General features: G+C 49.7%; 1 protein-coding gene across 1 annotated transcript; it reads right to left on the reverse strand.

Annotated features, from left to right (window-relative positions):
- Positions 1 to 8,235: 8,235 nt before the first annotated feature.
- Positions 8,236 to 57,487, reverse strand: TLE3 (transducin like enhancer of split 3). The gene is made up of 20 exons (XM_012801953.1): positions 56,376 to 57,487; positions 55,732 to 55,832; positions 55,121 to 55,184; positions 54,078 to 54,122; positions 35,544 to 35,606; positions 34,049 to 34,123; positions 25,533 to 25,737; positions 24,153 to 24,169; positions 20,233 to 20,352; positions 19,238 to 19,288; positions 18,455 to 18,607; positions 17,959 to 18,091; positions 17,229 to 17,428; positions 16,467 to 16,543; positions 15,346 to 15,595; positions 14,802 to 15,049; positions 13,693 to 13,840; positions 12,792 to 12,942; positions 11,788 to 11,864; positions 8,236 to 10,676 (listed from the first exon to the last, which is right to left on the reverse strand). Exons 1-20 carry the CDS (start codon positions 56,397 to 56,399, stop codon positions 10,569 to 10,571), a joined length of 2,310 nt encoding a protein of 769 aa, XP_012657407.1. The 5' UTR covers positions 56,400 to 57,487; the 3' UTR covers positions 8,236 to 10,568.
- Between the last annotated feature and the right edge of the window lie 13,602 nt (positions 57,488 to 71,089).

Raw genomic sequence — 71,089 nt, forward strand, 5'->3', positions numbered from 1 at the left:
AAACATTATTTTAGCCCTGTGTTGATAATGGTTGAAGCATCAGCGCATGGAGATTCATTCTTCTTTTCTCTCTGCTTTTATATTTTTTTGGTCATTTTTCATAATGAAAAGCTACACAAATCCAATCCATGTTGTCTCTGCATAAGACAGCTGCCCCTGCACACGCATAAAATCATTAGGACTACAAAACATCCAGGCTGGAGAACCCAGGGATTACTCATCCAGACTTCAAGCATCACTCAAAGGATGAAAAGATTGGGGACTGACAGGTCCAGTGACTGGCTGGGGTGACTCAATCAGCTCAGTGCTCCGCTCTCTGCTGCTGGGCGTGTGCACCCCCACCCCCCCTCCCATTACAGGAGGGACCAGTCAGTCCTTTAGTCCTGCTCTTGATGGCTTTTTTTTTTCTTAATCTTTAATCATGAAATATTTCAAACATGTAGCAAAGAACAGGAAACATGACACTACTAAAGTCACCATACAGATTGTTACTATGTGAACATTTTAACATTCTCTTCAGATATTTTTTAAAAGGGTTAATATGTGAGAGGGATGCCTAAACACCTCATTTCCTTTCCTCCCCTCCCCACGGATCACCCCTATCCTGGTGTTGGGAAGTGTTCTTTCTACTCATGTTTTTACATTTCTATATATAGATATATGTGCTTAAATATAGAATTGTTTTGAGGATTTATATTTTACATAAATAGTATCATATCATGTGTTGCCTTTCGCATCTTGCTCTTTTCACATAACATTGTGTTTTTGAGATTTATCCAAGTCGATACATAAAGATCTAGCTTATGCATTTTAATGCCTATATATAATTTGATTACAGAAAAATGCACGGATTTTTTAAAAAATCCATTCCGCCGTTAACAGACAGGTTGTTTTCAATTATTTTTGCTGGAACAAGGGGGCAATGAAGACGCCGCACAGACCTCTTTGTGTACTCGTGGTAGAGTTCGTCTGGGGTACGTGCCTGGAGGTAGACCTACCGGGTTGTTCTCCTTCTCCTTCACGACTGCCACATTGCTCGGCAATAGTAACCTGGTGGTAATAGTAATAGTTGCTTGGCAATCACAAATGGTTGAACCAATTTATGCTCACGCACAGTGTCTGACAACGTTAGTCCTTCATGTTACCCAACTCAAAAACTTGCCAATCCACTGAGAATGGACTGTCCCGTTTCTCTCGTTCTTTTTTTTTTTGTTTAAATATACATTTGCATTTCCTTGATAGGCAGTGAGGCATTTCCACATGTTTATCGGCCTTTCATGCTTCCTCCCCAGTGAATCACCTGTGTCTGTCCCCTGCCCATTTTCCTCTTGGGTCGCTTGCTTTCACATACTGATCTAGAAGAATTCATTATATATTCCAGACACTACTAGTTTTTTTTGCAGTTACAGGCATTGCGTTTATATTTTTTTCATGACATGTAACGTTATGGCACCTCTTGTTTTACAAGTGTTTTACATTTTAATAGAGTTTAATCGGTCTTTTTTTCTTTTTTCCCTTTTAGCTTTCGAGTTGTATGCTTTCTTCAAAAATCCTTTCCTCCTCTGGGTCCTGAAGTTATTTCCCAATATCCTATCCTAAAAGCTTAAAGACATGAATTCCTTGAGAATTTATCTTTTGTGTACTGCAGGAGGTAGAGATCCCTTTTCCCATAAAGATGGCCTATCGTCCCGGAACTATTTGCTGAGTGGTGCTTTCCTCCCTGATGCGTAGGGCAGCCATGTGATGGCCGCATGCTCATCTCAGAGGGGCCTATTCCTGGCCTCGCCTCTGTACCGTTGATCTATGCGTCAACACAAGTTCTGAGAGCACACTTTCCTGCCCGCTACACAGTAACCCCGACATCTGGCAGGCCAGCTTCTCCTTCACTCTTCTTCAAAATTATACAAGTATTCACTATTCTTCATCTCTTCCTCTTCCTGTAAATTTCAGTATCCGATTATCCAATTACACACGAAATCTATTTGGATTTTGTTTGCCCTTGCATTTATAAATTGTGAAAAACAGCTTTTTTAATGAAATTGAATCTTCTCATAAATGACTGTGGTATTTGCGATCTATAAAGGTCTTTTAAAAAATAAATGTATATCTTCTTCAATAAAATTTTATACATTTCTCCATAAAGATCTTTATAAAGCTGTACTTTGGTTTAATCACGGGTAGTTTTTATTGCTACTATAAATACATTTTTCCCCTTTATATTTTCTAGTTACTCACTGCTTATGAATAGAAATGCTACTGATGAATGAATTTTGGTCTTGGATCCGGTAACTTGCCCAAACTCCTTATTTGTTTACTTTCATTAACTTGTTTGTGCGTTCTCTATATACACAGTTGTATCGTCTACAAATAATTACAAGTTTGTTCCTTTCAATTCAATCATTATAGCGTTCTTTATTCTTCTTTTTGTCCTTGCTTTGGCTAGAACCTCCTGCACTATATTGAATAGAGGCAAAAATAATGAATATTCTTGGTTTTTTTTTTTTTTTTTGCTAACTTTAAAATGATGTTTCTAAAACTTTACTTTATCTATTATTTGGCTACAAGTCTGGTATAGCCATCCATTGTCAGATTAAAGAAGTTTCCCTTGATTCCTAAGGAAATTTGATGCTTTAAGAAAAGTCATGAATGAGGGTTGAATTTTGTAACATGCTTTAGTTTACCGCTTTATTTTTATTGATAAACTTGGTAAGATTTCTAGATGTTCTAGAAAGTAATGTGTGCTAATAGTTGTAAGTTTCCACGTCTCAAGCTTGTTAATTATGTTGTTCATATCTTTTACAGACTTGTAAATTTCTCTCAGCTTGATCTACCAGTTCCCCTTAGTGGTATGTTGAAACCTCCATTATCTCCTTGTAATTCTGCCCATTTCTGCTTTGTGTAGTTTTTGGATATTGTTCTGAGTTAGAGAACTCCCAGTTATGCCTTTAAAGTCTATCATTTATCACATTAAATAATTCTTCTTTCTTTCATGTAGGCCAGTAGAATTGCTTAATTTTATCCAACATGTCTGTGTTCACAGGGTCAAAGAGAATCTTCACTAGTTTGCTGTTTCATTTTCCAGACTTGGAAATTCCAGACCTGTTCATTTCAAGCCTTAGAACCTGCTGCCACTACACCCTTGAACAAGGCAGCTTCCACCTGTGATATCCAGGAAAGACAAGGCCACAGCAGCACCCTCCCTCTTCCATCTGGCCTCTGCAGTCCAGGAGCTCCCAAGGACTCACTCCTGGGTCATGGGCCCCGCCCCATGTGACTGGTCTGAGAGGAGGTGCTCACGCAGGGTCAGGTTGAGCACACTGTGGGGTTTTCCGGCCATCGACACAGGGGCGGTGGACATGGGGAAGGCCTGAGCTGGACAGGGGGTGGCTTCTGTCTCCTGCCTTTTCCTCCCATGCTCTTCACTCCAAGGTTGCTGATCTCTTCCTCCACCTGAAGGATGAGTTCCTTTCCAAGCCAGTCCTCATGAGACAGCCAATCTGTTCTCCATCCATCCATCCATCCATCCACCACCCATCCTTTCATCCACCCATACATCTACCTATCCCTTCTTCTTTCTCTCCCTCCATCTGTCCACTTACCCATCCATCTAGCAGCAATGCCAGACAAGCTGTGTGCCCTTGGGCACGTTGAACTTCAATTCTCTCATCAATAAATGAATATAATAATAGCAGTGACCTTATAGGACAGTTATGAATATGAATTGAGAATTTCCAAAGCACCGACATAAACTAGCACTCCAGAAATATTAACTGTTATTTTCATCACATGCTCACTGATTCATTTAACTAACATTTTCTGAGCACCTACTATGTGCTAAGCACTGGAGATACAAAACAAAGCTCACCTCCTGGTAAGAGGGCCAGGCAGCGTCAAGAGAGACGATGATATCATTAAATGAATACAGTTGCTGCTCCGCTAACAACAGAGTTGTTTCAATAAACCCATCACTAAGTTGAAAATAGCATAAGTCCAAAAGGCATTTAATACCCTGCTACATCTACTGTAAAGCTGAAAAATTGTTAAGTTGAACCATTGTAAGTTGGGGACCATCTGTAATAATGACAGCACACTGTGCTCCACAGTTAGAAGAGGATGCTCCAAGAACTCAAAGCACTAGGGGAGTAGGAATTCAGGGAAGGCTTCCTGGAAGAAATGACACTGAAGCTGAATCCCAAAGAATGAGCAGTTCAAAGCAGGATGTGGGGCATTCCTGGCTAAAAGGGAAGCACATTCAAAACCTAAAGTGGCACAGTGGCTCACGCCTATAATCCTAGCGCTCTGGGAGGCCGAGGTGGGTGGATTGCTTGAACTCAGGAGTTTGAGTCCAACCTGAACAAGAGAAAGAGAGACCCCATCTCTACTAAAATAGAAAAAAATGATAATAATTATTATTCCAACTTTGTGGCAGACACCTGCAGTCTCAGCTACTTGGGAGGCTGAGGCAAGAGGATCACTTGAGCCCAACAGTTTGAAGTTGCTATGAGCTATGATGCCATAGCACTCTACCCAGGGCAACAGAGTAAGACTCTGTCTCCAAAAAATTAAAACAAATAATAATTTTCAAAAACCCCTAAAGTAGGAGAGGATTGCTTTTCAAGGCATTGGAAGGGTAGTAGTACTGGTGTGTGAACTGGAAAGGAGAAGTGGTCTAGAGGGGTTTCTAGAGATGAAGGGCCTGGACCTGGAGGGGTGAAGGAGTTGAGGCACTGTGCTGGGGAAAGGGCCAGCAGGGAGGGCTCCAAGCCAGGCACTATGAGGCCACATGTGGGGTTTATAAAGTTTACTGTGTGAGTGTGGCAGAGAGCTCAGAATGGGTCTATTATCAGATAAGGACTGACCATGTCCCATGACCCAGTGCACAGATCCCGAGGTCTCCCAATGCCAATCACATTAGGGACTAAGGGGTTATCATGGGCATGCTTGACCCCTGAATTCCAGCCCCCTTAGTCTCCTCCCCATTCCTCTGACTCTCCTGGATCAGACTGGAACCCTGTTGTCTGCTCAGCTCCCCCTCCATAAGTTTCCCCAGCCTTCTCAGGTGGAATCACTGCCTGGTTCCTATCCTGGAGGAGACCACCAGGGAGAGACAGCAAGCCAGGACCCTAAGAAGGCTGAGCTGCAGTGGGGAGCTGGCGCAGAGCTGGATAGCTGGGAAAGGGTGCAGTGTTGGGACTGTGCACTCCATCCCCACATCACTGGGGCAGAGCTGGACAGCTGGGGAGGGGCACAGTGTTGGGACTGTGCACTCCCCCCTCCCACTGGGGCAGAGCTGGATAGCTGGGGAAGGACTCAGTGTTGGGACTGCGCACTCCCCCCCCCCCAGCCCTCTTTATGTGTTAAGTGTGTTCTTTAGGTCTCAGGTTGGCTGGCACCTCTCCCGGGAGCCCCCACTCTGCCTCTCAGTGCCCAAGTTAATGCCTCAGCTATGTGCTATGCCATCTCCTGGTCTGGAGCCTCACATAGCTCACAGGGTGGCGACTGTCAATCTCTTTGACTGTCTTCTCCCAGCTGGCTGAGCGCTCTATGAGAGCAGGCATTGTCTTACTGAGCTTTACATCTCAGCATCTGGAACCACGGCTGGCACTACGGATTCTCACTGTGTACCACTGGTGGGACAGACGGGTGGATAGAAAGATGGCTTAGATAGAATTTCCTTACCAGACCTGTTGGAAGGGGAGGTCTCACCACCCTGGATACTAATCCTCCAAACAGCATCACTGAGTCCTGCCCACCGGACAGCTCTGTCCTACCTTTCTGTCCTTCCTTGCTGACAGTGTGCTAAGGTTTTAAGGGAAAGGTCCATCTTGGGCTGTGTGATTCATGGTAAATCCCTTGCCCTCTCTGGGTTTTTATTGCCCCATCTATAAAATTGGGCTCAGTATATAAATGTATGTGTGTGTGTGTCCCTTCAAATGCAGATCCAAGTTTGTTGTGATGTTCAAAAATGCTTGTCAAAAAATCAAACGGTGTCTAATAATTCTAACCATATACATTTTTTTAAAAAGTTTACTTATGTTTGTTTGCAATACTTTAAGCTTAAAATGATGTTCATTTTGAAACTCAATGGGTTCTTGAAAAAAAAAATTGCACTCCATCATCAGGGGATATTTGGTAGTGTCAATATCTGACACTTGGCAGTCTTGCTAAGGAGCCTTCTCTCTATAGCTTCTATATCTATATCCATGCCTTCTCAGAGGCCTGCAAGTTAAAATAATCACTGTCCATGCTGGGGGTCAGGGCCACCTGGGGGTAAGAAACTGGAGGGGCTGTGACTCAGAGAGAGGCTAGACAATCAGTCAGCTGTTTCCAGGGATGACCTAGACACCCATCCATAACCTGATGGGATTGAAATCATTAAAACTGGCTTCTGACAACCATGTCTCTCCATTAAAAAAAAAAAAAACAATGGATACCGCTTTGAGCAAAGGTGGCACGGTGGAGTTTCTCCGGATGTCATTACACTTCTCAGACCTGGATGACTGAGCAGCCCATGCCCCAGGTACCATGCCAGGCCCTGTAAATGAGGATAATCTCCAGGCAGCAAAAGCTCAGCCTTCGTAAGTTCTGCCCCGGGCTGATGACATCCTGTGCACTGCCCTCCAGGGAATCTAGTCTAGTCGGGAACAGACAAGCAAATAGGTGTAGGAACATGTTGCAAATGCTATGACTGGTACAAGCCTAGATTTTTGCCAAAGAGGAAAATAGGAAGTGTCCTTTTAGGGCCTCATGTCAGTCACCCTGTTAAGTAGGAAGGGGGAGCGAGCTATGGAGGAGAGGATTAAGGATGGGAGTCGGATTGTTAGCATGGGGTGAGGGGGCAGGCTCTTCACAAATACTGACCTGCATGGGGATCATGGTGTGGGGGGGGAGCGTTTAAAGGCAGATTCTGCTTCAGGGAGACTGGGGGGGGTGCTGAAACCCCACATTTCTAACAATTTCCCAGATGCGGCCTGTGCTGCCAGCCAGGCTGGGTAGAAAGTGGTACAGGAGGTGGTGGGTGGGGAGGAGAGGTAGACGTGAAGTGGGCGCAGGGTGCAGGTGGGCATGGGCAGGGATGGTGCGAGAACGTGGGCAGCGAGACCGGGCCACTCACACAGACAGACGAAGGGTCTGTACCATCTCTCCCCACCCTGCACTTTGAGTTTCTGTGGCACAGACAAAATCTTCATCATCTCTCCTTCCTTCACGGTGTCTAGGAAATCCTGGAAGTCTGTCAGAGATTCAATCTCTCCGCAGAAATGGGAGTTAATACTAGCCTTCTCCCCCGGTAGGATAAGGCTGGAGTGAGAGCAAGGGGAGTGGCAATGGCCTTCTCTGTAGGTCAGGCTGGGGTGCACAAGGGGAGTGACACTGGCCTTCTCCCTCACTGTAGGACAGTGAGCTGGGGTGAGCGATGGGAGTAACTGGCCTTCTCCCTGTAGCACAGGCTGTGCTTAGCATTCACTGATAAAGACATTTTCCTCTTCCACCCCACAAAGCCTACAAGCCCCTATCTCAGCCCTGTCTTGGCACTCATGGGCAATACCAAGTCCTGGACACACACAGAACTTTCGTGTGGCCCACACCTGAGCCTGCCTCTGGCCTTCTAGCCCTCTGCTGCGATATGTAGATGTGCACAAAGGAGAAAGCTGTGGTCTGAAGGGGTGATATTCCACTCAGAAGGGCAGCCAGTCAAGGGGAGCTGAAACGTCCTGCGCCTTTAGGCCAGCTCCCTCCTACCTGCCCGCCTCCTCTCCAAGCCTGAGGACTAGCCCTCTCCTGTGTGGCTTCGAGGGGAGCTCTCCTTTCTAGGGGTAAAGACCGTGCTTTAAGATTGTTGCTCCTCCTTTTTGTAAATGTTAGATTTTCTTTCTTGTAATGAAATGACAGGAAGCACTTGTCTGTGCTGATTTATAATGACTTTGGCAAAATGAATTATAGCAGACCACGTTAGTGTCCAGTTCTGAGAGATTCCACTAATGGGTGTTGGGAACGACCTGTCTGGGCTTCTGCAGGGTCCAGCACTTCCCTCTTCCCTCCCTGCCCTGCCTCCCCAGGGACAATGACCTGCCTGCATTTCTTGGTCTGTTCTGCAAGTCCTTCCTTCTGAATCATTCAACACATCTTTGTCACAGAGATGGAGGGTCTCTCAGCTACATGTCACTTTGTTAACACTCAAAAGAAAACGGTGCAGGTTCTCAGGGTCCAGAGGTTCATAAACACTTCAAAGTTTCACTTGAAGTTCATTACATTTAATTTTTTTTCCAAAAAGTTTTGCATTGACAGATGTACAATACTTTGGTGTCAACCTGTGGCCCTCTTTCCCCTCAGTGGGCTCTGCCCTGCCCATCTGCCCAGAGGAAATCCCAGCTCTCACCCCACCACTCCCAGGCGCTTAGCTGGAAGGTGACACAGGTATGAAACTGAGAGACAGCCCTATCCCTCAGTCCTGCACCTGCAGACGGCATTAAGGGTGGAGGCCGCAGCCTGGGGGTGCTTTGAAACCATTAGAGCTTGTGTAGACAGAGTGGGCCTCTGTGACAAGGGAACAGGCCCAGTCTCCAGAATGTGAGGGGGATAGTGGCCTGGCTCTCTTCACAGGGAGGACTGACAGACTGAGGAGGGGCAATTAAAACACAACAATCAAACCAACCTTTAAATAGTAACTTTTAAAAATATAAAAACAGCTCATTACAATGACTTTTCATTTTCTTTTTTTCTTCAGGAATAACTTTCTTCTACCCCTCACCCTCCCTTCTGGCTAGAGCTTTAACAAGAGGTGGCGGGTGAACATCTGAGGCCCCGACAGACTCCAGACGCCCCATGCCCCCAGCCTCGGGAAGGCACAGGGTGTGGTGCCGGCCTCCACGTCAGGCCTCCGCACCGCATCAGGGACGCTGCTCAGGCCGGGGAGCAACATCATCCAAGACGGGCCATTTCCGCTGCAGCCCCTCCCTCCTCATCAGACAGAATCACACATTATAAAATAATCCATAAAAATGCGGTATAAAAATTAGCTTCCATATGCTACATCCATGGAGAGCCCACCACCAGGACTCACAGCGGCCTTTAGCTTTTCTTTAAAAGAAAAAAAAAAAGAAAGAATAAAAGAAAAAACAAAATCCTAATACCTCTCAGAATATTTTGGTACCAAAAAGTGGTACCTGCCAGATAGTATTCTACTGATAACCTGTTTGGGCCCCTAAGAGAATGAAAGTTGCAAGGAAATCTCCACAGTGTGCCAAGATCTGTGTCCCTCCCACCCCCACCCCAGGTGCCCCACTGCCCTGCACAGCATGGGGCGAGGGGAGCTAACCTTGTCACTCACCACCCTGTAGGGGTTAGTACATTTCCCCCCTTGAGGGGAAGAGGGAGGGGCTAGAGGCAGAAAATGGGGAAAAGGCATTTTATAAAAGGACGTCGCTTCTAATTCTTTTTATTCAAATTAAAAAAAAAAAAAAGCACCCACATCAGTTGCTATTTTTCTCTGGTAGCTCCCTGAGCTCAGTTGCTATGCTTTCCTCTAACTTTTTGTCCTTTTTAGGCTGTGTCCAAAGATTAAGGGCTGGAGAGGGAGTTTCGTTGAACTTCCATTTCTTGTCACAATAACCAAGTGTGCACCAAAGAGAAAGACTGAGGCTGAGGAGGAAAAAGACAGAACGAGCGACAGACAGACGCCTGAGAGAGGGGGAGACAGGGCAAGGGGCCAGCCGGAGCCCAGGAAACCACAGCAAGCTCCCGCAGTCTCTGTGCGCGGCGGCAGCCCAGGTTGGGCCAGCCTCAGCGCCGTCCATCGGTCTATCTGCCTGGCTGGCACTCGAGCCAGACCCACGCAGAGGCGCACTCAGCCTGGAGGGCACCCTGCATTCAGTCTGGTGGCCAGCTGAAGCTCCTTTTTTGCACCCTAAGGATTTTCTCCCCACTCTTCCTTTCTTCCCCTTTCTCTTCCTCCCCTTCCCAGATGGGACCATCTGTTTAAAAAAAAAAAAAAAAGCCACCACCACGAGTGGATTACAAATACAGCAGGCGAAATACACGGCGAGAGTTTCTGGTGGGAAGGGGCCTCCTCCCCCACTGATCAGTCCGAGATAGGAAGTCTGTTATTTACATTTTTCACAAATCTTGTGCACTGCACAATCAGGAAAAAGAGGTCTCCCCTCCCCTAGTACAACAATGTGGTCCACTCCAGCGTCCCTGACCCGAGGCAGAGGGGACGGGTCAGGAGAAAGGGGAGGAAAAGACAGAGATTCATGAGATGGGTGTCTGTGGGGACCCGGTGCCATAAGCCTCCAAATAAATCTATTTGTAGCACGTGCCAGCATTGTTAAGGGGGAGGAGGCGGAGAAAGATCCATCTGAGTCTGCAGACACACATCAATCCGCGCGCAGAGTCCAGACTGCGCAGGGGCACGCACCCTCTCAGCCTGCGGGAGCCAGAGCGCAGCCCGGGGAATGCTCGGCTGCTCGCCACCCCTCCTCTGCCGTCCTTGGGGGCCCTCGCCCAGGGGTCTCCCTGTCAGAGCCGTGTTGGTTTCTCCCAGAGTTTGACAGCCCTGTTGGAGTCCTTGTTTAGTAGATGACCTCATAAACTGTGGCCTTCTTGTCACCAGAGCCTGTTACAATATATTTGTCATCTGCTGAAATGTCACAACTCAAGACGGACGAGGATTCTTTAGACTGGAGGAGGCAGAAGCAGCAACAAGGTGGACGGGGTGCAGGGAGAAAGAAAGATAAAAGAATTCATTTTCTCAGCTCAACACCAGCTCCGTGCTCTCAGAATCCAATCCCCCTCCTCTGTCCCCTCTGCCGCCCAGCGTGAAGCACTGCAGGGCAGGGACATGGCCTAGGAGACTTTAAGCCTCGGTCTAGGGAAGCCGTTTCTGTATTCTCTTTCCACCTGCTTCTTGATAAGGAAAAGCTCATTAAGGGGCTCCAATGTGACCTTTAAACTAAGTAATAATGACCCAAACAGGACACTGTAGCAGGAGCTTTCTCTTTTGAGCTGGGAACAGGCCAGAAGCTCAGCCCACTGTGTGAGGAAAAGCATGGAACCTAATTTTTGAAGGAGTTAGGGTAACTAGAGAGACTCTGAAAGTGACATGTTGTACTGAAGTGACACACTGGACACCAGATGCTTCACTACGGTTCCAGCCCCTGGCCTATGGACTGAAGCAGTGCGCGGGAGTGTGAGTGGACATGAGGGAACAAGTGTGTATGTGAAGGAGCACCTGTGTGGAGAGACTGTGTGAGTGTGACAGGGAGTGTGTGTGTGCATGTGTGTGTCGTGTGTGCATACGAGAGTGCACATATGCTGGGCCCAGGATCCTGAAAAATTACCAACTGCCTCTTCCTTCTCTCTTCTCTTTCTGCACCCAGCCTACTTCCCACCAGGGAGAAACAATAACTTCTATGAACAGGTAACATGCTCTGAAAAGGCTGCTCGCCCAGCACCTTTCCGTGAAGGCACAGCATCCGAATCAGAGCAAAGAGCATATTTTTACTCCTCCTTACTCTCTAAATCCCAGAAGAGCCCCTGCTTCAAAGCCCTTGCCCTCTGGGGTTGGAAGCCATTAGCCGCAGAGTGGTGTGTCCCCACTGAGGTCCCCAAGTCCTGACCCCTGAAGAACGCATCCTGACCCTCATCAGGTAGGGGCAGAAAAGTGGCCAGGGCAGATTTGACCCTGGCTGCAGGTGCCTCCTGTTCTCCCTCTCACTGTCTTCACCCCAGTCACCACTACCAAGTCTTAACTCCAAGTGGAATGGGTCAGAGGACTCAGATAAGAGCTACCTGGAATATGCTGGCTCCATAAGGCGTCCTCCAGGCGTTGAGAAGGTTATCTTTCCCAGTGCTCACGAACCACTTGCCTGCAGTGGGGGAGGCAAACACATCCTCAGGTTGTAGCCTGCTGCCCTCTGAAGCAAGACCTGCCCCAGATGTGACCGGCTGCCATAGAAACACACTGAGAACTGCTAACTAGTGCTCAGTGCGGCTCTCCATGTCTGAGAGGCATTTTTGCAAACAAGACACATGGCCACCCCCCCATCTCCAGAATGCCTTTCTCTGCGATCTAAGGGGAGGGTTAGGAGGGGCAGGGTAAAGACAGATTTAAAGTTAACTGCAGTGATTATACTGCCCTCAAAAGATTCTTATAAAGCTATGAACACTGTCTGACCCTCCTAAATTCTACTACTGGAAGATGGCAGGAAGTATTGAAAATAGCAAAGTCTTGGGAGTCTAGAGACCCAGCCAAGATAGCAGTCAGTCGGCAGGCACCCATCCTCTGAGCAGGCACCCTGCCAAGTGCTGTATCTATCAACACGTTAATGCTACCCCAAAGCACGTGGCAGGCGCCATGCTAGTCTCAACCACAGAGAAAAATCTACTAGGGTTCAGAGAGGGTGAGATATGCTCAAGGGCACACAGCTTGTCAGCAGAGGGGCAGATATTCTAGCCCAGGGGCAAACAAATGTCAAAGCCTATGGTTGTCACCACTAGGAAGAATTGCTTAAACTGCTTATGTCCTGCTCCTTTGCCCCAGGACAAGAAGGACTAGCTCTGGCCCAGTGTCCTGAGAGCTCAGTACTCAATGATGACATCTGTATCCAAGAGATAAGATGCCCAAAAGGTATTGAAAGAGCCTGGGTCCGGGGGTAGGAGGCCTGATGGTTGTGCTTTGTCCATGGGATTTGGGCTCCTCATCTGTACACCAAAGGTAGGGGGCTGACCCTGTTGGGCCTGGCTGCCCTGGCTCCCCACCTCCCTCTATCAGGCCTGGGCCCACCCAGGCTCACCACAGTAGGCAAACTTGAGGGACAGCACGCAGCTCTCGTGCAGATGCAGCTGGTATTTATCAGGCTTGGTGTGGTGCAGCACCTCCACGTTGCTGCTCTCCATGCCCACGGCCAGCCACTCTCCAGTGGGGCAGTAACCCAGGGAGAAGATCTGTGGGGTGGGGGGTCAGACACTTAGCATTTCCTGCCCTCAAGGGTAGGGGAGCTCCGCAAGGGGCAGCTCAGAAGCTCTCCCCAGCCCACCCCTACCATCTGTAACACATGACCCCACCACGACCTGCCCACTACCCCAGGGGTAAGGGGTGCCCTTCTCCACGCCCATCTTATAGGTGAGCACACTGAGGCTGAGGCTCTAAGAGGCTTCTGACTCCAGAAAGTAAACAGCACAGCCAGGACTCAAACCCAGAGGGAGCAGATTCTACTTCCAAAGTTGCCCTTTTTGTCTAGGTGATTTCTACCTTTCCTTAAAAGTCAGTAAATAACACACTACAATATTAAATATTTAAGATTAAAATATTAAAGTAATAAAAATAACAAGGAACAGTGAGACTTAGCATTTACTGAACGCTTTCTACGAGTCAGGTTTATGGCTAAGGCTTTGACAGCAATCACTTCAGGTGCTCACATCAGACCCTAGGGGTGAGCTACCATCACTTCCATCCCGCAAATGAGGACACCAAGAACCAAGAGCTCAACAGTAGTAGAGAAAAGCCTCGAATCCCCACAGTTGGGTCAAGTATGTCTAACTCAAGGCCTAGTCCACTCTATCTCACTGCTGTTCCCTCCAGGCAGCCTTCCCAGATGGCTAAGGTTGGTCCCTTGGCAACGAGCACCCTTTGAGGGCCCTTTTGTCCCCCAACTGAGTCCCAGAGGGCAGGGAGGAGAGTCTCAGGCCACACACCTGGGAAGTGAAGTCGTGCTGCTGCAGCTGCCGGCCCTCACGCAGGTCCCAGGAGCGCACGGTGTTGTCCAGGCCCCCAGTCCACAGCTTGGTGCCATCATGGGAGATGTCTATACAGCTGGCCCCATCCGTGTGGCCCTGGAACTGCCTACGGAGTGCAAGCAGAGAGGAGGGTAAGCCCCAGGGAACCCCTGACGGCCAGGCTGGCAGCTGTCCCAACTAGACTGAACAGAAGAAGAAACTGAGGCCCAGAAAGGGGTTGTGCTATGTCCCTTGGTAAGTCTAAAGCATAGCTAGGCCTGGCCCCTCTCCTGTTCCACCCCAGGGCTGTGCCCAGGGACAGGCCCTCAGGGAAATGAGGGTAAAAAGGGGACCTCACACTAGTCTCCTAAGACGGAGTTCCCCAGGACAGGCCTTCAGCAAGCCCACGTTGCTGTGGAGGGGGGTGGAATTGGAGGCTCACAAAGGTGAGGCAGGTAGGAGGCCCTGGGGAAGTTTCTAGGAAGGTGACTGATAACGAGAAAGCAGCCCACTGCCTTCAGGACACAGCTCTTTAGCCTGCACCCATAAGTCCTCAATTTGCCCTCTTAATCTACCCTTCTCACCCTGGGTGAACCACAGGGCTGAAGCCACAGACTTGCCCACAGACAATGCAAATAACAGATGGCAAACAAGGCCAGCTGCTCCTGCCTGCCTTCACACTGAGGGGTAGCTCAGAGAAGATGGGACACTGTTCCTGGGTGACATAGGGAGAGGCAGAGACACAAGGGGTTAAGTGACTTGCACACAAAGTGGAGACAAGATTCAAACCCAGCAGCTTGAGTTCCGAGACCCCATAGTTCATCACCAGGTGATACTGCTCCCCTATACCTCTCCAGGCTTTGAATCCCATCCTCTCTCCCTTGTTCTGCTAATTTCAACTCCACCTCCTCTCCATGGCCCTCTCCAAGGCTCCTCTGTCCCACATAGGCAGGGTGTGCTGTCTCTTCACCTGGGGAGCCCTACAGTGCCTCACACAGGGCCAAACTCACAGCAAACAAGGCTGGGCTGGAGGGGAACAAACTTCCCTAGGACGAGGCACTGATAACATTCCCTCCTGCCGCCCTTACCTGACCAGGGTCTGGTTGTGCAGGTCCCAGACGGCGATGTTCCCATCACTGCAGCAGGAGAAGCAGACTTTGGCATCAGGACTGATGGCCAGGGCGTAACAGGCGGGAGCTGAGGACGTCAGCTCAGCCTTGATGCGGGGTGTGGGTGAGGCCAGGTCCCAGATGGTGAGTGTGCTGGCCTCGCCACCCACGATGAGCGTGCGCCCATCAGGGAGCAGCTTGCAGGAGCGGATGTAGTTGTCCCTGTTCTGGAGAGAGAAGGGGCAGGCTGAGTGCTGCCCACTCTCACCACCCCAGCACACAGCCGCCCCTCACATCTGGCAGCTGCCAGACTGCCCCTACTCCTCAAGTTCATAATCCTTCAATAATTCATGCATTTCTTCACAATCCCCTGCAGGTCAGTGCCATCCCTACTTAGAGATGGCATAACTGGGGCCCAGAGAGGTTAGACAGCTTGTCCAAAGTTGCTCAGCCAATGTGGGGCTGAACTCTAGGCCTCTCCCCTCTGCCCGCTGGAGAATAGGCCGCAGCCTGGGGTTCTCACCAGGCAGTCCAGCTGGGAGATGGGGCTCTTGCTACCCGGCTGGCTAATGTCCCAGATCTTCACACAGCCCTTGCCCCCTGTATAGACATGCCGCGTGGGGTTGCTGATGGTCACGGCACACACCACCTCCCCGTGGCTGAGCGTGTTGATCTGCCGGGCGTGTCTTGGGATGCCGGGGCCTGCCAGGGCATCGTGGGGGAAGGGCACGGGCTGCATCTGCCCATCAGCACTCACGTGGAAAGAGTACGCTCTGAAAAGGTGAGAACTGTCACTTCTGCCATCCACCCTCAGAGTTCCCACAGCTCCTGCACAGGTCACCCATACTGCCCTGGCCTGGCTACTGTGTGTCCAGGCTCCTGCCTCATGAAGCCTAGTATTCTCACTTACTGTGATGGCTCCCCTATGCTGGGGACTGCTTCCCATTCCAAACTTGATTTTTTTCTCCCATTCATACATCCTGGCATGCCCTCTCTTCCCCTCTACCCTGGAAAGGACCCTGCTGAAATGTTACTTCCTGCTTTAGGAGCCAGGGGTATTAAGGAGGGAAATCTGTGTGTCCCTCCCAAGAGAAGCCTGGCCCCAGTGGAGAGCACGCTTGGCCCGGCTCCTGCCTCAGGCTGCTCTGGGTGGTCTCTCAATTAACAGCGAGACCTTCCCTGATGATGTGAGCACTGTGTTAGGCAGCGTCCCAGCACTGCACGTATGCTCAACCTTCCAATTTCCCAACAACCCTGCCTTTGCCCTCCAGCGACAGAGCACTGGATGCAGGGAAGGGCCTGTGCCCAGCAGCCAAGGGGCCTTGCCTGTAGCCAGAAGCAAAGACATCCCAAACACCCCTGGAAGCTCCGTGTGATGTGGCTTGGAGTGCCCCTTCTCTCCCAGGGCCCAATGACTATGTACTCAGCAACTCCCACCTCTTTTAAGAGGGTACCTCTAAGGCAGGTCAGGAGTGAGACATGACAGCAGTTTCCTGCGGTGCAGCCTGGCCTAAGTCCCTCTAGAGGGACAGATACTTTATCCAGCAGACATATGCACCAGGGCAAACTCAGGGTTAGAAGACAAGGGTGGTGCCCTCCCCTACCCGTTTCCCAAAGAATACAACAAGTATAGCCAAAGCTTACGGTTTCCCTCCAGGAATGGAGGCCAGGCTTGAGGGAAGGCCCGTGGCCCGCATTGGGGGGTGAGGGTCAAAACCAACCTGTAAGGCAAACAAGGGAGCCCTTAGTCAGTGTCACCACCACTCCACCTCCTCCACCCCACCCACTGGGCACTGACCACTGACCACACGGCTCACCCTCTGGGGAAGCCAGGAGACAAGCACAGTAGAAAGGGGTCATAGCTCAGACCCCGTGCTCTGACCCAGCACCCTGGCCCTCTTCTCTCCTCTCCTATCCTTAGCAGGCCTCACATGGACAGGAGACCACCCAGGAACGAGAGGCAAAGACAGAAACTATCTCCTGAAGAGGAAACTTTCTGCCAACCCCCAAACTAAGTGTTCATTCATAGTAACAAGATACGTCTTGCTATAGCCAGTCCCATTTACCAAATCCCTGCTCTGTGGACATTTGTTACTTGACTCACTTTGGGATTCCCGCAACCCCAGGCCCAGAAAACTATCTGTCAGCTTCTTTTCCCAGATAGGAAAGGGGTAGTCCAGGGAGGCCACCTTGTATGAGGTCCCAAGATGACTAATAAGCTGTTGGGGTAGGACCAGGACTGGTGACCCCAAAGTCCATGCCCTCTGGTCTAAGTCTCAATGTTTCAGATAATTTTTCTCTGTGTGCAGATAGCTGCCTGGCTTTGAGACCAGAGAGCCCCTCAACCCCCACCTGTTCCCTACACTGTGCCCAGTCCCCAAGAAAGGAGCCAAAAGGTCTACGTACAGCTCCAAAGCTCACCATTGGTGATCGGCCATAGGCAGCAGCGGCGGCAGCAGCAGCAGCACTCATCTGGGGTGGGATGTTGTGGAGACCTGCATAAGCGCTAGGGCTGGTGAGGGAGCCGTTCATCTCGTGGTGGCCCATCATTGCAAAGGGTGTCGCGTAGGAGCTGGTGATGGAGATGGGCGTGCGCAGGGCAGAGGCTGTGGGAAGGCAGGTGTCAGCAATGGATGAGCCTCAAGAGACCGGACCCTCCCCACACTGACAGGACAAGGCCATGGCCCCTCTACCCAGCAGCAATCCTTCCTGCGTTCTATAGCTGCCCACTCCAGGCAGTCCTCTCAGATTGAAAGGATCCCTGCCTTCAGGCCCCTCTCAGAGCTGAGAGATGTACCCACCTCTTTTTGCAGAGCAAGCACAGAGGCCCAGGGAAGGGGCTCGTGCAGGCCTGGAAGAACTAAGAACAGAGCGGGAACAGATCTGGGGTATCCTGCCTGACCTATCTGGTGCTCCTTCCATATGCCTGGCCTAGTAGTGGCCCCAGTAAACCCTGAAGTCTGTGTTGAAGTCTCAGCATCCATCTTCTCCTCAAACTTGACTGTGAAGCCCGCAAAGGCCCTAGGAAAGCCCCAGCATGGACACGCTCCCTGTACTCTGGCCCCAGCTATGGCCTGGGGCAGACTCCCTCCCCACCCCCCACAACACCCCAGCCCCTGGTGCCTACCCATTATACCTATCGGGTCCATGCCTGGAGGCTTGCCTGGCATGGACCGGAGCCCTGGGGTCGTGCTGGTGCCTGGAGTTGGGGCATCGTTCCTCGGAGTTGGTGTATTGGACTTGAGCCCCGGGGTGGAAGATTTGTCATTCTAAAGAGGGAAGATGCAGAGACCAAGGGAAGCCATGAGGACTCCTCTCTCCTAGCTGGGCACAATACCTCATATACTAAAGCAGCAAAGAGCCCAGTGCCAATACCAGTTATGAACCTTCTGCGGAACAGCCTCTCCGTCCTTGCTCAACCACACTGGGCAGGGACTGTGGTGTCACTACTATTTTACAGAGGCAGAAACGAAGCTCAGAAATGTTGACTAACTTGTACAAGGCCCAGCTGGCAGGCAGTAAAGTCAGAGTCTTTTAGGTCTTCACCTCTGTCCTCTAATCAGCACCTCTCCAGCTCTGGCCCCTGATCACCTGCCTCCCCATTCCCAGCCCAGCCTCACAGACACACTTACGTGACCAAGGTCTTTGGTCTTGGAGGAGGGTGTGCTGCTGGAAGAGGCTACCGAGGCGGGACTGGTAGGCGCATCCTTTTTCAGGCCGCGGCCCTTATCTAGCCCGTTCTCAGGAGGGGAGTGTGCGGGGCTGACTCGGGGTGTTGCTGGGTCCTAAGAATACAAGTGACCGAGATGTGCTGCCAGCTGCAGCCAGACTGGCATCTTCCCTGCTCTGGGCGTAGGAAGGGAGGGGGCATGGTGATGGGGAGAAGAGCATGGCTGAAAGACTGGGGGTTCCCAACAGGGGCACCAGCTCTTAACCATCTAGTCTGACCCTTCATCCCACAGATGGGGAAGGAAGAATAGTGACCTGCCCCAGAACGAACTCAAGTTCACGACTCCATCAGTGCTGCTGGGCTTGCCCTGGTGTGGACTCCTTCCAGCTCCTCCTACCCTGCTGGGGCTGACCCTGGGGCTGCAACTCTCACCTCAACAAGGTGAGGGAGGTGGAGGGAGGGGTGGGCATAGCTGACCTGGAGGAGCGCAGGAAACAGAACTGGCCTCTATCTGGGATCTTTGGGGATCTTTCTCTGGGACCCACTGCAGGAAGCCCTCAGTGCCCATAAAGGCCAAGCCCCCAGGCAGCAAGGCCCTTCCTGACCTAACACCCCAAGACCTTGTTACCCTGCTCAGGCTGCCAATAGTACCAGAACAGAGGACAGATCTCCCCTCCACCCCAGAATGACCTGTCTCAAACCATCCCAAACAGAGAGCCTCCCTGCAACCCAGGCCTGCTCGTACCTCATTGGAGACATCCACCACCAGATCGTCACTCTTGTCCCCATCACTATCCTGCAACCAACAGAGAGAAGCCAACTGGCCAGTAAGAGGTCATGCTCTTTCCATCCCTCCTCCTGCCAGCCTGGCCCTGAGCCAAACCCAAAAGTCCAGCCTTTCCTCCTCTGCTTTTCCCTTCGACGAACTCAGCTCCTCAGAGGTCCGGTTTCCCAGCCCAGCCTCCCCAGCTCTGCGGTAACTCCACTGCCTGCCACCGGGCAGCCTCACTGACACCTGTCCCCTCTCCCTAAGGGCTGCCTCATAACATGTCTCTCTGAAGCTAGAACCATCTTTCCCACTGGGTTTATATTCTCTGTGACTCGTAAGTCAGTGCAGAGTGCTACTCTCACCTCATCATCCACCCCACTGCAGGACAGGTGAGTCTCACAGACATGCAGGGAACATCAAGTATGCCGTGTGCGCATGGCCACGGAGCAGCCTGGTAACTGAAGAGGGCTGGGGGCTGAGTCCCAGCACCTGTTTCCCCTTCCCTTTGCCCTAGTTCTTGGCCCTGTGCAGCCTGGTACAGGGCAGATATGACAGCCATGCTTTCCCTGGGGTCTCCTGTATCAGAGGCATCACATGGTAAGGCTATTAAAACTCAAGGTAGCATGACTGAGTAGATGCACACCTCGGCCTGGCTGTGAAGACTGCAGGGTCAAAGCATGAGACACCAGGCAGAAGGGGATTCTGGGGAGCACTGCAACAGCAGCACGGTCATCCCATCGGTGGGAGAGGTACAGAGCTCTCCCCACTCCCACCCACTCCTGCCTCATAGTGGCTCACATGCTCAGAGTGCATCTAAACCACCCAGCCATACTTGCATCCCTCCTCGGCAGGCAGCCTCTCTGATTCACTCCTGGACCCCAAGAGGGCTGGGGCCACAGAGCTTGGGCCTTATAGACACTCCCATCCTACCCAGCACAAGCCCTAGCTGACCCGCCGCGCCTCAAACGTACATATCGGCTCAGACTGTCCTTCTCCTCTGCTTTCCGCTTCTTGGCTTCCATGCTGTAGTCTGCGGAGCCCCGGTGCTTCTCACTGGCCCGGAGGCTTTCCGAGGGTGACACAGAGTTATTCTAGAAACCAGAAGAGGATAAGGGGTAAAAACCTTTTGCTTGCTAAGTGCAACATCTCAAACATCCATGGCACAGCTAAGCACAGTTGACCACCCAGGAGTCCAGAGGAAGAGCAGCTCAACTCTGAGGTGTCTTGTAGACCTCAGCTCAAGCATTGCCTCACCAAGGAAAACTCCCCAACTCCCCACACTGGGGACCCAGGGAGACAGGCTGGGAGCATCCCCACTACTCTTTTATAACAATACCATTGCTATTAAGTAATTAATTTTGCAGTGAGTCATCTGCCTGCTGGCCTGTGAGACTATGCTCCATGAGGGCGAGGGTCAGCAATGTTCTACTTCACCACCCACCTCATGACCTCGGCACTTAATCTGCTCAAAGGAGGGATAAGTGGAATTTCCACTGAGCCTTGTAAGATGGATCTGAGCAGACAGACTGGGGCCATGATCAACATTTCGTCTGCCGAGCCAACAGGAATGGGGAGACTGAGAGGGGAGAGAGCGTCGGGCTGCCTGCAGGTTGCCGGGCAGATGAGCAACCCAGCACCACCCCGCTCTTCCTCCATGGGAGACCTTCAGAGACTTTGGAGAAACACCAGGGTTTTTAAAGAAAACAACAGTCAGGAAGCCCTTCCCTCTGAATGACAAGAGAAGGTATAAGGGCAGAAGGGATCACCTCCTCCTTTGAAGCAGGCAGAAAGGAGGCCTCCGAGAAGTTGGGGGACGTGCCCCAGTACCCCCAGCGGGACATAGCATGAAGGAAACCCAAGTTTTTCAGGTCAGGGAGAATTGAATTTCTCTCTGAACTATAAAGCAAGTGAGGACAAGACTCCTTTGGGCTTGGAGACCTGGGAAGGGGGAAAGTGAGAGGCACTTGCAGGCGGGCCTGGGGGTGCAGCAGGCCTGGGAATTGAGATAGTGGTCAGGAGCCACCTGCATCGTGCAGCTGTTAAAGGAACAGGACAGAGGAGCTGCTGGCAAGGGCATCTGCAACAAACCTTTGTCTCAAAGGACCAACACCCCTCTATGATGTGGGGAGAGTTGCTTCTCCCTGTGAGCCCCTCTTTACCTTCCCTTCCTCACCCACCATTTTCTGAGCAGCTGTCCTGGGTCAGGCTAGAGGTGGCAGAACGAACAGGTCACAGTCTTGAACGAAAAGGTCTGCCAGTCCCTATCCTGGTCCCTAGGCAGCACAGGGGTGCCCAAGGAAGTCACATGGAGACACGGAGGGACGCCCCTTCAGAAAAGAACAGTCTTGCAAGGCAAGTGGGCTGAGCCTTCACTATTTGTCTCCCCATGTCACTGGAGGCCAAGGCCAGCTCAGGGGAAAGGGTCACTTGGAGGGAACAGGGAAGGGCGGTGTTTGTGGGGAACAGCACGGGAACCAGCCACAGAACTTAATTTCCTTTCCTAAGCCGGTTTCTGGGCAGACCTTCCCTGCCAAGTTTCTGCCTGAAGCAAATTAAAATGGCAGAGTTATCAAGCCTTGAAGAAAAAATGGAGGTTATAACGGGGACTGCAGCTCAACCTTCCCCACAGCCACGCAGGGGCGGCGGCGATGCGCGCACAGCCGCAATTCAATTAGCTGCTACAATCGCCGGCAGAAAAATCACCGTCATTTCATTTCATTTCCTCCGATGGTGGCGGCCACCCTGTGCTAAGCAGAAACGCTCCCAGCCCCTCGCTGGCTGCCCCGGCGGGCGGGCGGGGAGAGGAGGGGGCGTGCGGCTGCTCATGTTTCTCCTGGCGACCCAGTGGTGCGCGCCCCAGAGAACAGCGAGCTCTTTCTTCTCATGCAGTCAGGCTGAAAACCCTCGCCGCTACCGGAGAGTCATGTCAGGCATTTAGCGGCATCGATCCAGCCCGCCTCTGGCTGGCAGGCGGCCAAAAAACTAAGTATTTTTTATTGCTTCGGCTAGGCAAGGAAATATGAATGAAGCTACCTCTAATTGGACTCCAGACTAACCCCTCTGGGACAGCTTCCAGCCCGTCCCTCATACCCCTCCCACTCCGACACAGCCCTGTCCTTCCTGCCGTAGGCCTCATCTGTTGACAACCTGGTTTCCAAAGCCTGATTACTTCAGTCTACACCCCACCCCACGCCCCGTCACCACATGTGCACAGCCTAAAGTGTCCGGGCCTGAGCAGCCCAGCCCACCGTCCCTCCCACTGCTGCCTCTCCATTACTTCCCACTGGATTCTCCAGTGGCCCCTGTGTGTCCTCTGCTCTGTAAGTCTGCCATGCACAGATGTCAGCAAGCATGGTGAGTAAAAAGTTCAGCTCTTAGGGGTCCCCCACGGGGTTCTTTGAGCAGAAAGTTTTCCTGCATGGGGCACAGAGGAAAGAGGAAGAGGATGATATGAAGGATCCACTTCATTGCAGTGGGTCCCTGTGAACTGGGTCATCTAGATCCCGAGTCTTGTCCTAAGAGGGTCTTCCCAACAAAGTGGAGAGCTCGGCCTGGGAGGAATCATCCCCATGGTACAGATAAAAAAGAAAAAGAAAAAAACTCTGAAGCTCAGAGGGGCCAAGAGAGCTATCCAGTCTCATAAAGCCGAGACCAGAGCTAAGCCTTGAGGTGTCCGATCCAGCCATCCTTCTATCTAGGCAAACTGCCTCTCCAAACACACCACTGTTAGAGGATCAACACTAAAGCATTCAAAATGGATTTTCAGCTTCAATTATTCCCCTTCAGTACCTAGCCACTCTCCTCAGCCTAAATGTGGCCTGGCTTTCTGAGCACGCAGGCAGGGTGAGTGGAGAAGCCAGCATTACTGCTAACGGGAGGTTTAAAAAGTCAGCCAGGGAGGGGGAGTTTGGGGAGGGGAGGCGGGTAGGATTGGAGGGACCTGCCCAAGGAAGCTTCTGTCTAGATGGTTAGTTAACTGCCTGACCTTCCAAGTCCTACTTAACACGAGGTAATAACCAAAGCCATCCTAACAGATTAGATGGCCCCAGATACAAGGACGGCGATGAGGAATAAAATAGCTTTGCTAATCGCTAAAGGATTTTTTTTATCCAGACTCCACTGCGCTTATTCAGAAGGCTTATTCACTTGAAACAGAACCTCGGAGCCTCAGTGTGATCAGAAAGATTTACAACAAATCTCAGAGCTGGCAGACACGCAGGCGGCCTGGCCTTAATGCTTGCCTGCTAGCACTTTCTTAAACCAAGTGAAAGCCCAGAGCAGGGAGAAACCTCAGGCATTTGAAGGAAGTAAGGACACAGCGTCATGTAGGAGGCATCCAACCTGGGAGGTGGATAAGACCTCTGGCCCAGGATGTGGGACACCAGGGTCCTATGCCTTGGGTCCAGCCCAACGACTCCACAAAGCCTCTGGCAGGGAAGACCCAGTGCTAGTCAGCTGACCTCTCCAGTTAATCATCTTTCATATGAAAGGGAGTGAGAGCCCAAGCCCTTCATTTGACAAATGATGGACCTAATGCCTGGAGAGATGAAAGGCTTCCACAATGGAAGGTCACTATCAACAGGTGCCAGCAGTCCTATTTTATAACAGTAACTACCTTCCCCCCACACCTCACCACCAGTATCTCTGGACTAAGACATAGTCATCAACACATCAGCAATGAAGCCAGGTCTCCCAGCTCTGGCACAAGTAAACAAACAACCCTCAACTCCAACCCAGAGCAAAACAGACAACCCAGATGATGGCTTTGGATACCACGGACGGGTCTTAGGTCTGCAATTGTAGGGGCGAGCCTCCAAACCAGAAGCCCTGAGTCCCCTCCTCCTCCCAGCACCCCAAAACCCCTGTGGCTTCCATAGTGCTCAACACTTACCGCACTGGATTCTCTCTCTTTGAGGAGGGAAGGCCAGGGCAGGAGGAAGGTCAGGATCCATAAGAGAAAAGACAAAAAGAAAAGGGAAAAAGGTCAGTTCCAGCTAGCTTTTGTGATTTGCTAGTTCACTGGTTTAAAAATTAGCAGAAGGCCTGGCTCTCTGTCTTTGTGGGTCAGACAAGGAAGGGTCATTAGGGGGCCTTTCTCAGTTTGGAAATTAGCCACCCCAACTCCAATCCTTCCCCCATACCACCAGTCCCCAGGGTGGGCTAGGGGAGGCCTCTGGCCTACTTCTCCCTGACACTCCAGAAGGGTACCAGCTTCACTCTCTAGTGGTTAGAGTTTTTAAGGCTACAGGCTTGAAAAAGATTATGCCATGTAAAATATCCATAGGATCTGAGAGTTGAGCACATTATTGTTTAAAAAAAAAAAAGAAAGAAGGGAATTTGGGAGTGGTTTTTAAAATAAGCCCTTGGAAGCTGGAGCCTCTGTCCTACTACAGGGACAAAAATCTTAGCCTCTGGTTCCCAGGACCTGCACCAAGGAAGGATGGTGACACTTCAGGTCCCCAATGCTCAGAGACTTGGAAGGCATTGGCCATGTGCTCCAATAAATATCCAAGGTCAGAGCACATGAGGTGGCAACTTTTCAAAAGGATCTGCCAGGCCCTTCCTCTCCTGATCCCACCAGTCCCTCCTAACCCCTCCTTAGTACAGCTTCCTAAGTCCACCTGGTAAGGGCCAGGGTGAAGAGTTAGAGAAAAAGTTCTGACCCCAAGTCTTTCCAATCATCTCCCTACTTACAGGCAGTGTGAGTGTGCTCACTAGCCCCACTTACAGGCAGTCAACTAATACATCTTGACTAGAGCACCAACTGTATACCTTATCCAAGGCACTGATGAGACCTGACACTAAGGAGAAACCCAGGAATTTGGCCTCTGTCCTCAGAGGACCAATGCATCTGGCAAAGACTAGACATTTTCCAGGAGTGGGACATAAAGAGATAGCAACAAGGGCTCAGTCTTACACTCCAGCTCTTAAACTCTTAGAGGAATTTGAAAAAGGTCCCCGGTCCAACCAGAAAGGCATCCTGAAGATGTAGACTGGGGCTAGCCCTTAAAGGACAGGCAGGGTGCTTCAGATGAAGGGACAGGTGTCTTCAGGGCAGAGAGTACCAGGTGCAAACCAGGGATTGGGAAAAGGAGCCTGGGGACAGTGCCAATCAACATCAGCCAGGGATCCAACAGCTGGCTCCAAGTCTTTTGTTAACTCCCTGTCTTTGAGCAACAGTATTTGCTGTGTCCACTCACTGTGGGGCCTGCGGTCACCCACCCCTTGCTCAGCCCAGCCCCATCTGCCCCAACCCCTGTTCAAGTCGCACCTCTGTGGTCAAGTTCATGGTGGTTCTTCTCGTCCTTTACTGTCAGGTGGGCCTGGCTACCCAGCGCACCCAGCGCCAGTAGCCCAGAGCTGCTCCCTGTCACTGGGGGGATTCCTGGAGGCTGGAGGCCTGACGGGTGGGGTGGCAGCTGGACCGGGGGGCCATGTGTGGCATGGGAGAGATGCTGCGCCTGGAGCTGCTGCTGCTGCAATGAAGTTGGTGGTGAGCGTGCAGAGCACGGGGCAGGGGAGGCGCGGCCACCCAGAGGGAGCAGCGATTCCCAGCCCCCTCGCTCCTGCATTTGGCTCCATGGGCAGCAAGGGGGAGACAGCCACAAAACCTTTGCCCCAGCTCAGTCCACATGCTCATCTTGCTGAAAGAAGTCTGGTAATGAACTACAGTTTAGATATAGGATTTATGAGAGCAAGTGCCCACCCACCCACCCTCCAGGCCCCAGTTTCGGGACAGAATTTCTCAGTGTTTGTTTCCAAGCCCAATATAAATAATGCATGCATTGAAACACCACAGTCATTGGGTTCCCTCTCAGTGGAGGGATCCGTGTTTAAGCTTGCAGCAGCTGCGTGTCTGCTCATGCGTACATGCCTTCCACATTAGCTGCCAGCATCTCCCTCCCCGAGGCCATACCCTGGGGAAGACTCCCTAATTTGAGGGATTCTAAGCCTGCCTCACAGAGCTAGGGCAGGGCAGGCCAGTGCAGAAAAGTCTCCAGAGCAAGATGAGCTGGGGCCCAGAGAGCTAACATCACCGGAAGACATCAGAATAGAAAACAAGGCAACAGGAAGAGTGAAAGGAAGCTTTGGGGCCAAGCAGACCCGACAACGCCACCCCCAGCCCCTCTGGCACTTCCTAACATGCATGGGGCAGATGACCTCAACTCCCTGAGCCTCAGATTTCCTTATCTGTAAAGGGGAAAGTAGCGCCAGCCCCCAGGAATTACTGTAGATGATGCATGTGGCAGCTTGGGGCACAGAGCTACTACTCATGCAGCATCAGAACAGCAGCTGACAGGTGCTGGAAGTTTACAGTGGACTCCTGAGCTGTTCTAAAAACTCGACAGGCATCCACTCAGTACTATCCTCAATGGCAACAGTACCAACCCTCCATCTCCTCCCTATCCCCAATCAAGGACTCTGCTCCCCTGGCTCCAGAGCCCTCAGACACCCCAATCCGACACTAGCCTCAGGGGTTCTCCTTCCCCTTCTTCCACGTGGCTAGCTTGCACCACCTTAGTGCCCTCCCAGCAGCCGTGACACAGTGTACCTTATCACTCCTAAGACTGTGCCAAGAACCATGGGCGCTATGGGCCAGCTACTCAGTGCCAAGTATTTCTTAGAGATCAAAATACTTCTTATGAGTGGTTGGGCCTTGAGTATGCTGGTATCTACCTGTGCACACATTTCTTCTCAACTAGTTCAAGAGAAGGCAATCAACACTTACAGAGTACTGGGGCACTTAGCAAATATTATTTCTAAACCTCCCAACCACCTGGCAAGGGAGGTTATGTCCATTTCATAGATGACAAACTGATGCACAAGGAGCTGGAGTGGGCGGCCAGTAACCGGCCAAGTGCCACCACTAGTAAGTGGGATTTGGACTCAAATCTGTCAACCACCAATCTCATCCAAAGAATGTTCTGAAGAAGATCCTCCCCAAAGCAAAAGGAGTCAACACCTAAATAAGGGAGCTCGCCTGTCGATGTGAAACACTCTTTGGGAATTGCTAACAGATACCAGTACACAAAAGAGGTGTACAGTCCTGGCTGGAGGAGGCAGTAAGTGTTTGAAGTCATAGGTAAAAGGCACTCCCCCACCACTAAGTTGCAAACTGCCAACCTGGCCCCATTTTTCAAAGTCAAAGGCAGCCACAGTAGCCACTATACTCCTGGCCCCAAAGGGCTCCTTTCTTAGCTCTGGGTGAAAGGCTGGTACCACAACCATTGCTCAGACCAACTGAGTGCCTCTGGGATGGCTGCTGCTGGCCATTATGGACGCTGGACCCCATTTCTGCCTGAGGACTCCCAGTAGACTCCCAGCTAAGGAGTGGCATCAGCCAAGTTCAATGCAAAGATTCAGCCCCTCCCCATTCAGAAGAAACTCAGGCTCCTTTAGGACAGGAACTTATCCACCTTTCTTTTTAAAGAAAAAGTAATTTTTTATATCTTATTACAAAACTAATACATGCTCATTGTAAGAAAATAAAAATAATACTAAAAATAAACATAGGTGAAAGTGTTTTTTAATCTTCAATGAAAAATTGAATTCAATCCCACCCTCAAAAGGGTCTACTCCTCATCTGCCTAGATTTTCTCCTATGGAAATCTATACATTTAAATGTATTTCTATACAAATGGGCTCTTGTGAACTATACTGTTAGACAACTTAATTTTAATTGAAGAGTGTTCTGAAGAAATCCATTTGTCCTCCTCAATGGCAACCCCTGGTGTGGGTGGACCACACAACTTTATCTGGACGCTCAGTTTTAAAAGGGAATCTCTAGTGGGGCCTCTTTGGTTTTACACCCATTGCTGGTAGGCCCTTTAATCTTGCTGGTGAAAACAGTTCAGTAAAATCCCAGAAAGCAAAGACTGCGGTATTTAATCCACTTTTTATAGAACACAGCCAGTAAGATCCTGTGAGGAAGAGATAAGAAAGAGGAGGGGGAGGAGGGCTTCGAAGAAGTTACTGCTGTCTGCGGACAAGGCTAGCTCCCTCCAGTCTTTTTCTAGAGATAATGTCTCGAAAGGCATGGCTGAATAGTTCCAAACAGACTGCCTCTCACCTTGCCAGGTATGATCACCTCTCCTAGCCAACCTGCCAGGCTCGGCTCTGCCTGGTCCGAACACCACCTACCCTGGATGCCTCCTCCCTCCTGAGAGCACTCACAGCTCCAGAGCCCAGAAGTCTGAAGTGGACTTCCAGCTCTATCCTTTATCAGTGTTTGTCCTCAGACAAGTCAGCTGCCCTCTGGGTCTCAGTGTCCTCATCTGCAAAGACGAGGATCAGAGTGGAGCCCATGTCCTCGGGTGGGCAGCGAGCATGGGCATCACTACATGTGGACACAAAGCAGGTGCGTGATCAACACTGGCAAATGCGAAGAACACGCCACAGATGTAACCGCCATCACCTTCCTCTTTACACGATGCTTGGCAACTTGTGAGTTCTAGGAATTCAGGGACTTTATCTAACCCATCCTGGCTCCTCTAACAGTGCCTAGCATGTTTCCTCGGTAGTCATTCCTGGGTGAATTCAATGAAAATGCTGGAAAAGGTATACATGCAGAGGTTAGCAAGTAAGTCAGCAAAGTGCTGTCTGAAAGCAATCGACTGCCTCCCAGACCTGCGCCTCCTCGCCAAGGCCCAACTAGATGCAGCTATGAGTTAGTCAGGACAAGAAGCATCAGTGTGGTAGTAGGTGTTCTGCTTCCCCCACATGAGAGCCAGTGAGCCGGCATCCGGACCTTGGAATAAAGGCAGCTACAGCTGTTTGGAGACAGTGGCTTTCAAAAAGACGTTGAGCTTCCCTGAAAGAGTGGATAGTTTTCTGCCTTAGTGTGTCATGTAGAAGCATCCTCTCAGCAAAAGAGGAAAGGAATCTCCCGTACAAAACTGAAGATTTTCTCATGTTCAAGTATAAGAATAACCCACTCTGCATGGCCAGAAGTCACTTTGAGGTCTTATTGGGGGAGGCTTGAAGCCACCGTCAAGCCTGGCCCAACAGATGCCTGAAAGCAGCGACACTTTTAGCAGGGCAGGGCTAAAAACTTCCCAGGCTTCTTCCTGGGGGAAGCAGGGAGAAGCAGTGCTAGGACTTACTGGGTGGAGGGCTTACTATCATCAGTCCTGGCTGCAATGGAGTAAAACAAAGTTTTCTCCCTGATGGGGCAGGGGGACCAGCTGACAATGACTCACCAGATCCACCATCCCCGTCACAGCCCAGCCCTCCATAGCCACCCTCAGGCTGTATTCCTATCCCCTGCAGCACAACGTACAGAAACACAGTGACATCTGAGTGGGAGGGTGACACTGTACTCAACTGGGGAGCTTTCCCCATGGTAGAGAAATAGAACTACTCCTACAGTCTGAACCCGCCTGTCTCCAGTTTCTGCCGTTCCTTCCAGTACCAGAACTTCTCCATCCATGATATACGAAAGGAAGTTGACAATTCCCCAGAAGGGGGGCCGGGGGCCTGCAACTAAGCCCGCCCATGCTTGCTTTTCTCTCCTTTAACATCACACCAGAACACAAGCAGGTCAAAGAACATGTCCCCTGGGACATACGTTGAGTCCTCCCTCCGTATGTGTGCCACAGGCCCACGGCCTGGGCTGGGAAGGTGCGGTCACTCTTAGGAGAGGCTGAAGGAAGATCTCGCTGTGTGTAATTGGATTATGCGCATCACACTTCGTGCCTTTACTCGCTGATTTAACGCTTCACTTCTCAGGTTCATGATTTGGGTAAAACTTAGTGAAGCTGTCTAAGCCTTTTCAGAGCCAATACCTGCCAAGGGCTCCCACCAGAGGATGCAAAGACAGGGCCGCAGCTGCATAAAATGCATGCTTCCTGTGGTCCTAGGGAAGCAAGAGCGGCCTCCCACCTCCGACTGTTCTTTCTCCATCACACAGCAAGGTGGGCACCGCAGCTCAGCATGGACTGAGCATGTAGTGCTCACAACGCGTGTCACCCCCACTTTACAGATGGGGGAACAGACCCAGCAGCAACCAGAGCCAGGACTCAAACCCAGCAACACCCCTCTCCCCACCACGGCTGCCTGGAAGAAAGAAAGAAACGGACCCTAAGGATACTCTCTTCGCCATCCTTTTCCCACACATAAAATTCCATCACCTGAATCCAGCTCAGCCACACCTCGAAGGGAAGGTAAAAACCTTAGGTGTGGCTTTAGAACACCCTGGGTACTTTGTGACAATGAACTATACAATGTTCCTCTTTCTCCCTGCCCCTACTTAAAAAAAAAAAATTAAGTCAACACTTTCCATCATCCCTTGCTCTAATAATTCCCAAGGAAACGAAGATCAAAGTGTCTGCCAGTGGGTAAGCAGGTGAGCACCCTCTACTTCCCAGTCCTAAGGCTTCGAGCCAACACACTGCAATGTAAACAGAGGGTCTTCCTGCTCAGCTGCGCATGCCTGATACATCAGCTCACGGGATCTTTCATCTGCTTGGGAAAGACAGACAAGGCCTTATGCAAGTTGCTGACCAAAGGTCCAATTTCCCTCCCTGTGCTTAGCAATACTGTCCTAGAGGAAAGGACACAGACACAGAAACAGATCTACAGGAACCAACACAGACAAGCTTCTAGCCCGTCTTCCTCGGGTGGGCATCTGAGTCCCCTGTGGACTAGCAGGGGAGTGCATGGGCCTGCCTCCCTCCAGCTTTGCTTCCCTCCCCTCTCCACCCTCCTGACCTTGAATGCTGGCCTTCCTTACCGGGAAGGAAACCCCCCAAAATACTTTAATCCTCATGATAAATTTGCCACTGCTGACCACTATGCCCAGGCCAGATGGACCTAACTGATTTCTCTTCTGAGTTGAGCTGAGTCACAACGTCATGACCCTTCCAACTCTATGCCCAAGAGAGCTATTAAAAAACCAACTATAATGGGTGTGCCATATGAACCCTGTCTAGTCCTCCTCCTCTTTTCACGAACAGGGAAACTGAGACCTGGAGGAACACAGTGACTTGCCCAAAACCCTCCTGACTCCCAGACCAGGGTGCCAGGCTGCTTCTCCTTCGGAGTGGCAAATCCACTAGCTGCTGCCCAGGGCCTCCAACTCTTCCTTGCTGGGGCCAGGATACCTGCCCCTCTGCCATTGGGCCCTTGCCTTCCTCTTCCCCACCCCAGTTCCGGAGGCTGCTCAGCCACAGGGTTGCTCTCAGCCCTCCTCCAAGAAGAGATAAAGAAGGCCCCGACTAGATTAGCAGCTCCTTCAGGCAGGCAGGGCTCCCAGCGTGAGCATGCCTCAGCTGTCCGTAATTCCTGCCTTGTGAGGCTCTGTCAGGCGCAGCGATTAGACGGCTGCCTGCTTAATGACAGGGCGACGGCTGCATTCACTCAGAGAGGAGAAGCAATTACCTTGAAAATGGGGGTCACAGGCCCCACTCGTTGGCTTTAATTGAATTCCAATGTCTGCCTCAAGCTGCCTTGACCTGGCTTGTAGCTTCCTAAATACTCCTTAAAGGAAGTGGAGCTAATCCAAGCGGTGCTTCTTCCCCAATTTTAGTCCTTTCTTAAAACTTTAAAAAAAACACAAACCTTATTTTCATAAGAGGATTTTGATTCCAAAGAGGGAAGCAGATGGGGAGCAGGGACCCCACTGTGGCCACTGCAGGGGTGGTAGGGCTTAGCCTGGAAACCCCCAAGAAGATGCCTGGGAAGGAGGAGTGGGAAAAAAAGGAATTTCAGGTACTGGAACTCACTGAGTATATACCCTGCCCCGACATCCCCTCTACTACGAGCAGAACCACCTCACTGGTCACGGGGACAACAGACATGGGCCACAGGGCTGCAACCAAGCTGAGGAGAAGAGCCCTGGCCTGGCTTGCTGCTAGTGATCCTACATCAGTGCCCCTCTCTGAAAATCAAGGGCATAGCTAGATCAGTGGTTCTCAACCAGGGGCCACTTTGCCCCCCACAGACATTTGGCATTATCTGAAGACATTTCAGGGTGTCACCAGTTTGTGTAGGGTATGTTGTTGACACACACAGTGGCAACAAATCAAGAACGCTGGTGAACATCTCACAATGCACAAGACAACAAGGATTTCATCTGACCCCAAATCTTCAATGGTGTCAAGGCTGAAGAAGCCTGGGCTCCAGGACCACTGAAGATACCTCCAACTTTAAGATAGGACTTTCACTTCTGGGGATGCTGCCTTCCAGCACTGAACACATCCTCATGTTCTAGTTTCCATACCATTCTCTGCCCCTGCCACAGGCTAGTTGAAGGTCTGCTCTTCCCCCAGCAAGGCCAGAATTCACACTAAGCTCATGTTTCCACCCCTCCCCTAGCAGTACTGAGCAGCCCCCTATGGGATTAGGAAGGACAAACCCATCAGGCTGCCTGCACCAAACAACTCTGTAATCATTTCGGGTCCTGACAGTGTGTGGAGAGGTCAGCGTCCACAAGCAACACTCTCTGTCACTGTCACTGACTTCCCAGTGTCCCTGGTAGGAGTGAGGAGAGCCCAGACAGATGAGCCGGCTCACTCTTGCCTTTCACAGATATAGCAACTGAGGCCCAAGGAAGAGAAGGAGCATGCCCAAGGTCACTTGGGAAAACTCTGACTGAAACCCAGGCCTCCAGGTTTCTCCCCCAGATGAAGAAGTCAAGGGTCATCATTTATCCTGTCAAGCAGAAGAAACTTCGGAGGCCTTCAGTTACCATGAAATAATGACCTAAGAACAAAAAGAGGAATGAAGACCAACCAGGATCCCAGAATGTCCAGGCTGATGGGACCTCAGACAAGCAGTCCACTGCCTCCCAAGCCTGACTACTCTTCAGAATGATCTGGAAAACTTCAGAAACACAGATTCCCAGTCCGACCTGGAGACCTGTGGAAAAGAGCTCTGGGGCGAGTGACTTGAAATCTGTACTGCCCAGAAGCTCCCTGCACCAGACCAACCCTACAGATGGGGACCAGGAAGCAGCCATCTCATCAAACCCCTTCACTTGAGGAATGAAAGGTCCCACTGAAAAAAACTGTGAGATTCTCTTAAATATCTTTAGCCTCACACAGAATAGCAAGCAGGGGAAAGATGCTATTGGGTCCAAGAAATGCACTGAAGATGCAAGGCAAGCGGGAGCCCCGAAGGGGAGAGATCTGACTGCCCTTTTCCACCAAGGGGGCAGACCAGTGGTAGGCCTCAGAGCTCTCTTGAGTAATTTTCGTTCCCTGCAAGACAGGACCTCTGGAAGGTCAGCAAGACCTCTCTAGGTGCCCCAGCTGTAAGTCCCAAGGGCACATAATGGAAGCTCAGCCAGGCAGCTTAGCGCAGGGGCAGCAAGACCTAAACCCAAATTCCACAGCACGGTGCACACCCACAGTACAGCAGAGACAGTTCTGATCCCAGGTGGCCAAAGAAGGGCAGACCTCTGCCAGGGGGAGGCAAAGAGGCCCCAGGGGAGATGTGAGGGGGCAGCCAGGTACTGGTGGGTTGGCCTGGCCTCAAGGTGATCTCAGGCCTCTGCCCTCCTCAATGGCAGGGATACCAGAAGCCAGGGGAGGACAAGGTTGATGAGTGTAGAGGTGGATTTCAGGTGTATCTGCACCCCTTTAGCTTGGGGTCTGGGAGTCATTCGGGGAGCCAATGGGGAGAGAGCCTCAAATGGGTCCAAGCCCATGGGATGCTTGCAGAAGCCGGAGCCCTGGGGCCGCCATTCTTTGAGGCCAGCTAAGGTCAGGGTCAATCTCTGGTTATGGTAAATGAGAGGAATAAAAGGGCTATACACACGGTGAGAGGCAGACTGGGGAGTCCACGTACCCCGATGATGGCGTTCAGCTCCGTCATGGTGACCTGCTTGGCGCGTTCCACCGCCTGTGCCACCTGCTGCTGGTGCTGGAGGGAACAGGGTGTGGTTAGAGGTGGCCATCCTCCCCGTCAGAGAGAAGGCAGGGGCTGCATGGCACAGGCAGGGCCTCTAGGGACAGAGTCCCCAGAGAAGTCAGAGGAGCCCCATTGAGCAGGCATAAAACCCAGGTCAGGAGGTGACAGGCTATTTGACTTTTTCCTTTAAACCGTTTTCAATGAGCATGTATTACTTTTGTAATCCAAACTTGAAGTTCTAAACTAGAGATGCAAGCCAGAAGATGGCTATTAGTCAACCACACATATAAAACATTTTTTTCCAGGAAATCTGAATATGAACTGGATATCAGATGATATTACAGAATGATTATTAGTTTTCTAAACACGGCAACAATATCATAATCACGGAGGAGGTATTCCCCTTTTTAGGAGATGCTGTTATACTAGTTATCTTGCAACTTCCATCCAAAGGGTTTGGAAGAAAAGTACCTGTGTTTAGACATGTGTATGTATACCTAATATGTCTAAATAGTGAGGAAACAAAGCATATTTCTAGATAGGTAAAGAAAAGAGCAGTAAAATGAACCCTAACTATAGACTTCTGAGAGCCTATGATATATCCAGGAAGATTAATTAATTATAACAAATGTCCCACTCTGGTATGGGAGGAAGGCTACGGGAAATCTCTGTATATCCCACTCAATTTTGCTGAGAACCTCAAACTACTCTTAAAAAAATAAAGATTTTTTTTCATGTGTTGCATTCTTTCCCACCAGTCTTGAGGTAGCACCAGCCACACACACAGCTGTCTCCCCTACTGGGCTGCAAACTCTGAGGGCATCACTATAACCAATTCTAAAGCTGACTCAGTCATTTATTGGCCACAACTCTGCACAGAAATGCAGGACTCTGCAAAGGAGCTAACATGGTCCCAGCCACGGAGCAGGAGTGGAGATGAGGCCTGCCCCGGCTGAAATGAGATCAACTCATCTGTCTGCCCTGTACAACAGAGGCTCCTTGGAGATAGTTCCCTCAAACCACCCACTAAGCCCAGCCCTTGCCTCAAGCGGGAGTCCCTTGGAAGGTATGCTCAGGTGGTGATGTGACCCCTGGTCACTCCTAGCAAGGGCACTCTGCGCCTGGGGGCTGAGAGTCTGGCCCTGAGCACAGGAAAGCAGGACTGGGAACACTAGTTTAGAGGGGACAGAGGTATCCACTGATCACTCTTCTCTGTGGACTCAGGTGGTGGCAGAGAACCACTTCTATCAGAAGGAGCAAATGGTCCCTCTGATGTGGCCTCCTGATTTCAAACTGGCTGGAGAAGGCTTTGTAAATCCCCAAACTGTCAGATTTGTCAATAGGAATGGCCAGGTGCTGGGCTCCAGAAGACCCCAGCAGCCACTGGGCTGATTTGGAAAGAAAAAGAGAAAACGGTAACATAAGATCTTACCTCTTGTGACAGGAAAGGCATGATCTGGGCTAAAATTGTGTTCAGTCTCTTCGCAATCTCTGTCTGCAAGGGCAAAGAGACCACATGACGCTCAGGCAAATAAATCAAGTCACCAAAATGTCACAGACAAGTGCAAGTGCAAACTCCCCCAAACCACAGCCCCTCACCAAGGGGGGGCTCTGTCCTCTTCACCCTCAGTCCACCCCCTGCCAGAAGGCTCTTGCTCAACCTACAGCATGAAGAAATCTCCCCCAACTCCCCCTGCACTGAAGCCAGGCTGCCTATACTTTGGGGAGCTCCAATTTCCTACCAGAGGTGGTCTGTTTGGTCAGGATAGTTTGCAACCTCTGCATGAATCCTTAATTAAAAACAAAGCCAAACAAACAAAAATCCACCCTCCCACATCTCAGCAAAACCCACAAGAGTGAAATGCAATTTGGTGAGGGAGGAACTGCTTTGCCCAATTGTGTCCAATGGCAACAGGACACAGGCTCTCAGACAAACTGGTGGGGGGCAACGGGGAAGGGGCACTAAGAGAAGCCCCAGGAATGCATGAGGTAAAGGGTTCCCTGGGGTCAGCCTTACATGTACCCTGCCTTTCACTGCTGCCTTTCCCCAACCAAGACCAATCCCTCCCCCACACGTGTCACCAGCCTGGTACCCCACCATTAATGCTTCAGTTTTTAGGGTACAGCAATTGCCTTGTCTAAGAAACTGCTTAAAGAGGTAAAATCACTAGATCCCTAACCCCTTGTAGAGGTTGGGACGTCCTAGTAAGGTAGATCAGTTCTTAGCCTCCAACTCATACACCCCTCCAAAAGTTTGCATTTAGGAAAACATTAGCTGTCTCCACCAGTGTCCTGTGAAGCCCTGATCTCAGACCAAGAATGGTGCTAAATGGTTAACCGAATCCAGACAGAAAGGCCTAGAACCACTCACTGACAGACAACTTTCAAAACTGCTTTTCTTATCTCATTCTGAATCCTGAGCCTGCCAGGACTGAGGTCCCAAAGCTGGCTTCAAAGCTTTCATCAGCGCATAGCAATCTTTCAGAGACAAAACCATGACAACAGCCTTTAAAAATCTGTGATCATCTGCATGTCAAATGATTCTGGATGAGAAATGCTCGTGCACTTAAAATAAAAACAATGCTGTCTGAAGGCTTACAAACAGACCCTGGGCCTCAGGAGAATTCCTGGAGTCAACACCCTCCACCCCTCTACCCCTCCACCCCCCAGCCACTAAAGCCAACAGCTTGGTCTGTGAAGGGACAGGTCATCCTCTAAAAACCTGATGGGCTTTTGAGGGCCTGTGTCCTGGGCTGCTGGCCACAGTGCCAGGGCTCGCCAACCTACAGAGCCCATCCACTACAGCAAGGGATCCTGGCAGGGGGACAAGGGATTGCTGCTGTCAGCTTTTTGCCTGGAACACCCGGATCCTCAAGAACAGAGCCAATGTTTCCCAGCAGGCGCCATTGTTGGCATTTGAGGTGGAACAATTCTTGTTGTGAAGGACTGTCCCTCATAGCCCAGACCAACTGTATCAATAAAATGGTTCTCACTTCCAAACTTCCAGGGGAGGAAGCATCACCTCCAGCTCAGACCCACTGGGACCTGACATTTGCACATTTGTGGTGCACTTTAGCAAGGAACACCACACATCAGGGTTTCTCAACCGCCATGCTATTGACATTTCAAGCCAGAGAATTCTTTGTTGTGTGGAGCTGTTCTGTGTACTGTAGGATTTTTAATAGTGTCTCTAGCTTCCACCCGCCAGGAGCCCGTCACTCATACTGTAAGGAATGTGGAAGGATTACTAAATAATTATTACGTAAATCAGTAATTTAGGTAAGTGGCAAGAATTCTCCAAAATAGGGTCCTTTCTCATTCTGCTTACTTTTTCCTCCCCCAAATCACCTGATAGTAGGGAAGGGGAATGAAATAAAAGTCAGGGTCGTATGGAGAAACAATCAGCTAGCTTGCATCTCAAGTGCAAATCTACGCAGAGCAACAAGTCCACTCTCCCGTCTTATGCTCACATGCCAAATAAGAATAGAAAGGTACATTAACAACAAAAAACAGACAAAAATAAAATAACCCAGTCTTATGGTTTTTTTATTTTTTTTTTTTTGAGAGTCTTACTTTTGTCACCCTCGGTAGAGTACTGTGGCATCATAGCTCACAGCAACCTCAAACTCTTGGGCTCAAGCAATTCCCTTGCCTCAGCCTCCTGAGTAGCTGGGACTACAGGTACCTGCCACAAAGCCCGGTTATTTTTAGAGGCGGGGTCTTGCTCTGGCTCAGGCTGATCTTGAACCTGTGAGCTCAGGCAATCCACCCACCTCGGCTTCCCAGAGTGCTAGGCTTACAGGCGTGAGAAATTGCACCCGGCCCAGGCTTATGGTTTGTATGCTCATGGGTTTAAGTCCTGTTAAATTCTGGAAGAAAGGGGTGTGGAGAAAGCGTGCAAACCCCATCCTCCCAGCTATAACTATACCATCAGCTGCTATCCCCCGCTTTGTCTCCTCAAAAAGTAGGAGTAAAGATTGAGCCTCACTTCTCTTAACAGAGGCTGCCCAACCCTGAAAATGGGCTCAGTACACTCTGGTGAGTCAAAGAATGAACAGGAAAACTGTTCACTAAACAATGTTTTTAAGGTTTGTTTTTGAGGGTGGCGATTGGGGGAAGGGAAGTTCCTGGAAATAGAAAGTTAGCCAGCCGCACAGAGCCACTTTGAACAATAGTCATAATGGCTAACATCCGCTGACCCAACTGTTGCAAGCTAGCATTTTACACGTGTGAGCTCACAATAGCCCCACAAGGAAAGTACTTAAACATTTCCATTTTTCAGATGGAGAAACCAAAGCTCAGCAATGAAGCAACTTCACTAAATGACTTCCTATGAAGAAGCCAAATTTTGACATTTTGAGAGTTTCGAGAAATATTTTTGAAAGAAAAAACCACCATTAGGGTTAATAATTGACAGCAGGTCCAATTAGAACAGCTGTTAAAACAGCATTTGATCCAACTCAAACAAGCTCTAAACATCAGTTCCAAAAAAGGGGAGGGGATCAAGACGGGTGACTTCAACAACTGGGACAGGTCACAAATTACCAATTAGAACTGGACCATACGTTGGAAAACTGCTTTTGGCGACTCAGTGAAATCTGTTACCAATAAGGTGGCTGTGTGTTCTCGAGGTCACCTCTGCGCTTCCCTCCATCTTGGGTGCTACAAAGCCACTGTTTTTGAGCCTGGGCTTCAGAAGCAAACCTGAGAAGAGCGGGTGGGAACACGGCTTCCTTTGGAAAGCACTTTGGAAAAAGGTGTTTGGGGAGGCTGGTGCTGCCTTTGAAATTTCCTTTTCAAGTATGGCTCAAAGAAGGAGGCTTTGCTGGTAGGAAAACATTGTTCCTCAGAAGGAACTAATCTACTAGCCACAGACAGAGACATTCAGAGAAACAGGCACAGAGGTCCCGCTACATCCAGTCTGCGCTACCAACTGGGTGCTGGGAATAACATCTGCCCTGAATCTCTGTCGAGGTTGTTAGGCAAATAAATGACAGAAAACAAGATAGTGAGGGGCAAGTGTAATTTCCCAAAGAGCAATCTGTTCAGTGTGCCTTAGCAGCTCCCATTTGCATGCTCATCTCCTCGTTAAAGCAGGACCTCGAACATCCCGCGGCAGACCCAGGGCACTTGAGCGTTCTCCAACTGTATTTTGCTAACAACACTCGGGTATTCACTTTTGCTGCTACTCTGGACCATCCTTACTTAGCCCTTGACTCAAGGTACTGAATTAAGGGGCACAGAGCCTGCCCTCAATCCTCGCCCGGAAACCACTTGCTCCAGGGCACCCCAGCCAGTCCTCAGCCTTTATTTTTAATTTAGCCGACTGTGCCCAATACACAGTCAAGAGCCACTTCCACCAACAGATGGTCTCTGTGCTAGTTAGTTCTAAACTGCCCAGTTGCCTGTACCTATGGACTCTTGAATGCACACTTCCTTTTAACCTTAGCCAAATAAAAACAAGGAGAGGAGAAAATTGCCACTTTAAAGAGCACGTTACTATCCAAAACCACGCAGGGATGACCTGGCTTTTCCTTCCCACTCTGCCTCCATCTCACTGTGTGGCTTTGGGCAAACCACTTCCCGCCTCTGGGCATTCATTTTGCTACATGCAAAATGGAGGGGTAAACTAGGCAACTTCTAAGATCTAGGGGCTCCAAGTTAGAGCTTCAAATATCCCCTAAATATTCCCCAATTGCTCTGGGACATATTTCTTCCATAAAGTTGCATGAATGTTAAGTCCCGGCAGAGAGGAGCCAGCCTTGAGATGTGTGTGGATGGATGCTGGACGGCTTTGGGATGTGGATGGATGCTGGGCAATGGCTGGGGACACTAGCTAGGGCCAGGTCCTGAGGACGGGTCTTCATCACATAAGCCATTCCAATTTGCCCAGGGGCAAAACTTCACATAACTGTCACAGAGCCTCCAGGCAAGAACAATAACATACTTCTAAGTGTCAGGTACCTACTGTCCAGATTCTACAATTCACAAGAAAAGACTGGTTGGTGAGCCTAAGACAGCCAGACAAGAATTCTTCAAGATGGTTCATTTAGCAGGAAATAATCTAAGGTCTGTCAGACAGGCAAACTACCCCTCAACGCTACCAGGCTCCTGGTTACATTTCTAAAATGAAGATTTCTTCCTCAGAGAGTCAGGGCAACATCTTGGAAAGAGCACTTTACTGTGAGTCTGGAGACCCATTTGTGGCTGTGTGTGAGGAAGATGAGACCCAAGGAGAGAGACATGCCCATCTGAAATGTGAATTACACCTCAAAGCCATGGGGAAGTGATGGTTTCCATCCTAGCTCTGTGTCTGGCATGTGGTCTTTGGGCATCAAGTTACTTCTATAAAGACCTGTGTGTTTGGTGTGGGGCCTCAGTTATCTCTGGAGGTGTTGAATTTTAATTAGGTTTTACCTGGTTCTCTGAGTCCTGGGGTATGTGAAGTGTGTCTGCCTCGACTTGAATTAAGATCCCAGGGCTGCAGGTGGGGTGGGGAGGGATGTGCAGAAGGAGGTGGCTCCTGCCCCCATGATCCCAGCAGTCCTCTGGGAGCCAGGCGCCACAATCACCCAGTGATCAAATACTGGAAGATTCCGGAATGATGTGTCTGGGCCATTTTAACTTAAAATATCCCATTGCATTTCCTAGGCTATTCTAAATTGATAGCCCAATTATTTGACTACAAGATGATATTCCTTGCCAGGCAGTTTCTCCTCAGGCTGAGCTCGGAGAGCATAGAAAGAAAGCAAGTGGGTTTTTTATCAACGGAGGAAGGGAAATCCATGGGTGGGGTGGTGCCAACAAAAACTGGGGTGAAGTTTCCAGGCCCCATTCCATCCATTCTATGGGCTCTGGAGGAGGCAGTGCTACAGTGTAAGAAGGGGGATGTATGTCAATTAACGATCTGTGTAGCAGCCTTGGGAGATAATGCCCCCTGCTCATGTAGGGGCTGGGGAAGCTTTGCATCACATATCACTCAATGATAGGTGAGCCTCCTTGAAGGCCCTTTTAGCACTGACATATTGATCAAATTATATATAACTACAACGCCATTAAATATTTATGCCTTCCGAGGAAGCCTGCTGAATTCTTTATGCTGGGAGGACTTGGTACAAGAAAGGCCCAGCCCCCGGCGTGACCCTGAGGATCTGTCTCCTCCGGGAGGGAAAGAGACTCTGCATAGGCCTGTCCATGACCGACGCTGTGCACCCACCACTGTGCCCTTCACACGCAGGTAAGGATGACAGTGCAAATGCCTGGCAGAAGAAAGAAACACACCCTTCCCCAGCTAGGACCAACGCCTGCAAAGGAACCTAGGGACCGTGGGGTTGGGATGTGACCCTTCTGCACCCTCCCTGAAAGGAATTCTGCCTTCCTTTTTCTTCCAAGAGTCTATGGTGTAAGGGAACTGGGAAAGGCCAGGCCAAATGAGCATGATCCTAAGCCAATGACCCTGGAAAGAGCTGGCAACATACAGCAAGTCCTACATTCCTGTCCCAGATCGGACCTAGGCTAAGCCTCAGTTTCCATTGCACAAAGGAGGCAGATTTGAGTCCAGGGTAGTAATGAGAGCCCTCAGGAATAAACTGGGTGCTGTATAAGTGCGCTGCCCTTGGGAGACCAACAGAGACATGGAGGCAGCCACTGCTGGGAGGAAGGAACAGTGCCTAGATGACAGCCCAACTGCCTCCCCAACATGAAGACTCTCAGAGTTTCAGTTCTCAGATTCTCAGTTTCCATCCACCAGGCTTCCTGTTAACAAGATCCAATAATCTTTAAATATTTGTTCACTTTAATTTCTTGGTTCCCAAACACATTAAACCCTGCTTGCCTCCCACCACCACTTGGGGGGATGGCTCTCAAAGAGCTTGCTTGTACAGACAGAACAGGCAGAGCTTTTTCAGATCACACCTTCCCCCAACACTGCCCATTCATCCAGGCGCCACCGCCCCCCCCTTTCTCCCTCCCCTCAGATAACCCCCTGCTCCCCTCCCCCACCTTCCCAGACTCCATTGGCCAACTCCTGCCAGGAGGAAAAATTCTCAATTCATCCCTGTGGGGTTGCCATGGCAACCCCCAGCCACCTAATCCCCCTTGGAACATTATGCAAATCTCCCCTTGTCTCTCAACAGGCTGTAAAAGTCACATTACCCTTGCAGAGGCAGCTCATTAAATTTTGGGGGTCTCTCCCAACAGGTCAGCACTACAAATGAAATGCTGGCTATGACTTTTTAAGGACGGGGACTCTTTGGGAAGATGGTGGGAGAGAGGACAAACTGATTGGACAGAAACAACAGAGCCCCATTCTATCCACCAGCCACTGTGGTCACGACCAAAGAGCACACATATCCCCTCCTGCAATTACAAGGGCCAGAGGAGTCTTCTTTTCCCAAATAAGAATGGTACGAGTAGTAGTATTTCATAAGCACACACAAAACATCAAGATCTGTTACTTAGAAATGTGTATGATCTGCTCCTTCTCAAACCGACTTCCCAAGCACCACATTTAACCTCTCAGATGAGGCAAATGAAGCCCAGAGAGGGAAGGAGCTACCCTAGGTCACACAGCAAGGCCATGTGATGGCCAAGTCTCCCAGTGTACAGCCAGAAGGTCTCCCCTTACCTCAAGGGTTCTCAACCAATGATGATCTGCTCCCCATAAGATTTTGACAGTCCAGAAATATTTTTGGTTGACACAACTCAGGTGGTGCTTACTTACTGACAAGAAGTGGGTAGAGGCCAGGGATGCTGTTAAACATCCTATAATGCACAGGACAGCGTCATCAAAGAATGACAAGTCAGTGGCACCCAGGATTAAGAATCCCGGATCTATACATTGCTGATGCCCATGGTTGTACTGAATTCTGAAAAAGGTTTCTTCTGAGTCCTTGCTGACATTGGAATCAAAGCCCTGAAGTGCGGTAGGCCTGTGGGTAGGCTTGTGAGAAGACTACATAAGCCCACACCTCAACTTGGCCTATGGTTAAAGATCACACTGGTTCCTGAATGAAGCAGACATGGTTTTCAGTTCTGAACCTGCCACTGGCCCCCATGAGACAACAAGCCAACTACTGAACCTCTCTGACCACCAGTCCTCCCTGTCACCTGGTACACATGGTGCCTAGCTTACTTACACTGTAGGTAGGACTGTGGAGCCAACAAGTAATGCGAGAGTAAGGACTCTACACAGTATTATATATAACACCAACAATCTCATCCTCTCTCTGAGGCCTTGACAACAGGGAGATTCCGTCCCATTGTGAGAATACCTTGCTGTGGTCTTCATGAGCAAGGCCCTGCGCTAAGTAGTTCATATACATCACCTCATATCATGTCATATTATCCTTGTAACACTCCCTATAACTGAAATGTGTAACTTATGAAGACACGTATGATTAGCTAAATTTAATTAGAATTAAATTAAAAATTCAGCCCCTCAGTCACAGTAGCCACATTTCAAGTGCTCAATGGTTACACGTGACCAGTGGCTACCATTACGGAACAGTGAAGACTTACAACATTTCCATCCCTGCAGAAAGTTCTATTGGATAGCACTGCTCTAGCAAGTAAGCTCACAGAGGTCAAATAGTCTGCCCAAAGTCATGCACCAGTAAATACAAATTTAGGGCTCAAAGCCACATATGCCTGGCTCCAAAGCCAGCCATCAGGACATCCCACCTCCTGGCTCCTGCTTTTTGGCACTTAACTTCCCAGGATCCCCCTGCTATAACCAGGTGACTTCTAAGGAATAAACTCTTGATTCCAGGGCACAAAAACAACAAAAAGCTGGCTCACTGAGGACCCACCCACTGCCCAGTGGGCCTGAAAAATGCCCAATGAACATTCAGCACCTTGGAAGTTTAAGAAAGTGGTCTGGGCAAATGGACACTGAGGAAGAGCTGGGAGAGGGAGCTTGGGGAAGGGAGTAAGAATCAGGTAAGAGAATAGAAGGAAATCACAAAAAAAACTAAAAGAAAATTTCTTCCTCTTTAGAAGTTCCTACAGGCTGAGCTGTGAGGTGCCTTGGAAGTGATGCCAAACCAAAAGCTGGAGGACCCTGGTAGGGGGAGTGCAGCTCATTAGGGCTCTAACTCAAGTTGTTTCTCCTTATTTCAAGTCTGGCTTTATGGAGATTCCCCTGTTTCTCTGGGATAAAGCATGGGGTCCCAAGGATCGAAGGGTGGGAGAAAAAAGGTTGTGCCATCAATCTCAATGCCTCCAGTCTTCCCCTAGGATTTCTGCCCTGAGGCAAAGCTGAACAAGAACCAGACTGTAGCTTTCTCCACTGGACAGCGAGATTAGAGGAAGGAACGCTCTTCTAGGGAAAGAAGTAGGTAAGGGTTTAAGGACAAGCTAAAGCCCCACTGGCTTATTTCCTGTCTCCCCAATCTCATCCTTACTTTACCCAACCTGGCCACCTACCCCCTCACTTTAGACCATTTGGTACCACCCCCTGTTTCACCTGAGCCCAGTAAGTAGCCTACCTCTTCCTAGACATAGTCCAGGAAGGCGGATAGCTTTTGTACCCGGCCCCTATCCAAAAGCTAGGATGGACTCCCATCCTTTGTCCACCACTGGTCCACACTGGACTGCCTTCTTCTTTCCTCTGTCCACAGCAGAGATCACCACTGGGTCACACAAAGCACTGCCTGCCAGTGTTATCAGAATTACTGGTTTCAGACCCAAAGTCAGGAAAGACCTGTTGTGGGCTTGCCCTAGGGAAGTATTTCGGGGAGTGGGTAGAAGGCCTTCTCCTCTAACCTGTTGGACATTGAGTGAAGGTTTGTTTGCACTGGAAGGCAAAACCTTCCAGTGCAAACAAAAAAGGAATTTCTCTTATGGCCTGCTGTGGTTTTCATTCAGAATTAAAGGCCAAAAGAAAAAAAAAATCAGTAGAAGAGCTACAAACAATAGTCATCAAAGATTTAACAGGCTGATGAGATAATGCCATAGTTCTTGGAACTCTATGCCCAAACAAACAGCCAAGGCAGGACAAGGGTAATTTGCAAATTTACCTACTCAGTTCCTTCTTATAATCCAAATTCAGCAGGTTTTACCTGTCTCTTCTGCCGTCCTTATTCCCCCATACCTCTGCTCTGTCACCTCTCCCTCCCAGTTATCTCTTTCCCCTTTCTCTCCTTTCTTCCCCTATTACGCTTAAGTTGTTCAAAGTGTGCAACTGAAAAATAAAGGTTTATGATACTTCTGTAACTCTTCCTATAATCCCAACTTTTGCAGCCTATAGGCTTCTCTCAGAAACCTGAGAAGGCCTATGTCCTTCCCAGAAAGTCTGTAATGCTTTAAGGTCAGGAAGAACCCCAAATTCCTTGAGTTCCCCACATGATGCTCCAGTATGGACCAAGCACCATGCAGGACTCAGGGGCCCCATGGCCTCGTCATATGCTTCTCCTCCACCCACCCCAACTCTAGAACACAACCCCCAGTGTCCTAAATATACAGGTCATCTTCAACCCCAGGCCTTCAATCCATGCTGTGATGCTTTTATCCTGGTGTCTGTTTGTCATGTACCCCAATGCCCATTATTTTAGCTATTTAAGATAAAAATCTCTAATTGGCTTTGTAATCAAAAGCTAGAGAAATGCAAAGGTGCTATATTAGCATCATCTATGATATTTGGAAAATCAAGTTTTTCAAATGTGGTATCTTCAAGAATAGCTTTCCCCTGGGGTTATTTGCTGCCCAGAATTCTGGCTCCTGTCTGTGTCACTCACACAGTGGGAGAGTGGAAGAGGACACCTAGGACGTGCTGACTGAGCCCCCCATGCTGCTACCCTTTGCCAAGAGGAATTGCCTTGGAAAGAACAGGGTGACATGGATTCCAGACCCTGACTCGATTTCCCTGGCCTCTCAGGTCCCACCCCTCATCTCCCCTGTGGCTGGGAACTTGGTACTCGCTTCACCCTTCACAGGACACAATGGGCAAAGGAAACTTCTTCCCAAAGGGGTGCATCTTCAAGCCATGGTGATGTCTGGCTGGGGTACTTGTTCTCCAGTAAAATCCTCAAGGCTGACTAGATGGGACCCCTGGTTAAGTCCCTAAGCCTGGCATGAACCTCCATTTAAGAATACATGCCCCATAAAAAAAAAAAAAAAAAGACTACATGCCCCCATAAAAGGACATTTGCATATTTTGAATCAGACAAAAGCTTGATAACTAGGATCTATAGAGAACTCAAATTAATCCACATGAAAAAAGCCAACAATCCCATATATCAATGGGAAAGAGAGATGAATAGACCCTTCTCTAAAGAAGACAGACGAATGACTAGCAAACATAGGAAAAAATGCTCATTGTCCCTAATTATTAGAGAAATGCAAATCAAAACCACCCTGAGATATTATCTAACCCCAGCAAGAATGGCCCATATCACACAATCTCAAAACTGCAGATGCTGGCATGGATGTGGAGAGAAGGGAACACTTTTACACTGCAGGTGGGACTGCAAACTAAAACAACCTTTTTGGAAGGAAGTATGGAGAACCCTCAAAAAACTCAAGCTAGACCTCCAATTTGATCCTGCAATCCCATTACTGGGCACGTATCCAGAAGGAAAAACATCCTTTTATCATAAGAACACTTGCACTAGATTGTTTATCGCAGCTCAATTTACAATCACCAAAATGTGGAAATAGTCTAAATGCCCACCAACTCAGGAATGGATTAACAAGCTGTGGTATATGTACACCATGGAATACTATTCAGCCATAAAAAAAGACTTTACATCCTTTGTATTAGCCTAGATGGAAGTGGAACACATTATTCTTAGTAAAGGATCAAGAATGGAGAAGCATGAATCCTATGTACTCAATTTTGATATGAGGACAATTAATGACCTAGTACACGGTGGGGGAAGGGGAGAATAGAGAGAGAGAAGGAGGGAAGAGGATGGGGGAAAGGAAGAGCAGAGAGAGGGAAGGAGGGAGGAGGGTGGGAGAAGGGAACAGAAGAGAGAGGGAAGGAGGGAGGGGGTGGGGTCTCAGTGTGTGACACACCTTTTGGGGGTAAGACACAATTTTAAGAGGGACTTTACTTAACAAATGCAATCAGTGTAACCTGGTTTCTTGTACCCTCAATGAATCCCCAATGATAAAAATAAAAAAAGAATACATGCGCCCACCCTACCCCTCTACTGGTTTCCCGGTGGGCCTCTTGGTCCTGTGAACTCTATAGACAGAACTGGAATCTGATAGGGAAGAGGCTTAGTGGTCTGAGGTCTGACTTTCCCAACAGGCTAACACTTCCCCCATATCCCCAACCCTGAAAGGTGGCCTCTGCCTAAACATTCCCAGTGACAGTTCAGTAGCCCACTGACTGTGCAGCATCCTTGGCAAACAAAAGAATTCAAAATCAGTGCTGATGAGAACGGAGACTCTCCCATCACCTCCTTGAGAAACAAGCCTTGTAGTCTGGAAGGGTCAACAATGCAAAGCAACACCCCCCCACACACACACAAAATATTCCTCACTCAGGTTCAGCAGGACATCCCTCCTTCCTGAAGTTCCTCCTTAGCTCCAACTCGGGGGAACGCTTTACTTTTTAAAGAAATTTTTTTAAAATTTATTTTAACTGAAAGGTAAGAAGCAGCCAAGAGAATAAAGAAAACAGAGAAAGGAAGAAAGCATCTTGGATTTGAGTCTCAGAGAGCATTTGTTGAAAACAAGATATTGTCCCTTTAAGCATATAAAAACAAGGCCCTTGAGCACGCAGTTCTCACTCTGGTACACAATTATGGGTGCTTTCAGCTGTCTAGCACTACTTCAAGTGCTCTCTTAAACCAGACTGTCAATGGCATGTTGAAAGCTATTTTGCTGGCTGCTATCATTAATAGCAAAGTGGAGAGCCAGGCTGATGAGAATTAAATATGGGGGAGGGGCGGGTCATAACCAGTCATTACAGAATTACCAATATGAGAAAGGAGACGATGCCACTTTGGGGAATAAAGTTCAAACCAACGTATCACGCTGGAGAAGCAAGGGAGGGAAGGCCACAGCTGGCTCACAGCGTCCCCCTCCCCCAGCCTGCGGCAGATGGACTCAGACCAGCCCTGCAGAGCCATATGGGGACAGAGGGAGCCACAGAGTTGGGAGTCGTGAATGTCAGGGCGGAGAGGCCTTGGAGATCCTGCTGCTGTAAAATGTCACCACCTCACCTCACTGCCCAAGTGCAGTCCCCGCCCCACGTCATTCAGGAGGCTGTGGCTTCTAGAACATATCTCCCTGCCTTTCCATGAGCTGTCGCCATTCTGGAGGTGCCTCCACTGCTGGCTTCTGCCTAACAAGCTCCTACCCTCCCTTAAAGACTCGCCTCCAGGAATGGCCCTTCAGTGGAGTCTTCTCCCCTCTCCCAGGAAGAACACGCTATTCTGTCCTGGGTGCTCTTCTTGTGACACTTCGGTCACATTAGCACTTACCTCACTGCATTGCAATTACTTATTCAGACGCCTGACTCCCAACGGGGGTGAATGGTGTCTTATTCGGCTATGTAACCAACCCAGCCCACACCGGGCACATCCCTAGCCCCTAAGAACCGTTTTGGGAATGAATCCAACCCCCTCATTTTACTGATGAAGAAACTGGATGCTGAGCCACAGGAGGAAGGCTCCAGAGCCAGCAGCCAGCCCACAGTGACAACCCCTGCCTGCTTCCCGCTCACAGGCCTCAGGGAATCCCTGCTCCACCCTCAAACAATCTTAATAATTTTGAGAAAGAAAAACCAACATGTTTACTGAGCACCTATTACACACTAAGTGCTACAGAGATGTGGGGAAGACATCATGAGTCCCCAGAGCTAGGGAAACCCAGCTGAGACTGGGCCTTTGTCACTTTTTTGCCCTTGGTATCCCAGTATTTTCTACAAACAATACGACAGAAAAACATTCTCCTATGCAGAAAGCAAAAGGAAATTCATTCTTTGACTCACTCCTTCAACAAAAGCAAACAAAGGACCTCTAACATAAACTAGACCTTTCCTACACTAGGTAGGAGGGAGGAGTCCAAAGAGGGGAAAACTGTCCCTCCAAGGCGCCTGGCCCATGGAATGAGTTTTTTTTTTTTTTTGGAGACAGAGCCTCACTCTGTCGCTCAAGCTAGAGTCCCATGGCATCACCATAGCTTACAGCAACCTTAAACTCTTTAGTTCAAGTAATCCTCCTGCCTTAGCCTCCTGAATAGCCAGGACTACAGGCACCTGCCACAATGTCTGGCTAGTTTTTCTATTTTTAGTAGAGATGGGGTCTTGCTCTTGCTCACACTGGTTTCAAACTCCTGAGCTCAAGCAATCCACTTGCCTTAGCCTCCCAGAGTCAGAGTGCTAGGATTACAGGTATGAACCACTGTGCCAGGCCCATGGAATGAGCCAGGTTCCCACCCAGGCTCTTTCCTTGATCTGTAAAGTACAAGGGACCATTTGCCCATCTCCTCGAGTCACTTTGATGGTTAAATACCCAGTAAAAAAAAAGACCTAGAGAAGCAGAGAACCCCCTACTCTACACAATGCCATTGACTACTAGACAAAAGGGGCTCTAAGAAGCCTGGGGTAGATGGCAGTTTTAAAGAAAGGGGCAGCCCCTCTCTAGGTAGACAGGACAGGCTAAAGGGAGCTTTCCCCTCAGCAGACCCCAAAGTTGAGCAAGGCAGACTTAGACTGGTAGGATTAGAAGGTCTTTTCCAGGGAAGAGAGATAAGGCAGGGAAGGGCACATGGAAACCAGAGTATAGAGGGGTTCTTGGATGTAAGCACTTAGGCAAAAATACATGAATTTCAGCTCCACCCAGATAGCACACAAATAGGCACTGCCCTAGTATAAGGACCTGTGTTCACTTCTATTTTGAGAGATGTCTCACCTTCTCCTTACATGGTGGCTCCCCTCTGGCCACCAGCACCCACACCACACTCACAGAACTTCAAGCAAGCCCCTCATTACTTAGGTGACAAGACCCAGAGAAGAGAGAGGAGTGACAAATGACAAATGGGGACTTTCCACTACCCACTTCAGCCCTGTGTTTATGGACATCCTTGTAGCTCGGCTGAGGCAAAAAATTCACCGATTTTACCACCTTTACCCCGTCTGTGGGGATTGCTAGTTATGCACTCTGTGTTATTACTACACATATCAAATCATTAGTTGTGCAAACAGCTTGCAATTCAGAACAGGACTGTGGACAAAGAAGATTCAGCTGATATGGTTATACAACCTGAAATGCGGTACTTTGGACTTGGGTGGAGCCAGGTTTGTAGTCTTAGCCTCTTGGGATAATAATGGAGGAAGAGCAATGGCAATTAAAGACACAGAGTGCTACTAGTTAGGAAAGAAACACTTTTCACTTCTTAAGTCTTGCAAAAAAGAGACCTGGGGTTGGCAGGGAAGCTTGCAATAGCAGCTTTACCACTCATGTAGGACTGAATGACTCTAAGTACATTGGCTCTCTGGGCCTCAGTTTCCTCATCTGTACTTTGAAAGGTTTGCACGAGAAGCCAAAGGGCTCTTCCAGTTCCAGGATATAAAAATAAATTTATAGGAAATGCTGTTTGGTTAACAGAAAAAGGTAAGACTATGTTGTGTTGGCATGACACTGCCCTCAAAGCAAAATCTGTCAAGTCCACTTTCAAAACATTAGTGCTCAAAACAGAGGGTGAAAAGGTCCCAGCTTCCCACAGTACCAGTGCCTCAAGTGCAACACACACCATTGCTCTGGAGCCCTTGTTTCTGAGCTGGCTTTGTTATTTGTGGCTGACATTAGAAAGCCTCCGCAGGAACAAGATGGCAACTGATGAGGTGATCAGCCATCACTGCCTCCCTGGCCTCACTGAATCACCCTTGACATTCTGCCTGGAAGCAGGGGCTTGGAGGAGGTGGGTGACCTCTTGAAGTCCTGGGCCAGGCCTGTGATTCTGTAATCTTTGCTTTACCATAATTAGGGAGGGACGCAGAAGAGGAGGAGGAAAAACCATTTATTACTTCTATGGGATTTGACAGCTTGGAAAAAGAGAGGTAGACAGAGAAACAGCCAGGGAGGAAGCCAGCCACAGTGAGTTTAACCTCTCAGTAAAATAAAAATGGGCAGGACGCACCTCATCAACTGCCCTCTGTCAATACCCAGGCCCATCTGGCAGAACTCGAGGTTCTCAGCTAATTGGCATTTCCCATAGAGCCAGCAAAGAAGAGCTTTTAAAAAAAATATATGGTGGTGGTGGGGTGTGTGTGCATGTGCATTGTATTTGTGTGTGTGTGTGTGTGTGTGTGTGTGTGACAGAGAGAGAGAGCGCGCGCGCAGAGTGCTAGCTGGGGACTGCCACACTTCCCAAGGTGCTAGCTCTGTAGATCATCTATTATATAAAAGTACAGACAGTCCCCACCCCCAACCCTGAGCTTAAAGATGAAGAATCCTGCCTGTTTGTTCCAGGCAGATGTAATCACACGAACAGTCAAGTCTAGAGGGCAGGACACTGCATGAATAATTCAAGCACTCCAGTCACTTGATTGTGTGTGCAGATAAAACACCAGTCAACCGCTAAACAGGTCAGCTGATAAACTTGTTTGCTCAGGCCTAACCACCATCCGCCAAATGCACCCAAGACCCACACTACAATTAGTGGCAGGGCTTTTCTTCTACAGAACCTGGCAAACCTAGGGAGTGGCCAGCCCCATGAGGTCAGGGTTGCATTTTTCAGTGCAGAGTTTCTTCATCTCCTTGCCTCTTTGTTCCTCCACAGGCCCAGGGTGATTTCACCCAGCTCACAGACTGCCTTAAGCCTGAAAAGGCCTGGCACTCAGAACAAACATATTTGTGCCAGGAACTGAGGCTAGAAGGCAAAGGTGAGTGGCAAGCAGGGGAAAGTGCCCAGCTGGGAATCCAGAGGCCCAGATTTGAGCCCTAGCTCTGCTCTCCTGGCTTCCCTGAGGCCTTGGTTTCCTCCTCTATAAAAAGGGGGCAAAGAATCCCTCCATCCACCACTGGCAGCTGAGAGGATTAAATGAGACAAAGTAGCCAAACCTCAGACATTTTTCCCCTAAGAACCCTGTTTGGGGGAATGGCCAGAAATCCCAGATGCACACAGCTGCTCTTTAGACAAACCCCAACACCAAACGCATCAAGATGTTTAATTCTTCCTGCTTTCAGAGTCCTCAAGACTCAGAGAACAGCTTTGTTGCTAGCCTAGGTGGGTCCTTTGTGCCAAAGAACCATCCCCTCACAGATATAGGAACACCGCCCATGCAGACCTCAACATGCAACAAGATATTACACCTTAATTATGAAGCTCTTAGAATAACTACTGCTATAAATTTTAAACCTGGGTGCAATTACCCTCTTTAAGCACACCCAAGATACTAAGCACTGAGAAAAAAAGATTTAAAAAAAAAAAGGGTCAGCGAAGAAAGGGAGGAAGTAGCACCTCGTGTAACACCCTAAGGTCCCCCACACACCTGGGACCCCGGATCCACTCATGCATTCTTACTGGATTTAACAGACCCGGTCAGTTCCGCCTGGAGTTGGCAGAACCTGTCTCTAGGTCTATCCTCCCAAGAAGAAACACCTTCATGTATAAAGCCGGTCTGTTTATTATTTTTGTGTGTCAAGAAGTAAAAATATGGTAGCCTTCATGTGCCTGCCTAAGAAACTAATCCCTCAGGAAGCCACAGCTGGCTTCTCACATTGCTCAATAAACTCAGCCCCCTTTTTGGCTGCCCTTCACCCAACACCGGGGCTCCCTCCAGGCCTGGAGAGGAAAGTACAGATTTGAAAGGCTCTATAGGAAGCCAGTGGAGCGGGCAAGAATCTGCATGCTTTCCAAGGGTCACCTGCCCTTCTCACCTGCCCTGGGTCCTGCCCCTTTAAAGAGCAAAGTTTAAACCTTGTAAACGACTGTTAATTTAGAGCAGAAAATCCATTCAAGTCACGGTCACCAAAGGCTAGAATGAGTCAACAGCCTTCTGAGATTTCAAGAACACCAATTGTTAAAAAGAACAACCGGCCTGCACCATTTATACGTGCCAAGTCAACTCTAATCGTTGGCCAAGCCAAATTATAGGCAGCCTTTCCTCAGAACACAAATACACAAACAGACCTCTCCCACAGCCCAGCCTAGCACCGGGCTAGTTACTGATATGCACTGAGATAAAGGGTGTTTGTATTTGCTCGGTTTGAGGTATACTGTTATTAGAAGGGTGACAATATGAGGTAGTTTACATAGCCATCAAACACCACCACACTAGCTAAACTGGTTTGACTTCAGGATTTCAAAGCTAAGCTCAACCCCCAGCCATCTACAAAGTCCTGGCTGCCCCTGGGCAAGTTACTTCACCCCTGGAGCTTCAGCCTCCTTCTCTGTGAAATGGGAACACAGCTGCCTTCAAACAAAGACAGAGACGGTAATGCAAAGCATCAGAGTTGTACTGTATTCTGGCTTTAGGTTTTTCAGCAGTTAGTAGTTTTGTTCCCTTACGTTTCTACAGCTCAAGTCTGGCTTTTAAGGCACTAGGAGTTTAATCTTATCAAGGCAGAACATCACATTTTTGCTAAAAAAAAAAAAAAAAAAAAGAGGAAAGAAGAAAAGAAGAAGAAAGAAAAGAAATCTTCCTGCATTTCCTCTTGAGAATTTTACATTAAAACAGATAAAAGCAACCATCCACCTCTGGAGTGGTTCAGGAGTTTTGTAAAACAGATTCTAGAGGTCCCAACTTTCCCTTTGGTCTTTTATCCTCCACCAAGACCAGGTGGACTTGGTGGAGGATAAAAGTTCCAATGCTAAAAGCTTTTCGGGTCCAAAGAATCTGCAAAGCCTCAGACCCAGCATTTCAAGACCGGATCCATTCACTCTTCAAGGAAAAGTGGGAGGAACAGAAGAACCAGGCTCATTTTCAAATGAGAGGGAACATAAAAAAGAAGTTCACGTATGTAAGTTTTTAAATAATGAAATCTATTTCAAAGAGAAAAGTACTTACCTGCTTGTGCATTTCAATGTTCAAGCCATAGGACATCTCATAGTACTAAAAGTGAAAAGAACTGCATTAACACACAACACTAGAATCTATTCATTTTTCAAAACCAGTATTTTCTCGGTAAGGTTTGGCCAAGTCATACTTTTATGATACATTTGCTAAAGAAGTTTTAAATCAAACCCCAAAACCAACTTACTGAGAGATTTAAGAACTGATGAGGGTGAGTCCCTCTCCTCTCAACAGAACATTATAGATAGGGAAGGAAGAGGAGCCCTCCCTCCCACAAGCACTGCAAGTGCCATATATCCTGTTTATGCAAGGTTGGGCTTCAACAGGGAATCAAGTGTACACTGGGACCCTCTTGTCCTCTGAGAGTTATTTAGCACTGTGTCGAAGGCCTCTTCTCTAGAAGGCAGTGCAGAGAGATGTGCTTGAGTGCCTCAATGCCCTCACAAATGGAAGATTTAGACTTGCTGGAACAGACACTGGGCAGAGATGAGACAGTCTACCTACTGTCAAGGGCTGACTAGACTCTCAGGGCATCTCCCTTAGAGGGAGATTTCAGTCTCCCAGAGGAGAGGGGCAGATGCAGAGGGCTTTAAAAGGCTCCTCCACTCTTCAGAAAACCCTGGGGAAGGAGGGCTTCTGTCCCACTCTGGCAAGATCCCAGGACTGCAAAGCAGAAAAGTTTCCAAACACTCCCAGGAGGTCTCTAAGAGAGATTTTTATCCAACCCTGACAGGCTGATCTAATCCTATCTTACAATTGAAGGTAGGGCATCTAGCCTCTGGGAAACCTTCAAAACACAAATTAAAGGCATACAAAGGTCCCCAGCCTAGAATCTGGGTTGTTCCCTTACCCACCCTCCTCAAGAGAGCCTGGCTAAGGGACCAAGGGGAAGGGGCAGGGAGCACAATCAGATTACACCGGCTCCCAGGGCTGCCCTGTGGCTGAGCCATGGTGAGAACCAAGCTCCAGTCTCCCCGGATGCACGCCGCGCCCCCGTCCGGGGTTGGCGCCCTCCCAGGCCCGTGGCCGCCTCTCACCATCACATAATGGCGCTGCATCTCTGTCTTCTCGTTCGCCAGCTTGTCGTACTCCACTTTGAGGCTGCGGGGGCAGGAGGAGCAGGCTCAAGCCTGGCGCCCGCACAGCCTCCTCCAAGGCCCCAACCCAAGGGCCTCTGAGAACCACTATCCCACTTCCCTGACACCCCCGGGAGTACCCCATCACCCCGCAGCCAAAAGACACAGGGGGATTGAGTTCCTGCCATAGGGAGGGGGATGTGAAACAGCTCAAAACTTCGCGCAGCCCAGCGAGTGGACTTGACTTATTCCACCAAGTCAGCCGCGGGGGAGTGGGACCGTGACACCGGTTCGACGCCCCCCCTCCCCGGACCCGGAGCAAACCCGCCCGCCAACACAGAACCTACGCAGAACCACATCCCGGGGCCCCGTGGGCGGCGCTGGGAACCGGGCGGCTTCGGGCAGCAAGGGGTTAAGGTGGCGCGCTCAGAAAGGGGAAACAAAAGGCGGAGGCCAGGGCTGCCCCGCCGCCCCGGGGTCGGGAGCCCCCTCCGACCCGCGGGGGGTTGGCAGGAGCCAAGCCACGGACGCCCCCTCCCAGCCAACCCGGGGCCGGCCCCCGCCAGCCTTACCTGTGATATTGAGCTTGCAGAAACTGGAATTCGTCTTTGATCCTGTCACAAGACTCAGCCACCGTGAATTTAAATCCCGGCTGCCCGGGTTGATGGGGAGCCTGCAACCCGCGAAGACAAGACAGGGGAAGGGGGCGGGGGCATCAGACGCAGCAACGAGCTGCCCTGGCTCCTGCTAGGCGGCCCCAGCCCCTCCCCGCCGGCGCCCAACCAGACAGGCCATCCTCAACCCAGAAGCTTCCCAGCAAGTTTCTCAGCTCCCCGGCTGGGCGAAGTGGGGGGCGTCCCATCCCTCCCTTTGGGCAGTGGGACTCCCACCCCTTTCACCAAGGGTCTCCCATTCAAAAGTAAGGCAGGAGCGTGGAGACCTGCTGGGGGAGGTGGGAGACTTAGGAGAGGAGGCAGGGGGCAGAGCGAACAACTCCCCCCGGAACACAGGCAGCTCCCCGCACCAGTCGGGCGGAATTAAACCTCCTCTCTCAAAGACGCACCCGCGTCCCCATCCCCTTTGTGTGAGAATACACACGCACACACACAAACACACACCATAAAGGTAGCAAAAAGCAAAATGGAGGTGCCAGATAAACTGCCTCGTTTACCCTGCCGTGATAGATGCTTAAATAAACCGAGTTGCAATTACTCACCGGATGTCTGCCTTGCGGATACATGGCAGGGAGGGGTAGTGATTCCGAGAGCGTGGCAGCGCCGAGAGCCCGGGCCGAAGTGGTGCGGGGGAGGGGGGAGCCGAACCAGAGCGGGGGGCGGCCGGGAAACCGAGAGCTCGCCCCCGGCCCCCCCAGCCCGCTCTCGCAGCGAAATCCCAGAGTCGGGCGCCCGCCCCAAGTGGAGACAAAGAGCCGCGGAGCAGGCTGCAAAGTCGTCGGCGGGCGCCGAGGCCGGGCGACGGACGCGGGCTTTGTGCGCCTAGGGCTCGGCGGGTTTCGGCCGGTCGCCTTCTCTGGGCTGCGTCGAGAGCGTCAGATCCCGGGGCTGCGCGGTCATCGTCGGCTCCCTGGAGGGTCCGGCGCGGGGTCCCGAGGCTGGGGGCCCCTCCTGGGGCGAGCTCGGGGCCCCGCCGGATCACTCAGCGCGTCAAGCCAGGAGGGGGCCGCGTGGGGGCAGCCCCAAACATCCGGGGCGCGAGGATCTGGTCCTAGAGACGGCTGGGCCCGGGGTTCGCGGCGAGAAGAAGAGGAAGGAGTCAGGCAACGAGGTGGCGGCTTGGGGCCGCAGGAGCGCCGGAGGGTGAGGGCGGGAGCCCGGCGCGGGCGCTTCGACGCCCCCCCTCGGAGAACACAGCCTGCTGATCCGTCTGCTACTGCCGCCGCCGCCGCCGCCGCCGCAAGCCCTTCCCAGGGCCGGGTAGGAACTCCGAGCTCAATAGGTGCAAATCAACCGCCCTGGCATCCTAACTCCAGCGGGCACGGGAAGCCTCCGCTAAGGGTCCTCGCTGCTCCCAGATCGAGCGCAGCGTCGCTAAAGAGGAGTGCTCAGTGCCACCGCAGCTGCCGCCTCAGAGCTCGTAGGCAGGAGAGCACTGGAGGGGAGACGCAGCCTGAGACCCAGCTTCCTTCTTTCCCCTCGGGCCGGCTCTCCTCGAGCCCCGACAAATCCCCAACACACACACACACACACACACACACAGAGCAAAAAAAAAAAAAAAAAGTGCCCCGGACCTGCGGATACCACACACAGACAGGCGAGGGGGACGAGCACGAGGTCTGAACTGCCGCGAGAGCAGTTCCAAATAGGGACTGAAAAGTAACAAAATAATGTGGCAGCTTCGTCCCGCTCTGGCCAATGGGAGCGCGGGGCCCCCACGTGGGGCTTAGCGACTCGGCCTGCGACTGGGCGCCGCCGCGTGCGACGTCACAATGCCCTCTTGTGTCTAAAACTATGCATGAAAAGTAGCAATCAGGCCCTACCCGCTGGTGACTTTCGCATGGGAGTGAAAAACAGCGCTCCTCAGATCAGGAATTAACCGAAAGACATATAATAAATAGATATATATTATAGTCCTGGGCTGCGAGGTTTTTTTACTCCTCTTTTTTTCCCACGATCTACTAGCAAATAATTATTTGGCAGGAGGAGGAAAGAGAGAAGACAGAGGAATAACAACAAAAGAAAAAAAGACAAGCTGTACAAGCCTCAAAACCTGTGGCTGGTAGTAATGTATCAGTTTATTCTGCAGCAGCGGCGAACGATTCCTCCCTCTAATCTCATTAGGTCTGCAAAGCAGTCCAATTAGATACTATAAAACAAACAGAATCACTTTGTCACTTTAATGTTTTCACTTCAAAAGATTTAGGACTGATAAAATGGTGGCTCCCAAAGTTGCCTCCGACCTTTTACAATTTGCTGGGAACTAAGGATGTTCCCTTTTTTTAACCCCTTCTCCCCCCTCTACCCTCAGCGTTGCTTCTTTGTTCACTCGCCTTTCTTTTCAGAAACCCAAATAAACAGCTTCTTTGAGGTGCGGAGGCTGCCTGAGAGGAGAAGTCTGAGGGGCTCTGGCTTGGCGGGCAGCACAGATGGAAGGGCCGGCTGCCCGCGGACAACAGGCTCAGCTCACCGCTGGCCTCGCTCTGGGCGCCTTCCCAGTGGGGACAACTAACGCCCTCGCCTCCGCCTTGCTGCTCCAGACTGCAGTCCCCGGCCGAGGGAGAAAAGTAGGGGCGCCTTGCCCGACCGAGGCCCGAGGACTCCGAGTTCCGACACGGTTCATTCAGCCTGAATGTGGCAATGTCACGGCGTTGGTGGAAGCCTTGTGGGTGTCTCGGTCACCAGCCAGGACGCCCCGGAGGGGGGTGCCTACGCTCCCCCGCCCGCCTCTCGCCCACCCCTGCGCACCTTGCCCCCACTGCCTGAGTAGTCGCACTAGCCATTCAACTGTGGAGCCCGGCAAACCAATAGCCTTGATCTCCTGCGCCCAGGGTTATGTCAGAGCAGACGGGCCAAGGGAAGTGGCCCTCGGAGCGGGCACCTCCGGGTGGTCGGCTCAAGTGAGCCCCAGGGGTCCCTCCCCAGCATCTGCGGGAGCCAGCACGCACCCTGGGGCCCGCGGCGGGCGCGCGCGAGCCGGCTGCGCGCCCTGGATCTATATTTTCCTCTCATTAGTTGCCGGAGGTTAGCTTTTGCATCTTAATGAGGAGCTGAGAGCGAGCGGGAGCTCGGAGGCCGGTGCGCCGGGAGTTACACGTGAGCACCCGCCTCAGATTTGAACCTCCTCGCTCCCGCTCAGACCGCCGGCCCCAAACTGCGCTCCTCTCTTCATTTATTTATTTTCCTAAATAAAAACATAAATCGTGTGCGGCGCGCACCGAAGGGGGGGGTGGGAAGACTCCCGGCTCGACAGATGCGAGCATCTGGCCGCAGCATTCATTAGACACAAAATGGCTCCTCTTTGGAGCCTCCTTTTCTCCTCCCCCTTCTCTGCCCTCCCCCTTACGTCACGGGTGGGCGCACCTCCCACTCGCCCCGCCCCTTTCTCGCTCCGGCCCCCACGTGGGAAACACTGATCACGCCCCCAAGCAAGACTTGGAAGACCAATCACAGGTCGCTGAGGAGGCTCTCCGTTGCTAATTGGTGGAGCTGCTGGGCGCTGTCAGTCGGCGGCCAGAGCTGTCAGTCAAAACCACGCGGGGTGGGGGAGCGCTGACAAATGCCGAGGCTTCTGAGCCTCCCGCTTGCAAATAGTGCTTGGAATGGCTGCTTAATTAGCTTTGAATGGCTTTTCCTTCCAGCTCAAACAATCTGTCACTACCATGTGGTATAAAGGAGCCATGCATAAAAAAGTAAGCAGAGGCTAAATATCAATTTGATTTTGTGTATCAAAGGAATATTTTATTTTTCTCTCTAGTAATGAAACGTATCAATTTAAATAATAAAAGGTGAAAACACACACAAAAACCAAAAAAAAAAAAAAAAAGAAGAGGAAGAAGGAGGAATAGAAAAAGAAAAGAAACAGAAACAGAAAAAAATAAAACCAAACTCCACCGTGTTCCGTCTCTTGCGCACGCCTGAAACCGGTCACTTCTACAGCCCACGTTCAGTAGAAAACCTGACGATTTCTCCCCTCCCTCCTTTAAACTTGTATTTAGCGTTTTGTTGTTGTGGTCCTCCAGAAGTCTTAGAAGCGGTAATGGGGGAGGGGTGGCCTGTAATAAAGGACGTGGGGGACAGGAGGGGACGAACTTTAAAGGGAGCTCTTTGAAGCTACTAATCAAAGTGGAGGGGGTTTTAAGACCCTATAAATTGGGGGTCTACAGCAGGTCTCGATTTGGGCGCTGAGAGGAGGAGGGGGAGAGAGCGGGTGTACGTATTGCCCGGATTTATTGAACACAATGCCTTCAAGATGCCCGGGACGCAGCGCCTCGCCAGGCCTCCCTCTCTCCATCTACCCCCGGACTGGCTCCGATGGCGCCCGTCCACAGGCGGCAGAGAAGCCCCCGGGCCCCCAAATCAGGCCTAAAGAAATGGCGTACAGAAAAGTACAGCAGTTCTGCTTCTGGTCTGGACGCCACTCCAGCCCCAATGCTTGTGCTCCCGATGACTCCAGGAGCCAGCGCACTCCTGCAGGGTAGACTCACGTCGAGTTCACCTGTGAGCTGAGCCCAGGGCCAGCGCCAGAGCCGAGCCTGGCACCCAGAAGGAGCCGTCGGCGGCTGCGTGTCATGGAAGTGGTTTTGCAGAGCGCCGCCTTCTCGGCAGAGCCGGGCTGAAGAACCAAGCTACACAGTCAGGAAGGGCAGAGCTGGAGCGCTTACAATGTAAAAGGCACTGCTACCCAGACAGCATTCTCTTCCTTCCCAAGGGAAGTGGCCTGGCTGGGTGGCCCCATATTAGGATGAAAAAGAGATGCTCAGAAAGCTCAGTAATTTGCCTAAGCTGGGCAGAGGGGTCAGCCAGGGCAGCTGGCTAAATGGTGTCCCTTTTGGCTGATCAAGCTGTATCCATGAGAGCATTTGCTGAAGGAAAGACATTCATTCATTCATTCATTCATTCCCAGACCCTTCTGAACTCTGGCTGTGGGCTGACAGGCCCAGCTCTCCTGACTGTGGCTCTCATTCATTCCTCACCCAATGTGGCTCCCAGCTCTCACCCACAGCTGGAACCCTGAGCAGGAAAGGCGCAGGCAAGGATCCAGGTCAACATCTCTTTAAGCTCACCACCGCTCTGCCCACACATGGCACCCCACAATTTTTTTTTAAGGAGAAAAATGCATGTCTTTTATGTTAGGGAAAGAAAAGAAAATAAAAAACATGTATACAACACCCTGTCCAACGCGCTTGACAATTATTTTAAAGAAGGAGGGGAGTAGAGAGAAAGAGTTCAAACGTCTCTGTCTCCAGTTCTAATTGGAAACGTTTCAACTGTTTATGTTACAAGAAGTGTCAGGGTCATTTGCTACCGGAGAGCTGACTTTTCATTGGCTGCTTAATTGAGTACCTCGGAGTCCACCCCACGTGGGAGAGGAATTCCTGGCACATTTTAAAAAAAAAAAAAGTCACCCGGGTGAGACAGAAAGCCTGGCCTGGATTTCCAGATCCAAGGCTCCCCAACCCCTCAGTTGGAATGCAGGGTAGTTGGTGGGTGGCTATCTGCCAGCTTCAAGAGCCCCCCTCTGGTTCTTTAAAAATAACTGTGAAGAACTTTGGATGGGTATTAATAGGTTTCCTACCCTTTGTCAGGAATTAAAGGGTCTGGCTCAGGCCAACCACTAGGCCAGGCCGGTGGCCTCCTTATTTGAGGAAGTGATCAGAGTGCCTAGGGTGGGGTTGCAAACCTCTCTTTCTGTCATCCCTTCCCTGAGTGCCTGCACTGGCTTTGATTTTTTGGAGGCCTCTTATTGGAACTGCCTGAAGAGGAAAGAAGTCTCCCTCACTACTGCCACCCCTCCTTCCTAGTGGATTCTGTAAGGTTCCTCTGATTCTTGGGCTTCATCATCATTACTAGGGTAATTCTGTCCCCCTCCACCCCACATCCACCAGTCATCCCAGACCTTCCTTCACAAGCAAGGCACCTCACCAATCAGCAAGGGGAAGGGGAGTTTAAAATACTTAACAAACTTACATTGAGCTCTTTCTGTGCCAGATGCTGTTCTAAGCACTTGACAATATTAACACATTTAATTCTCTCACACAAGAAAAGAAAATGGTTCCATTAGTGTCACCCCCATTTTACAGCTTGGGCCATTCATAAGCACAATGAGATACCCAAGGTCACTTCAGTGACTCATGAACTCAAGCCCAGGCAATTCAGCCTCAGAGTCCCCACTCTTAATTATTATACCCTGCAGTCTCCACAAGCTTGGCTGTCCTAGGAATGCAGATCAGGGCTACAGTGTGGACCACAGAAATCTGGAGGATCCCAGAAGACTTCAGAAGGAGCACTGGTAAAGTTCATCCTAGAGCCCCCTCATTTCGGGGAAGAGGACTGAGGCTCATGAAGGTGGGGGAAATTCCCAAGGTCTCCCAACCCTTTTCCAGTTCTCTGACTGGTTCAAGCTATATGACTTTGGGGGACTTACTTAATCTTGCTAAGCCTCCATTTCCTCATCTGTAAAGTGGAGATAATAATCTGTCTACCTTTGAGGATTGTTTTGGGGATCGATAGAGATAATGCATGTGATGTACTTAGTACAGAAGCTCACATTAAGTGATCAATAACGGTTAGCTATGGTGGCCATGATGATAAAGTAGAACCATCTGGATGATTCAGCTCCTCAAAAATTTTCTGAGTGCCCATGGGGATTAAAAAGGTCTCACATCCCAGCCCTGGAGTGGGGAGGTAAATCAGGAAGTAGTCCCAACTGTAGTCTACATATTGGTAGCCAAGCCCAGGTGGGGTTGGTACCTGTCCCCTGAGCCTTCCAGAAGGCCCTCCTGAGGTCAAGGGTCATCTCCCTCCTCTTTGGAATATTCACTCTTAGTTCTCAGATGACCTTGAACATGCCTACTGCCTAGGACCCCTGGGGTATACGGTAGAAGGAAAGGAAGGACAGAGAAGGAGCAAATGCAAAGCTAAACCCTCATGGGGGTGGATAGAGGCAGAAAGAGATCTGTCTGAAACAGCGGAGTTGATAGCATTTCTGACAAGATAAGCCACAAGAAGTATGTGTATGTAAGTTTGAAGTAGGTGGGGATAGGAGTTGTCAGAATGGTGGTTCTCAAAGGACTTTCTGAAAGGGTAGAGCTTGAGCTCTGCTCAAAAGGATGGACTGAAGTTCCAATGTGCACAGGGGGACAAGATGGGCAACACTTCTAACAAAACCCCTCAGCCTGCACCAAGGTCTTCCTTGGGTCCTTTCTTTGTATTGCCACCTAACAAGGTGTTTCTGCTCCCTGAAGAGGAAAGCTTAAGAGCTTGATTCTCTAAGACTCCCACTCCCATTTCAGACTCCTATGAAAGATGCTTCTAAAGGCTACTATGGTGAGGAGAGAGGAGACCACTCACCAGTACTGTATGACAGCAAGGCCCAGCAGTAGGAGGGCCTGAAGATCTGCAATATCATGGGGTCTCACTTTCCACAATGGCAAAATGAGAATATAATGGCCCCTAAATGGTTACCTAGTGAGTCTTCGGGACTCTTTTGGAGGTACCCAAATCTAAGTAAAATCCTTGTCTTTAGGATATACACAAGGACAGATAATTGTGTAGAAGGGTGGAGGTGACCCTCAGGGAACCTGCCTTTAGAGGGTGGCCCTGGGTGCAGCTGAGTACAGAGGAAGAGGAAATTCCACACAGGAGCAAAGGTGGCCAGCTGGGATACTCCAGTGAACACTGATTTGCTCTGTGCTCCAACTAGCAGAGAAGGCCACTGCCTCTCACCAGAAAGCTGTGGAAGCCAGACTACCTGCAATGTTGTCCAGTGAAGGCCTCATGCCACCTGGGACTTTGTAGGGGGCAGGTGTGCAGAGCAGGCCTGGAATGTGTTTGTTCACCTGTCTTTAGCAGAAGCATAAGGCTAGAAACATTCTCCTGGCACCTCCTCCAAAGCCAAGCTGAATTGCATCCTGCTGTCCCCAAGGTGCACTTTGCTGACCTCTATTGACTAATGGCGCAGGGTTTCCATGCCTCATGCTGGAACCGAGTAAATATTTATTGAAGTGATTGGGCGTCCTAATTAAGAGATTTGTGCCATTTCTTTCTTTCCTTTTTAAGGATTCAAAGCTGAGGCTTAGGAGATTAAGAAATATTTTGCTGGTATTAATGCATTCAACTTCACCAGGGTGGAGGCCCTTGCTGCAAGAACTGTGCAGGCCAGTAGAGGGGGAGGGCTGTGGTCAACCTGCTGATTAAGGCAGGACTTTGACAAGCATATCTGGTCTTTGATGGTGGTTTTGAGTTGGGGAGGTGGGAGGAGTGAGGAGGGAGGAGAGGATATTTGCCTGATGGCTTTGACTTTTACTCCCAAATCTGTTTTAGGCTTCGTACCCTTTCAGTGAGTGAATTTATAAATGTGTGTTTGTCACATACATGCAGCAATAATGAGAGTTGGATTATCAAGTATGTTCACATATACCAGTGGTTCTCAAATGGCAGTGATTTTGCTTCCAAGAGGACACTGGGCAATATCTGAAGATAGTTTTGGTTGTCATGACTCAGGGTAGGGGTGCTACTGGCATCTAGTGGGTACAGACCAGAGATGCCTCTAAACACTCCACCATGCATAGAACAGCCTCACAGCAGAGAATTATCCAGCCCAAATGATCTAGCCAATAGTGCTGGAGTTGAGAACCCCTGTATACTATCTCATCTAATCTTAACAAATAGGGAAGCTCCCTTGGTCCCTATTTTGCAGATGAATAAACTGAGATATAGGAGAGAAAGTGTCAACTGTGTATAGGAAGGAGCTGGTTGTTGAACCCAGACCCTCTGTCTCCAAAACCCACTGTCTTTGCTCTATTCTCAGAGTCCTGTCTCCTAGAAAGTGATTAAAACTAACCAGTTCCGGGTTCCTACTTTGTGTAAAGTTTTAGGCATTTTACAAAAAGATGGCCCTAGAAGTTAGCAATTTCAAAGTCATTCAGATAAAATCTCTCTGTGGAAGGCTGACTCTAGAAAGGTCTTAGGATCCCATGGCAGCTCTTACAAATGGAGACAACAGGCCCAGGCCTTCTAAGTAAGTGCCTGTGTTACACTGGAAAATAGTCATCAGAGTTGCCATTGACCCAGCTCTGAAAGAAATCAGGGTGGAAGGCTAAAAAGATTGTGTGCAGTTTGGCAGCAAGGGATAGCCTAACATGGGATGTTCTTTGCCTTCTTTGGGAGTACACTTCCCAAAGCTCAGCTTCTGCAGGAGGGAGACAGGAGCAACTAGAGATGGAGTGGGCTGGAGCAGGGGTAAGGGAGAAGAAGAGGGGGTGATGGGGACTCTGCTGGTCTAGGCTGCAGGAGGACCCTAGAGTTCAGGAAGTTGGAGATCTGGGGAAAAGGGAGCCTCACCTGTTAGGTAAGGAGGAAATGAGGCCCGCAGATGACTGCAGATTATGATAATTTGAACAAAATTGCAAAAGAATTGAAAGCCCGATGGTCCAACTTATTATTTGACCAATAACTCACTGCAAAACATCTGTAAGATAAAGCAAGGTACAAACAAAATCAACACCACCCTACTTCTGTGTTTTTGGCTTGAAGCACTGTCATGTCTATGGACTTATAGGCAAAACACAACATGTAGAGCAGGAAAATTATCCCCATCGACAGATGAGGAAAGTGAGCACCAGACAGGGTTAAAAAGTGACCATGGCAATCTCTGACCAGAATTAGGCTCTGGTCTTTCCATAAAGCAGTCAGTTTTTCAAATTGTGCTCTGAGGGGTCATGGGTCATCAAAAGTTGACAGGGTGGAGAAAAGATGGGGCAGTGGGGAGAAAGCCACGGAGATCCCTCCTCCCACCTCAGTCAGCACAGCTCCAATCTTCATCTGTGTTATAGAGTAGGTTCTATAACATATTTTGATTGGAGGGAAACAAAGGGGGGGGTTCTGGGGCTAAAAAAGAAGTTTTAAAATCACTAAACAACACAGTAACTATCCAGACATTCTCAGCTATCGCCGTAGAATTTTTTCCTGCTTAGAGAAAAGGATTGCAGAAGTCCCACGTGCTGAGAGGTGTAGAGATGGTGCCTTATATCAGGAGACCCTGTGTTGGCTTCATACTGAGGGAGCCTTTTAGCTCTGATTCAGCATCCCATTTGCTTTTGTGAAATGGTCTAATAGGAAAGGAAGACTCTGAGAGGCTGAGAGCCTTCTTCACACCCACAGAGCTTGTTAGAAGGGAAAGTAAACTCCAACCTAGGCATTGCTAGATGGAAGGCAGCCCAGAAAGGGAGTACTATAGATTATTCTGGGCCAGCCCCCACCCCATGCTTTTGTAGGAAGGAATGGAAGACCCAGAGAGGTGGAATGGCCTGACCAAGTCGCACAGCTGAGGTTTGGTAGACCTGGGATGCTATGCCAACCCTGTCCCACTGCAGAGGTGGTGCCCATAACCATTGCATACCCTACCCAATAGCATCCTCCCTCCCCAGCTGCCACTTTTTCATGCTGTGTCCTGGTGAAATATTGCTCTGCTCTCAGCTAGGCAGGGGCTTGGCACTTTCTAACACATCACCTAATTTATTACCTTGGTTTACTAGCACTTGTCTTCCATTTGAACCCCTTTCACTGGACCCCATCTTACACTGAAAAGGCTGACAGCTAAAAATCACACTTCTAGACTTCCTCCCCAGCAGGGTTCTGGATGAAGTCATAGCTCCCCTACTAAGTGCTCCCAAGATAAGAAAGCAGCAGGAAGATAGAGACCATCTTTGGCTACCCAAGTTCTTTCTGACTGGTGACACGTGGGGATGCTTAGTTTTTCTGCACCCAGAGAAACTCATACTCCAGTGTCCACAGCCATTATCTTCATAAATGTCATGTGTAACGTGTATGCATGTGGTGGGGAGGTGCAATTTTCTGAGCTATGAATTTTGGTGACAGTAGGTCTTTTTGAAATCAGATTCTAGAGGCAGCTGTCTGTTTCTCCATCCTTCTGATGGTAACAGGAGACCCTCCCCCCAGACCTTCCCTCCTCCACAGATAAAACTAGAAGAAAATATTGGGGAAAACTTCACAAAGTTGAATGTGGTGATGAGGCAACGGAAGCAAAAATAAACAAATGAGACTGGAGCAAACTTTAAAACTTCTGCATATCAAAGGAAACAATAAACATACTGAAAAGGCAATCTACAGAGAGGTGGAAAATATTTGCAAATTATATCTGATGAGGGATTAGTATCTAGAATATATAAAGAACTCCTACAACTCAACAACAACAAAAAAGAAAAACCTCAATTTGAAAATGGGCAAAGAACTTGAAAGACATTTCCCCAAAGAAGATACACAAACAGCAGACAAACATATGGAAAGATGTTCAACATTACTAATAATTAGAGAAATCCAAACCAAAACCACAACAAGATGTCACTTCACATGCATTAAAAGGGCCACTACTAAAAAACAAAACAAAAACAAGAAAAACAGAAAATAACATATGTTGATGAGCAAGTAGGGAGATTTGACCACTCATGCACTGTCAGTGAGAATGTAAAATGGTAGTTACTATGGAAAATAGTATAACGGTTCCCTCAACGATTAAAAATAAAATTACCATATGATTCGGCAATCCCACTTCTGGGCATATAGTCAAAAGAATTGAAAACAGAATCTCAAAGAGATATTTGCACAGTCATGTTTCTTATAGCATTATTCATAATAGCCAAGAGGTGGAATGTCCATCAACAGGTGAATAAATAAAGAAAATGTGATACACACACACACACACACACACACAGGAACATTATTCAGAAAATCCTGTCACGTGCTATAACATGGGTTAACCTTGAGGACATTATGCTAAGTGAAATAAGCCAGTCAGAAAAAGGCAGACAGGGTATGACTCCACTTACATGAGGTATTTAAAGTAGTCAAATGCATAGAAACAAAAAGTAGAATGGTGGTTACCGGGGGCTGGGGTGCATTGAAGAGCTGTTCAATAGGTGTGGAGTCCCAGTGTTTCAAGATGAAAAGCTTTAGAGATCTGTTGTACGACAATGTGAATATAATTAACACTAACACTTAAAAAATGACTAAAATGGTAACATTTTTATGTGTGTGTTTACACAGCAATTGAAAAACAAAAGAAGCAGCACCCTGAAAAGGTGAGTTCTGTGGAGTTCTAGGCAGGATTCCTCCAGCCCTAGCCCTCCAGCCCTCTCTTGTAGCCTAAGGTGTTAATCCCTTCTATTAAAGGGATTCAAATAGCTAGACGGGTTCCTGCTCCCATTGCCTGAGCCCTGACTTGACTTCTGCTTCTCTCAGCAAACCTCCCTCTGTGCCAATCTCAGTCCCAGTCTGCCTGGGACTTTGAGAGGTGGTTTGTCTTTCCTTGATGTTTACCTGTTTGATAAGAATAGCGACATTGAATGAAATAGTGATGCAAGGCCATCAGGTCTGCACCTGACCTGATGAGTCTGAGGGACCCGGGCACGCTCTGCTATTCCAAGCTTAAATGCTATTGGGAGACAGACGGGAGTTTGGAATCCTGGTGCTCTGTTGTCCTTTGGGACCTTGGGCAAGGCACTTATTTTCACTAAGCCTCAGTTTCCTCATCTGTAAAACTGGGGGGGGGGGGATCAGAGTGCCTTCCTCACAAGGTTGTTTCCAGAGAAAAGTGGGAGAGTGTGGTGGCAGTGAGCCTGGGATGACTGTTAGTGATTCTGAATGAATGGGGACACATCAGCGTGCTCAGACTCCTCAGCCTCTCTATCTACATCTGAGCTTAGACGCTTTTTTACCTAGAGCTAGATTCTTTGCTCCAGAATTTGAATATGTCTCACATTAATGGGAGACATGGAAAGATGGCAAGCTGGAGCTCAGGGGGCCCTTAGAGTCCTCAAAAAAGGAGAGTGCAGGGTGAGTGGGTTTTCAGTGGGGCATCAATGTGAGTATAGGGCAGTGAGAGGGTGAGGGGCTTTCTCATCCAAAGCCAGCAAGGGCCAAATGTGGGGGCAGCCCTTACCTACCTGCCTGCAGACGCCTTCCCTATGGAAGTCAAACCCAGACAGAGGCTGGGAGCCAGAGCCAGGCTGCCCTCCACAACTGGCACACAGGGATCCACTTTGGCCAATGATGAGAAGACTCTCTCCAGCCTAATTAACTGCAGACTTATAACTTCTAACTCAGACAGAAATGAGACCATACACAGACAGGGGAAGAACAAAGCCCCCCCCAACTGTGTTTATGGATTTGGGCTTAAGACTGAATCTTTAGAAGATCTATGTTATGCTAGTGGTCCGGATCTGCGGATTGAATGAGGGCTGGAGCGGATCAACACATGGGGTCACCACCCTACAAGGGCATTGTGAACCTGGACCTCCTCTCAGATGATCATTCAACATGTCTAATTTGAAAGGGGGTCCCCAAAAAGAACCGAGAGAGATTAAAAGAGCAGACAACTTGGTCCCGGCAAGCCCCAGTCATGAGAAGTATTGGGAACTGAAAGCCTTGAGCTGAACCCCCCTCTGGAACTGCCCTCAGCAGAAGCCACCATGGAAAGTCAGCTCCCAAGGAAAGTCAACCTCCAATGACGTTAGGGTGTGGGGGCTCCAGAGCTCCCCGACCAGGTTGCTGAGGACCTGTTGTGTGACTTCTCCCTCTCCCTATCTACTTCTTCCTCTGCTTCATCCTGCTTGGGGACAGGTGCTGACCTTGAAGCATCCTCACTAAACCCTCTGGGCGGGCACATTCTCCACTTTACAGTTGCCAAATTTAGCAAATAAAAATAGACACGCAGTTAAATGTGAATTACCTTTAAGCAATGATTTCTTTCTTTCTTTTCTTTTTTTTTTTTTTTGCAATTTTTGGCCAGGGCTGGGTTTGAACCCACCAACTCCAGTGTATGGGGCCGGAGCCCTACTCCTTTGAGCTACAGGCACCGCTCCTGATTTCTTTTTTTTTTTTTTTTTAGTGTTACTACATTACAAATATTGCATGGGGCATACTTACACTAAAAAAAAACAAAAAAAATCACTCAGTGTTTATTTGAAATTAAAATTTAACTGGATGTCCCATATTTCATTTGGCAACTCCGCTCCATCTAAGACTCTGTTCTTTAGGGAATGTGACCTATAACAAACTGTGTGAAGTGGGTGTTATCATTGCCCTTATTCTGGAAAACAAATAACTGAGCCTCAAATTCTGGTCATGTAAGTGACCCTGGTTGTAAAGGGAGGAGTGAAACAGCACTAGTGGGTGTGGGAGCTGGATCATCTGGGTTAAAGTTGGGGTTCAGAAACTTCTCAACTATTTTCAAAGCCCCACTTCTAACTGGGCCTATGGCTCTGGAGGAAAGGGCTCCAGTCCAGGTTTTCCAGCCAGCCTTCCCTGGGCAGGGCTGAACAACCCCCTGGAAGAACATTTTAATCAGCCACCTTGTCTCTGCCTCTCTTGGCCTTTGCTTTCATTGTCAGAGTCTGTGTCAATAGCTGGAAATCCAGGCAGCAGCACAAGTAGACATTTCGCTCCTTCCCAAGCAGAAATCTCACAAAGGGCAGAGCTCCCCTCTTTACAAGGAAAACAAACAGGTCTCCAGGCTCCCAGGAGCTGGGGATGGGCTGGGGTGGGCTGGGGTGGAGGAAGAACTGGAGGAGGAGGAGGGGCAGCCAGCTGGCTCAGCCTGGCTTAGGCTCCTACCCTCACCAACTTCCCACTTACATCTGCCTTTCCCCATGCAGATTCCGACTGCAGAAGAACCTGGGCAGGCTCCCCTCTCCTCTGCAGGGTGCAGCTGGTCGTGGCTCAGAATTGCTGAGCTAGGCCCAGGTAGACAGAGTGGTCTGTCCCTCTCTAGTAGCCAGGGTAACCTCTAAGCATATTGGATTCTGCCACTCCCCTGTTCCAAACCCTTCGGTAGCTCCCTGCCGCCTCCCTGCAGCTGTAGAATGTGCCTTTGCCCTCGTCATTCCCTCTACCTGGAATACCCTTTCTTCTCTGTTGGAGCTAATCCCCCTCATTCTTCAAGATCCCTGTTTTCTGTGAAGCTTTCTGTCTGTGACCCTTAGTTTGAATGAGTCACATTCTCCTCTGATGCCCTCAACCCGGGGTGTAGACTATGAGCATTGAGCATTCATCTGATCTTTGTGTAGCATTTTCTAGTTTACAAAGTGGTTTTTACATTCGTGCTTGATTACGGCTCTCTTGGATAGACATCTCTGTCCCCATTTTAAAGATGATGCAGCGGAGACCTGAGTAGAGGTCAGTTTCTTGATGTGCTCATCATCAGGTAGCTAAGAACTGACTGTAGGGCAGGACTCAG

Source organism: Otolemur garnettii, unplaced genomic scaffold, assembly GCF_000181295.1.
Source record: "Otolemur garnettii isolate 467f Iridium unplaced genomic scaffold, OtoGar3 scaffold00011, whole genome shotgun sequence".
Classification (NCBI taxonomy): Eukaryota; Metazoa; Chordata; class Mammalia; order Primates; family Galagidae; genus Otolemur; species Otolemur garnettii.

Coding starts and splice junctions, on each gene's coding strand:
- TLE3 (XM_012801953.1), bottom strand. CDS start 56,399: ATGTATCCGCAAGGCAGACATCCG. Junction 16,544..17,228: donor CAATGGTGAGCTTTGGAGCT/GTACGTAGACCT, acceptor TTTGCCTTACAG/GTTGGTTTTGACCCTCACCC. Junction 13,841..14,801: donor CACAACCAGACCCTGGTCAG/GTAAGGGCGGCA, acceptor TGCACTCCGTAG/GCAGTTCCAGGGCCACACGG.